The following is a 72,089-nucleotide window of genomic DNA, read 5'->3' as shown; positions in this document are numbered from 1 at the left end:
TTCGATAGAGGAATGATAGATAACTCTTGATCTTCAGAAAAGGAGAAAAAAGATTATTCAGTAATCATGGCACGATCAAGACTTTTTAATATACGGTCAGAGCTAGCTCAAAAATTAGACCAAGTGTGTCATACCCCACTCTGCTAGTGATGGTTAGCACTAGGATCAAAAAGGCCCAATTTATTGCGCATGTAGTACCACACTTCCCTTTCTCCAACTATCCAGCGAAAAGGAAATATACCTTCCTGGTTAGAAGACAACTCTACCATATTAAAATTGTCGCACATAACCCAAGTAGCTGGAGGCAAGTTGTCAGCCATCCAACACCAAATTTGAGATCTTTCCATAGCATCATCAGGAGCATAAACATTAACTATACCAAAGGAATGATTATTGATAGAAAGAAAAATCCAAATAATTATGTGCATGGGGTCAGAACCATGTGAAATAATAACAAAATGAAGACGAGGTGACATCAGAGTAACTACTCCACCTCTACTAGTTTCATTTTGAGAAGAAAACATAGTGTCATCTGGCCAAATGACGCGACATGCAGAATAAAGCATGAAACTAGAGATTTTAACCTCTTGCATACAAAGGAAATCTAGATTACCAGGTCTATGACAAGTATCCTAGACATAGTACTTTCTGGAGAGGTTTGTAAGACCTCGCACATAAATCATTAAAAATTCATGAAAAATCTTCCATATATGCTTCATCCTCGAGGGAGGAGTAGTTATTTTGCAAAAAGGTAGAAATTGGGTTGAAACTAGAGGGAAACCCTCTGGGAGTGATGACCTGCTGCTTCTCTTTTGGTTTCTTAGCATGCTCGAGAGGACTGTGAGAATGCCACAAATTCTATGTCTCAATGGAGGATGTAGCAAGCGGAGTGTAAACCACTATAGGAGTGGTAGCCCTTGCAACTGACTTGATCCCTTATGAAACAACAAGGTTTGAAACGTATGACACAATAGGAATTGACTCCAGTGAAAGGTGAAACCGTTTTCAAACCTACAATGGTTGACGTTTGCGCTCCATTCCACACAAGAGAAGTGGAAGCTAAAGCAACATGCGACTGTTTGGGGGCCGAGGAAGCCTTTCCCTTGCGTCCAATAGTGATCCGTTCCTCTTTTTATTTTCCTTCCACTAGCTTAATAGAAGCATCCTTGGGCAGGGGTTTAACCGTAGGCACTGCCAAAGGGCAATCCCTGATCTTGTGTTCCGCTAACTAACACCTATAACAGGTGTTTGGCAGGTTCAAATAAAGCACCTTCTAAGAGAAGGTGTGGGAACCAACCTGAATCTCCACAGAATCCTTGAGATCCTTGGAGAGATCAACCTCAATGCAAACGTGTTTCTGATGGTGAAAATTGAAAAACTTATCATGTTCCTTAGTAACAACTTTGCCAAGAGTGTTGGCAATGGACTCAATAAACAGCCAGCATGGTAGGGGGAGACCAGGAAACTCAACCCAAATAGGAACCCTAATCATTTTGTCATCAAAGACTGTAAAGTCTCGAGACCACCTTTGGAACACAAGCAAGGACCGAACTGACCAAGGGCCATTGCCAAAGACTGCATCGGCTTGGGATGGGTTAACAAAGTGGAATAAAAAAAACCTTTCGTAAGGTTTTGCACAACTTCAAGGTGGACTCTGTGAGGAGTCCAACTCTTGGTAACCCATTCTCTGAGCATGGCTTCAGGAGGAGTCCTACCCACAAAATACCCTATCAAAGTATGTTGTTTTAACCATTCACATGCAACATCAAATTCTTGCAGAGGAAGGATAATATCAGGATACGTCATGGAAGACCTTCGGGACCAACTTGCAAGGACATTTGTTCAATGGAGGTACCATGGCTATCTGAAGCAACATCGCGAACACCAGTATCAACTACTGGGTCGCAGCTGGCCGAGGCCATTATAAACTAGCCCTAAAAACTCCCGCACTAAATGTGGTTTGACAGATGGAAAACTCAGAAGGAAAGCTCAAACAGAGAGCCACATGCAAGGGACGCATGAAACCCTAGCAGAGCGGAAAAAAATCAAGGAGGGCTCATTATTATTATTTAATATCCCATACAATTGAAATGCATGACTGCATATGAGCCTAGAGCCATGACAAACATAAGCAAAAGTTAATCTACGGATAAAAATTTCCAAAGTCCAATATGATTTTAAAGGTTTAGTATCTTAAAAAATTATCAATATAAAATTATTGATTTCTCAAAATATAAATAAAGCAATAATATTCTGAAGTTTTTTTTCCCAAAGATATTAGAAAACATTAAATATTTATTATTAATAAGCTGTAATAGAACTATAATACACTTAATTAAATTTTTTAATAAAAACTAATACTAGTTTTAAATTAAAACGAAAGGAGAGTAATTATTACATTCTTATTCTATTATTGTAATGAAAGAATAGAAAATATGACTAGGGTCAAGGAAGGCGTGTATGATGTGTTACACGTATCGAGAAGATAAAATGACAAATAGTCATGAGATATACATCAAAGGAACGTTTGGGACAACCTAATTTTTTATTTTTTATTTTTTATTCTACTACTTTATTCTAAGGGAGGGCTAATAATTGTGAGCACATACTAACCAAAGTGGACATGAGAAAATATAAAGTAAATTAGAGATTTTTTTTCATTTCTTATATAGAAAAGATTAAATATTATAGTCTGTCAAATAAAATGAGGTCTTTGACTTGCGTCAACATTTAAAAATAGATGGAAAATGAGACCTTGTAAAATAGATTAAAGACTCTACATTTGAATTTGAACAAGGTTTGCTTTGAATGATTACAAAAGACTGACTCAATTTTTTTTATTGTTTTTTAAATTTATCTAGAAGTCTTGGTTAATTTTAAAATGTAGGTTGCTTTGAATGATTACAAAAAACTGACTCAATTTTTTTTATTGTTTTTTAAATTTATCTAGAAGTCTTGGTTAATTTTAAAATGTAGGTTTTTTTTGGTTTTTTTTTTTTTTTTAATATGTAATTTGAAGGTAATTTAAAATTTTTGTTAATTTAATTTGTTGGTGTACCAAAAATTGGAGAAGACTTTATTAATTTAATTATATAATGTTTTCAAGTTTTGATTTAAAAAATTAATTAGAAGACTTCATTGATTTAATTATTTAGATTGATTGATTTATAAATTTGATTTGAGAATGTTTCAATTATATGGTTTTTTAATTGTAAATTGAATGATTATCTAGAAAATCTAATTATTTTATTATATTGATCATTTTATTTGTTAAATAAAATATAAAGTTAAAAAATAGTAGTTTTTGCACAAATAGACCAATCACCAACCAAGAAAGGTAATAAATGATTAACTATTAGTACATTTGTGATCTACTACATGTGCTATCATTTTTTAGGATTTTGTATCGGAGAAGTTTTATGAAAATGTCCATTTTTTAGCTTCTCATTGATCCATTTGTTAGCAAGTGCTCTTAAATTTCATATAGAACTAAATGAAAATATTGTAAAGATAAATCTAAACGAACATTTGGCTGCAAGAATAGGAATAGGGGAATAGGAATAGTTATTCTAGAATAGAAAATGGGGGTACATATTTCTATTCTCTGTTTGGTTCAGCCAGAATTTGATAGGGAATTCGCGGACCCAAAAATTTATATTTTCTAAAATAAATAAAACTAGAATAGGAATACGTATTCCAATTCCACCTATTTAGGTGGAATTGCAAAATCTCATTTTTCGACCAAAATTGGAATACGTATTCCTATTTTATTTCGTATTCCAATTCTGATTTGGTGCATCTAAATGAAGAATTCAAAATTTTAAGAATTTACATATGCCTATTTCAGGTCCATTTAATTGTAGGCATAAGAATTGAGAATAAGAATACATATTGAGAATATTAAGAATAAGAATACATATTGAAAATAAGAACCAGACTGTTTCTTCCTCATCACTTAAAAATCTTCTCCTCTCATTGGACGGCCACCAGATAATTTCAGAGGATTTCTTCCACAATGTTAACAAATTGCATATTCTTGCCTTGTCAAATTGTCTTCTTAATACCGGCACCACCTGGATTCCATCATTCCAGCTAACCTTCTTATTTCTGACATCATGCAAGGTGGATGGTCAAATCCCGCCTTGGATTTCTACCCAATTCTCTCTTGAAAACCTTGAATTGGCTGATAGCAATCTTATTGGTGAAATTCCTTCCTGGCTGCTGGATATGCGTCTTCTCTACATCAATCTCACAAGAAATCATCTTCAAGGTCGCCTTCTGCTAAATAGTTCGGCTTGGAACCAACTGGAGGCTTTGGATGTATCTGGAAATGCATTTTGGGGTCAGATGCCATAATTTGCTAACAGGAAATCTTTCTCCACTTTTACAAGGTATCTCTTCGCTGGAGATTTTAGATTTGGCAAATAATCATTTGAATGGAATCATCCCTCCAAGCTTAGCAAATTGTTCAAAGCTTCAAAAATTGAATCTGGCGGATAATAATTTGACGGGAATGATTCCCTGTGAGTTTGCTAAGCTAAGTGAACTAAAAGTACTTTTTATTAAGGAATAACCAGCTAAGTGGATCATTCCCTTCTTCCATAACAAAACGCACAAAATTGTATTTTTTAAATCTCTTGAAAGGTCAGATTCCAAAGTCATTAGGAAATCTTTTAGACCTCAAAGTGTTAGCAATGAGGAAGAATAATTTTGAAGGTAGTATCCCAGTAGAAATTAGGCAGCTAAAGCACCTACAAATTTTGAACCTTTCTTCAAATCAACTATCAGGTCATATACTATGCAAAATCTTTAGTTTAGAAGCAATGTTGAGAGAAACATATCAATAATTTTCCACGGTTCAATTCACGATATATGAATCATCTATATCCACATTAACATACACATATAAAAATGGATTGATTATGAATTCCAAAGACAGAGATGAGCAGTACACATATATTTTTCCCACAATGGTGGCCATAGACCTCTCAATCATTTGAATGGGAATCTTTCTTTTGATTTGGGAAAATTGAAGGGATTGAAGCTGTTCAACCTTTGAATGAAAACTTTCAATGGTGTTATTCCATATAGTATTGTACAATTGACTTGGTTGGAGTCATTAGACCTTTCTACAAATAGTTTTTGGGGACAAATTCCTCTTGAACTTGGTTATTTGAGTTATTTAGGAGCTCTTAACTTTTCAAACAATAAGTTCTCGAGACTTATACCACGAGGAGGACATATGACAACATTTATTGAATCATCATACTCGGGCAATCCAAATCTATGGAATGTCCACTTCCAAAGAAATGTTCTTGGCCAAAATTTGCTCATAATCCAAGCATTACAACATTGAGTAAAGAAGAGCACAATGAGGAAAGTGCACGGTATGATATTATAGTGGGACTCTCATATATAGTAGGTTTTACAGTAGTATTGGTATTGATCTTGTTGACAAAGGGGAAAAAAATACTTTCAAGGTCTTGATTTAGCTTTGAAATTTATTTTTCCACGTTTCCACGAAGTGACATTATAGAAGTTTGTTTTCTTTTTTAAGATAACTCAATATAAATATATTATAATTTTATTATCTCATTTGATTTATCATTTTTTGAAATAACAAGTTTTTGATAATTTTGAAATACTAATTTATTCATTACATTTTGCATATAATTAGTTTGATAAATGAATGTATAGAATTTTAAAAATATTCAAACACAATTTAAAAGTTACTTTTAATTTTATATTTTAAATAATTACAAACATATCATTTATTTTCTTTTATGTTAGAAATAGTGGATATTATTTTTCTTTATTTTTTAAAATTATATGTAGAGCGATCATTATTATAACATATATCTAATGAAGTAGAAATAAAAAATTTATGACCATAAATTAATTTAGCTTTAATAAAATTATTATAATTATAATTTCAACTTCAAATATATTGTCCCCTTACATTTTAATGTTGTTTAGCTTATTTAATAAGATGGATTGATTCCTCACACTCCTTTAAACATGGCCAAATCCTAAGCTTATTAACTTGAGTTTTAAGTAGGACATTGACAATTATCAATGCTACTTCAAAGCAATGATATATATTATTGAAAACACGAAACACTTAACAATTGAAGGCACAAGATATCAAAAGACTAGGGATATATAGACCCCATTAGGGGTGGCACTGAACTAAATTGCCCACTCATTCCCAAGTCAGTTCTTATTGATCTATTCCATTAATTAAGTGTTATCCTTTGGTAAGAATTTGATATTATCTTCATGATTCTCAATTTTGATCATGAAAGCATAATCCTCTTTAGCTACTTTACAAACATATGCCTTGCTAAAGGTTATACTTCTATTCTATATTCTTGTTGGGAGGAAGCTCTTATTGAGATTGTTGACTTGACTCGTGTTTTGGGTGTTGAAGGCTCAACTGAAGGGGAATATTGTTGAGATTATTAACTTCATGGTCAGCACCTCGTAGATCTAGTTAAAATGTAGCATGTGTATCAGGAATTAAAAGTTCTAGAAGCAACTGCAAATGCCTCCAACAACTCTTGCATACTATTATTATTAGGTTTTTAAAAAAAAAAATTCAATTGGTTAGAATTAAGCTACAAGATTAGTTTCCAAATTAGCACCATGATTAGTGAAAGGTGTACTAGTTGAATACTTTTTTGTGTCATTAATAAGAAAATTAGAATACTTTTTAAAATGTGTAACTTGGTTGGAAACTTTTGGCTAGTCATGTATGCCTCCTATAAGTTATATTCACTAGTAATTGTGCATTTTTTGTAGTGCAACAATGAGCTAGTATGTCTAGTAGACATTTGATTTTGATTTTATATTTAGATTTAATTAAGAGACAAAAATTCTACCAAAGTATGGCATTTGAATTTTTGATGTTATTACAGTTTATTCTATGAGAGTCAAATGTGAAATATAATTTAAATATAAATAGTATTTTTTTATAAATAAAATTTTGACTGAACTAATTTATGGATTAGAGACAAAATCATGCATTAAAAAATATTGAAAAGGAGTAGTAGATGTTTGTTGTCTTGTACCAAAAAAGAAGAGATAAGAGTTCATTTATAGCTTGAAGACTCCCTCTCCTCATCTCAAAGATATCTAAGATGATAAATCTAAAGATTAAATGATGGTTGAAAATTTTTAGATACCAATTTTAAATGAATCTAGAAAAAATGAGATAAAATGCTCCATCAAGCTATAGTTGTGACCTAGAATTGTTTAGGAGAATTCAAATTGCTACTCTAATAGAATTTTTGGTTAGATAAAACTCCTTCCATCAACTTAAAAAGTGGTGCTCATATACTATCAAAATCCTTCAATCCATCTAATTTAAAAGAAAATGTTCAAATGCAATGCATGTAATAGAATCTTTAAATATAATTATTACTTAAAATATTGAAAAAGTTGTGAAATAAATGAATGGAAGACCTATTTTTATATGATCTTCTTTTTGAAATGCTAAAATAAAATCAGACATATTATATGCCAAAATAAAAGCTGAAACATTACTGAAGTGGTGGAAATACAAGCATCTTAAGATAAAATATTCTATGTGGTTATGTATTAACATCCAAACATCTAATACTAGAGTTGAGTACGTAGATTTTAAAAGCATCCCTAATTCTTGATGAAACCAATTCAATATAATAATGTACTAAGAATTAGGTTTGGTAGATTTTCAAAAGCATTAACACATATTGTTGGAAATATAAGAGGAGTAACTGAGAGGGGAGGGGTGAATCAGTTATCGCAAAAACAAATACAAGATCCCTTAATATGCCAATACAATTCAAAACCAATACTCTGTTGAATCTAAAATGTTTTTGTAACTCAGTTAACATAGGAACACTCGGTTAACACTAAGAATTGTTGTCACTAAGCAAACATTGAAATAATTACATCTTAAAATTTTTAGTGTGTTTAACCTTAATTAACTTAGTTGTAGAATCATAAAGAAAATAACATGAGCACAAGAGACACCAAGATTTAACATGGAAACCCAATTTGGAAAAGTTACCAATTACAACTAGTTACTATTTTTCGCTCTTCTGAAGTGAGCCTCATTAGGAGCCAACCTTGTTAAAGGTTACAAAACACACTATGAGGTGTGACCCTATCAAAGGATTTAGTTCACCCTATTAGGAGTGGCCTTGTTAGAGGTCTTTAGACACTTCAATCTAGAAATGCCACCTTGTTAGAGGATTTGGCAAATAGTTGTTAGGCTAACTCTATTAGGAGATTTGATTCACTGCTACAATTATTAGAGAGTAACAATGACTTGACCTAATTAGTAATACAATTATCTTTTTTGATTTTGAATCTCTATTCTAGCTTGAATACTTGGTCTTGCTTGATCATAATGTTATTTGTAGCTCAGTCAACTCAGACACTTTGATATCCTTCCAATTTGCTTCCTTGATTTATCTTTTCAATCCCATGATTCTTCTCAATTCAATCCACAACTTGAGCTTATATTTATATAATTTACCTTGTCAAGTGGGCCTGAATACACTTTCAAATAAATGAAATTCATATCATGAGTCAACTAGAACTAACAAACAAAACTGTTAGATCAAATATAATGATGTAGGAAAATCCTTAGTTAGCCGACCCAACTCAGTCAACACTAACTCAAAAAATGTCTTTCCTTTAGACTTCCTTTGGTAAGAAAGTGAGCTCAGTTAACATCGGTTCCATGCCAACTTGCTTTCATAATTGAGTGAACTTGATTAACACTAGTTATGTGTTGTCTTTCCTGGAATGCTCGATATACATAGGAAACATCCTTCAACACTTGAGTGAGCTCAGCTGACACTGGTTGCTCGATACAGACTTGACATTTGTGTTACATTAAAGACAACATACAATTAAATGATTGTATCCAACAATCTCCCTCTTTGGCATTGATGGCAACACAACATGTCATGATACAAAAAAAAATTAGAGCAAAATAGAAGGATAATTTCCTTAGTTTCATTCTGATTCTCATTCATGAGAACTCCCTCTATCAATGTGAACTCCCTCTGACATCAATCTCTTTGATTTCTCTAATTACTCTGAATGCAATTTCTCCCTCTGACAACAAACTTTCCTCTTTGACATCTGACTCAAAATTTCTGAATTTTGATATGACAAACTCTTCCTCTTTATTGATACAAAAAAAAATTCTCTTATATGAAAGAGTCTCCCTCTTTGACATATCATTCCAAAGAAAACAATAAATGTAGTTTCTATGTACCTGATGTATTGATTCATCTGCAATCTACTCTATCAATACTGTGTCAATTTGTCTGATCTTCAAAGTGTGTGGTTGATGCATCACTAAAATCTAATCAGTGAGCTTCAGATAGGGGAATGACCCCTAGGTTACCTCTTAGATACAAAAATGCATCCTTAGGCAATGGCTTGGTGAATATGTCTATGGCACAATCCATTCTTTCATATTCACATATTCCAATCTCACCTCCTTCACTTATCTTTTCAATCCCATACTTCTTCTCAATTCAATCCACAACTTGACCTTATATTTATATGATTTACCTTGTCAAGTTGGCTTGAATACACTTTCAAACAAATGAAATTCATCCCATGAGTCAGTTAGAACCAACCAACAAAATTGTCAGATCAAATATATTGATGCGGGAAAATCCTTCGTTAGTCAACCCAACTCAATCAATACTAACTTAGAAATGACTTTCCTTCATACTTTCTTTAGTGACTAAGTGAGCTCAATTAATAATGGTTCCATCCAACTTTCTTTGGTAACTGAGTGAACTCATTTAATATTTATTTTGTGATGTCTTTCCTGGAATGCTCAACATATCCAAGAAACATTTTTTTCCCTAGTAAGCTCGGTTGATACCGATTGCTCGGTAAAGACTTGACATTTGTGTTACATCAAGGACAACTTTCAATTAAATGATTGTATCCAACAAATACAAAAAATTCTTAGATTTTCAAAAGTATTAAGATGTACAGCCAAGTCTTAGCTCTTTGAGTGAGATTAGCATGCATGTACAAAAAATGAGAGAAAATAAAAAATATTCACACTATAGTTGGCATGAAAAATTGAGCATATAAGGAATAAGATTTACAAACAAAAGAAAGACTTATTATGACTATGTTGTCCACAAAAAAACAAAACCAAACATCAATTTGATTCTAACAAAGGGAAAAAGTTCTAATGTAATGATTTAGCTTGTAAAGTAGACAATGCAAACAATAAAATCCAATAGACAAATTTTTAGATATTTCAAAAAATGAAAATGAAGCATAGAACACTTCAGGAAAAATTGAGAAGTGGTGCTCTGATCAAAATGCTAGCTACTTGAATTATAATTAGTAGGGTCATGCGATAAAAGGTTGCATATCATAGTTTGTATAAATATAGAAAGGATTAATAGATTGTATATTAGCAACAAAAAATAAACATCAATTTTGAGTGCATTAAAAAGCCTAAAATTTAACCACATTCATAAAAGGGAAAAAGTGCAAATCTAATAAATTGGTTTGGAATGCGAACAACGTTAACAATAAAGTCCATTAGAAAAATTTAGAGATGGTCCAAAAAAAATAGAGCAACCTGACACAAAAAACTTTAGTGGTGATGCTTGACTCAAAATGGTTATTAGGGTGGCATGCCACTAGGGCACAATATATATGTTAAAATTGAAACATAAAACCCTAATGAATATAAAAGAAATTAAAAATCCTTCACAAACAACAAAGCATTAAATCATGATAAAATAGTTTTGTTTTGTGCAACGTTCAATTTTTTGGCTAGTTCTATTTTACAATCGTTCTTAAAAAAAAAAAAAAAAATTCTTAAAATACTTAACAAGGTAATGATTAAAATAACACAACTATTTGTACGTACTAGCCTTATTGGAACCCTTTCTATAATAAAGAGGGAAAAAATGTTTATGGAACTCTTTGCAAGATGCCTCATGTGTGAAGTTGAAAGTGTGAAACAAAAATACAGAATAGCAAGACAAAATTGAAGACAATAAATACACAAAGATTTATCCTGGTTCACCACAAGTGTGGCTATGTCCAGATTGAGAAGAGTATTGTATTAAGTATGTAAAAGATAAAATATAAATAATGTAGGAGTAGCATATATAAAGGCTCCAATTACATTATGCATAATTGGAGGGAAAAATAGAGTATGACCATTGGCATTCACACAATAACAATCTCCCACTTGAAGGACAACCAATGTTACAAATGATCACCCAATACCATGCTTAATAGTTTCTTTAACTTTTCTTCACAAGCCCAAGAGATTTCCTAGTACATTCAAACTTTTATTTGGCTATAATCTTTGTGAAAATATCTGTCAGATTGATCTTTGTGTAAATCTTTACAACTTTCAACTTGCCTTATTCAACTACTTGATGAACAAAGTGAGCATGCACATCAACTTGCTTAGAGCAACATTGTGATGAATGATTATGAGACATAAAAATGGTATTATGAATATCACAAAATAAAGTATAATCACTTTGTTGAAACTTCAAATCACCAAGTAACCATTAAAGCAAATCATTTCCCAAGCACCTTTAGAAAGAGCCAAATATTAAGCTTTAGTTGAAGAAAGAACAATAGAATGTTATTGTTGGAAGATTGGAGAGATTGTTGGAAGATTGGTTGGAAGCATGAATGCTGATGATATATTACATTCATGACGAGTTTGTCATTGATGTCAACACAACATGTTTGATGTCTTATGTGGTATCTGACAAAAGAACAACAAAAAGATTAAGTTGGTACATGTGGCTAGTTGAGCATGATAACCACCCGAGGTTATGGGAGATACTTCTAACATGGAAAGCATAAAGGATAAGTCTAGAAGAAGTTATCTAAGTTTTAATGATGTCTATTTTGAGATAGAATTTATAGAGGCATATTATGGTAAACTTGTAATATCTCTTAGCAGAGTTGATATCTTGATGATCGAGGTTGAGGACATGTTAAGGATGATGTGGCTAAGCTCGTTCATTATAATATTGCATGTATGAAAAGTTATTCAAGTTGCAAGGCTGAAGATTAAAGTTATCACTAAGTGTAACATGTTCTTAATGTAGTCGTATAATAAGTAATTGAGAAGGACTAATAGCCGACTTGGAGAATTGTTTTATGGACTCAGTATAAAGGAAGGAAATTTTCCTTTATCATGGTATGGAATGATATGGATAAATGCGAATCGTGAATGTTTGATAAGAAGAAGAGAGTGTGGAATGTGAAGTTGAGTAGAGCAATGTGAAAGTGAAGGAAACTTCATTGCTGATGTTTTGCTGAGTGATCGAAGGTTTGACATTTGGATCTGAGGTTTGTGAGTTGGTCTACAAGGTCTGACAGTGAATTGTCTAGTTGATAGGACACATCAAAGAATAGAGGAAAGAAAAAGATACCAGTAAATTACTTGTTTGAGTAGTGAGCTCTTCGTGTAGTTGAACTTTCATGTCTGGGTAGTGGGCTCTTCTTGCATACATTATACCACAACTCCTAACAGGGTTAGCATCTCCTAACAGGGATTCAAAGTCTCCTAACAGGGACTCATTATACTAAATTTTGTAATATCTAATCCTAATAGGGTCCATCCTCTAACAAGGAATATTTATATTAGTACATCATCTTGTGGGCATCATTCCCACTGGAGCTTTCCCTCTAATCAAGGGTTTCCCTAGTCAACATATATGGTGTAATTGTCTATGTTCATCTTTATATGGTTGTTGTTTACTTTGGTTGAATGGTTAAGTTTGTTTAATGAAGATAATTGTTTTAATTGTTGGATAACTGAGTCCCCCCCCCCAGTTACCTTGGTGGACTATTGTTTCTAATAGCTACAACCTTGAAGCCCAAATAATAGTAGCTCCATCAAACATGAAGGTATAACTAGTGGTAGACCTTCATTTATCTAAATCTTCAGCAAGATCTAAATCAGTGAAGCCTTGTAGGAAAACTTGATTTCCTCCAAAACATAACACATAATCTAAAGTTCCTTTCAGATATCTTAGTATCCATTTAACTGCTTCCTAATGAGCCTCTCTGAGATTTCTCATGAACCTACTCACAACGCCCACTGCATGACCAATATTGGGGTGAGTAGAAACCATTGCATACATAATGCTACCAACTGCATATTTATAAGAAAATTTATCCATGAATTTCTTTTCTTCTTATGCTTTTGTACATAATTCAAAACTTAAACATAAATGACTAGCAAGTGGAATAGGAGCAACATTTGCATCATCCATGCCAAACCTTTCCACAAATTTTTCAATATATTATTTTTGAGACAATGTAATTTCCTTCTTTGTCATATCTCTTGTGATTGTCATCCCAATAATCTTTTTAGCTTCCCCTAAGTCTTCATATAAAAAATTCCTACCAATTTCTCCTTTAATTCATGAACTATTCTTTTACTTGTGAAAATTACTAACATGTCATCAACATAAAGAAAGGAGAATGGTGAACTCACCATTAGGAAAAATTTTCAAGTAGACAGATGGATCTAATTCACATCTTGTAAATTTATGTTTAGTCATGGAGTGATCAAATTTCAAGTAGCATTGTCTTGGGGCTTGTTTGAGCCCATACAAACTCTGATTTAGTTTGCAATAAAGATGCTCTTGTCCTTTCTTGATGAATCCTTGAGGCTACTCCATATACAATTCCTTTTTTGTATCACCATGTAGGAATCTAGTCTTGACATCAAACTGCTCCAACTCAAGATCTCATACAATTGCTAATCCCAAATTTTTTTGGATAGTTGTCATCTTGACAATCAGTGAGAATATATCATTGAAGTCTATCCAAACCCCTTTACCACTAATATAGTCTTGAAGTTTTTTCTTCCTTCCTATTCTTCTTTCAATTGGTATACCCACTTCTTTTTTTAGTGGTCTTTGATTAGGTGGAAGAGTAACCAAATCCCAAGTTTGATTCTTGATAAAAGAATCTATCTTCTCATGCATTGTAACTTTCCATTTATCATTGTTTGTATCCTTTAGAGCAGTGTTACAAGTTGTTGATTCTGAGAATTCTAAAATCAATAATGAAGGCTCTACATCTTTTGCAAAAAGAAACTCATAATCTAAATGTTTTGTAGGCATTCATCTTTCTCTAGTGGGTTTTATTAATTGAGGCTCTACATTTGATGTTTGATCTAAAATTAGTTCAAATGGAGAACTAGAGATCATTCGAATGTTTAATTCCATGCCTCTCTATTTTATTACTCCCATGGGTTGAGAATGGTGTACCCAATTTATTTTGAGAATCCTTTCTAGCAATGTATGCCTATTGTAGACACCCAAAAATTGGCAAAGACCTAAAACAACACAAATTTTGATCAAACAATGCAAAACTAAGGATAAAATTGGAGGAAAATAATAGACTTTCAAATCAATCATTACATCAAGTCATTTATCTATCAAATCACCTATAAAATCAAAAAAGACCTAAATCAACTTTAAAAAGAGAAAAAATAATTAACAATATCATAAATTGAAATAAGAAAAGGAAAAAGGAAAAGACAAAAGTTCAAAATAAATGGAACATTTATTAAATCAATAAAGCCATTTATCCTCACAAAAGTGAAAATCCTCCTTTTTACATTTAAAATAATTGAAAAATCTTCATTTATCCTCACAAACTAAGTCTGTTGGACTCTTCCTCTTGGTGCCTTATGAGATATTTATAGTTTCATCATTAGCCTCCAGTCAAAAGTGAAATCCTGATCTTTACCCCAACCCCTTCTAAAATCATATAAACGGGAGGGAAATTCAAGAGCAAAGGGACCCAAGTTTGATGCATTTGCACTATAGGCATATTTAGAGTTATCATGTTAGCATGTTAGCATGTTAGCATTGTTAATATAGCAAACCCATGTCATTCTAGTATCTTTTTAACATTGTTGTGTTATTCATGTGATATCATTTAGCACTTGCTTAGTCTATTACATGCATATATCATAGCATTCTAGGGTTATTATACTTGCATAATCTATATTCTCACAGATCTTACATAGAAATTTGTATATCTACATTCATAGCATACTCTTGTTCTAGAATTATCACTCAGATGTTGGTCTGAAAGTAATCTTAGAGGTTGTAGTTAGGGAAACATGGGATGTTCATAGAGTCTCTATTTGACAATGATGTCTTGGGTCTAGATTAGTTCATTGTCATTCTATTTACACTATGTTCTAAGGTCTCATGAATACATGATTTCATTGTGTACAAACTAGTGCCCACCATTGGGCTTTCTCTTAAAGCCTCATTGTTCTTTAAGTTTTCTTTCTAATCTTCTATTTTTATTATAGATATGCATTTTTCTCTATTTTTTTGTGTAGATCTGAATGGTTGCAGGTTTTACAATGTTTGGGAAGCTTCATCACAGGAACAACAAACTTTCAAAAACATTTCCAAGCTCATGAAGACCGGATGTACAATTTTCCTAACATCGTAGTGTTTTTAAACATTGTTTTAATGCTTCTACATAGTCTTTTAACACATTTGAAGTATTTTGTAATGCATTTGAAGTTTTTTGTATCACATTTGAAATATAATGTAGCGCATTTGCTATATTCTATAGTGCATTTACATATTTAAATAGTGCATTTGACTGTTTTATAGGGCATTTAATTTTTTTTGTAATGCATATGCCATTTTCTATAGCACATATGATTAGAGTCATAATCGCCATATCTAACTTGTAGATCTAATTGTTGGGTGTTTACAAATCTCTTCTAGGCTAATAAGAACTCTTAGGCTGCCAAAATCACGAGGCAAGAATGAAGACCCTCAAAAATGTGCCTAGCTTTTGATAGCATCAAATTAGGTAAATAGACCTAGACTCTCATCAATTAGATTGTGACATTTCTAAGTGCATAACCTAGTTTAAGTAGGAAGTTTGATCTCGTTGATCTTATCGGAAGTAGGCCTATGCTCTCAACCCATAAGAGTTGATCAAAATGCCAAACCTTCTATAAGGGTCGGTAATAATCAAACAAGGAATGAACAAACACTTTCTTAATTAGGAGCTCCTTTTTCTTCTATAGTTAAGGGCTCATAACTAAACAACCTTGTCTATCATATTTGGGGAGATCAAAGTAGTAGGGATATGCTCTCACTCTTTTAGAGTGATCAAACTCCCAAACCTGCTTTTGATTTCTACTTTTCCTAATTTTTACTAGCTAGATTATTCAGTTGTAGAAAGGCTACCTCCTGAGATTCGCCTTAGTAGGTCTAGTGAGAGGGAACACCTTTCAACCTTGCATTCCTAACTGAATTCAAGTCAATCGTGTTCACAATATAACCTTCCTCTAATAGTCTCGCAAGAGATTATGCCAAACCTCCTTAGCATTAGTGGGAATCTCTCTATCACAAAGAGGTAAATTAGAACATTATTGGTCAAACATCAAAACCCTATAGTCACCAACTTTAGACATCCTTGCTAGGAAGCCATTTCTTTCATTTTTCTAGGTGTGTGTAGGTTTATTTCAATGTCATTTCTACTACAATTGTGTTGTATGTGTCTTCTTTAATATGTAATAATCCTGATCCTTCAAACCACAATCCTTCCAAGAAAACAAAACTATAAACCAATGCAAAATTGAATACAATGTGGCTATTTCTTAGAAGCCTAGGAGGGCAAGCCATGGAGTGGTTATCAAAACCATCCTCCAACATCAAATTGTTTGATCAATTGGTTGTTGTGTTTATCACATAATAATCATATAACACTGAAAGGGAGACCACCATGATTGACCTATGTAACACAAAACAATTGCTAGGAGAATCCTTCAAAATGTTCCTATAAAGATGGAGACATACATTTTCCAAATATCATCAGGACATCTCAGATAAAGAAAAAATGGACATATTCATTAATAGCCTCTCCAAATTGATGAACTACTAGTTGTAACTTCAAGGTCCTAAGGAATTTAAAACTACATTAGAAAATGTAGCTAAAGTAGAAGAGCCCTGATAAACAATGATATCATCAAGCTATCAAAAGATGGTCAGGTTTACTTGAACAAATCCTCACAAAATCACAATACATTTGATCAATCCGCTAATAAAAAAAAGTTATGGTGGAGAAATACCAACAAAAACATAGTCAATGATGGGGTGATTGAAGCTAATCATGTTAAACCACAAACTCAAGCCCATCCAAGCCAGCAGTATCCTATCGTCAGTAACACCAATGTAAATACTAGACAAAATCCACCCAGACAAGATGATGTTCATCCATTTTACCAACACAACATAGCTACTCCATCAACGTCCAATCAATAAGTAGCCTATAATCAAGCTCCTCCCCTGAGAGGATACCAATCTTCTGACATACCCAAGGAATAGGCACCCATTGGTGTGTCTTACGAGAGTGCATTGCAAACACTCTTAACAGATGAACTTATTGTAAACCCTAAGGCTAAGCCCTACGAACCACAAGTTAAACTAAAGTGTTGGAGTGACAAAAACTTTTGTGCCTACCACCGAAATAGAGGGCATTTTACCAACAACTGTTATGCCCTTAAAGGGGCTATACAAAAATTGAACAATGGAACTATTGAAGTGAATAACCTTCATAACAATGAAGACCACACAAACTTCAAAAACCCTTTCATGGTTAATGAGAAGGGTGAATCCTCCAATGCAAACTAGAACACATCTTCCCATGATAAAGTTAATTATGCTCATCATTATGATAACACTATCGATATGATCTTCAGGTTTGATGATGTTGTAAATGTCATCATAATAAAAGACAAACATAAGAAACAACTGATAAACATTGTTACCTAAGGTCAAGCCTCCAAACTCATTCTACTAGGGCCAATAACTAGTTCTTACAGTTGTACCCAAATACAATTTAGTTAAACAATTATTGAAAACTCCTGCCCAAATTTCCATCTTTGAACTACTGCAAATATCGCCAGAACATAAAGAGATCCTCACCAAATCCTTAGTGTTGAATGACCTAGATGTTAGCAGACTTCAAAACATGGAAAGTAACCTTGTTGCTCCCCATTTTGTATCTTTTTAGCCCAATATAACATGTCTTTCATTCACCCACAAAACTCGCCATTACACATTGAGGTCTTTATTTATAGAAATAGAGTCAAAAAATCCTTAGTTGATGGCAGAGTGGGCCTAAACATTTGCACTTTGAATTTGGTACGAGCCCTAGGATACGCAAAGGATGTTGTTGACCCTAAAAAGAAGATTACAATCAAAGCTTATGATGATGAGGAGAGATTCTCCAAGGGTGTGGTCATTCTACCAATAAGGGTTGGCCCTATCATAAAGGAGACTATTTGCCAAGTCCTAGATTTGAAATTAACCTATAACATCTTGTTAGGTAGGTCATGGATCCATGACATGCAATCTATGCCTTCCATCTACCATCAATGTTTGAAATTTCCTTACATGGGTCAAGAGGTGACTATACTTGGGGACCAAAATTATGCCTAGTATTGTAACACTCTTGTTCCTCACAATAGTAAAGAGGTAACATTCTGATAACTATTGTTAGACTATGCACATCCATAGTTCAAGACAAAAATTGTTTATCTACATCAAATAAGAGTAAAGAGAAAGTAGGTTGTTCCAATTCTTCCACTCCTTCACCATCATCGTCAAAAAACTCCAAATAGTCATAGACCTAATCAATAAAGTGTATGAACCATCAATAAAGTGCATGAACCATCAAATGAGGTTATATCTTTAAACCCTTCCAAATCCCTTTCATATTATACATCACTATCCTTAGTCTATCCCAAGATTATTAGCTAGGACTCAATTGATCCTCCCAACTTCCCACAATTTGACAATGACCAAGATGCTTTTGTATACCTTAATGCAGTTGAACCATCTGATTTACAAAGAACCAGAGAAATGTATGTAGATGGTTCTAATATCAATCATCTTAGTCATATGAGAAAGGGAGAACACATCCAAGAACCAATGACCAAAACTACACTATGGATGGTCTTGCAAAAAATATTGAAACAAATAAAAGTGATGCATCCAATGATGAAAATCCAACTATGGAACCCATGGATGAGATAATTGATACCTTACCTGAACATTTAGAGGAGTGGTCATCTATTTTGATTGAGTCTATAGAAAAAGTCAACATTGGAATAAAGCAAGAACCTAGGATAATTCATTTGGCACAATCCTTAACTATAGAGGAAAGAAGTGAATTCATTTTGCATGGTCTTACACTAACATGTTAGGTTTAGGTCCAACTCTAATCCTTCATTACCTCAACATTTCTTTGGATGCCAAGCCAGTTAAACAAAAACTATGGAAAATGCATCTTCACATAGCATTAATAGTCAAAACATATTTGGAGAAATTTCTTAGTACCAACTTCATTTGACCATTAGCTTATGCATCATGGATATCAAATATTGTACCTATCTCAAAGAAAGATGGCAGCATAATAATCTGTATTGACTTCTACAATGTCAATAAAGCATGTCCTAAGGATTATTTTACCCTTCCAAACATTGACACAATTGTAGATCTGACAAAGCGACATTCCATGTTTTCACTCATGGATGGTTTTTCAGGATACAACCAAATTAGAATAGCACCAGAGAACAAAGAAAAAATAGCTTTTAGTTGTGCACAGGGAGCATTCTATTGGAATGCCATGCTCTTTGGTCTCAAGAGTGCAAGGACTACTTATTAGTAGGCCATGACCACAATTTTCCATGACATAATGCACACTTTATGGAAGATTATCTTGATGACCTCCTTTCCAAATCCCATATCCAAGAGGATCATCTTCCTATCTTGGACAAGATATCTGGACACTTAGAAGCATTCAAACTTAGGCTAAATCCTGAGAAATGCACTTTTGGCATGAAATCTAGAAAACTCCTAAGATACATTGTCTCTGTCAAAGGAATTGATGTTGATCCCGAAAAGGTACAAGTCATTATCAACATGCAACCTCCAAAGAACTTGAGTCAACTACGCTCTCTCTAGGGAAGACTCCAATCAATTCATTACTTCATATCTTAGTTAGCCAAAAAGTGTGTGCCTTTCATTCATCTCCTCCACAAGGAAATAGTTTTTAAATGGGATAGTTAGTGTCAGATGGCCTTCAATCTCCTCAAAAACTACTTGATGAATCCACCTATGTTGGTGCCTCCAGTGCCACACAAACCTTTGTTTCTCTATATCTCTCTAATGGAAAAATAAATTGGGGCCCTCTTGGCACAAAAAAATGACAAGGCAAAGAAATAGCTATTTATTATATCAGTCGCACCCTAGTCAATTATGAGCTAAATTATACTTTTATTGAAAAGGCTTGCCTAACCATGGTTTTTGCTTCCCAAAAGCTATGCCACTATCTTATAACACACAAAGTTAAGCTCATATCAAAATTTGACCCTCTCAAATATCTTCTTAGCAAGACAACATTAAGAGGCAAATTGGCCAAATGGGTAATGATTCTAATTGAATTTGACATTAAGTAAATTGATAAGAAGGCTATAAAAGGACAAGCCATTGCCAATCAATTGGCAGATGTGCCCATAGAGAACTCAAAACCTATCCTAGCTAAATTTTTAGACATGCATATCCTTTAGACTAAACCAGTCACATGTAAGTTTTACTTTGATGGTTCTTACACACACCATGGTTCTAGTGTTGGGATATTGTTGATCACACCCTTAGGCATCACCATCCCCAAGTCTTACAAATTGCTCTTCCCATACACAAACAATATGGTAGAATATGAAGCATTGATTTTGGGTCTCAAGCTAGCATTAGAATGGAAATTAATAGCTCTTGAAGCCTATGGGGATTCTTAGTCGGTCATCAATCAAGTTACAAACACATATCAAACCAAAGATGATACATTATTACCTTACAAGCATATGGTTGATATGATTAAGGCATGTTTTGTTCACATTTCTTTTGAACAAATTCCTAGAGATTAGAATAGGGTAGCAGATGCCATGGCCACCCTAGCCTCATTGCTTCAGTTACCAGATCAACATGAGTGATATGAGTTCTTAGTAGAAGAGGTGGTTCAACTCGCATTTACTCAACCTGAATCCCTCATTATTTGTCATTTAGACACCCCTGATTCCCCTTGGTATGACTCCATCACCACCTATCTCTGTGATAACATCATCCCCACTAACCTCTCATGAAATCAAAATTATAACTTCATCCAACAAACCTCATGTTACACTCTGGTGGCCAACACATTATATAGGAAAGTTCTTGATAGTACTTTATTTAGATATCTCAAAAAGCACAAGTCTAGGGTCACTCTACAAGAAGTCCATGTAGCTATATGTGGGTCATATTCTAGTGGGTTTACATTAGCAAAGAAAATTCTTAGAATGGGCTATTTCTAGCCAACTATGGAAAAGGATTCTATTGCCTATGTAAAAACTTGTAAAAAGTGTCAAATCCATAGCAACCTTATTCATGCACTAGCACAACAACTCGACCCTTTGGCCACACCATGGCCTTTTCATCAGTGGGGATTTGATTTGATTGGAGCCATCTACCCACCTTCCTCTGGCAAACATAAATAGATCATCACCACAACTGATTATTTCACCAAGTGGGTTGAAGCAGCACCACTTGCAGACTTTACAAGAAAACAAATATCTTCATTCATATTAAACCATATCATTTTTCACTTTGGCATACCTCATTCCATCTTAATAGAAAATATCTTATATTTTAAAAATCAAATAGTTAACAAGTTATGTGAGAAATTTCACATTATATACCACTCATCATCAATCTATTATCCCCAAGACAATGGCCAAGCAAAGGCCACCAACAAGAAATTTATCAACATTTTCAAGAGAATTGTCAATGATAATGGTAGAGATTGGCATTTACAACTAAACCCTACCCTATGGGCCTACAGGATGAGTTTTAAAATTCCTATAGGCACCACACCCTTCTCCTTGGTCTATGATTGTGAAGCCATTATTCCTTTAGAAGTTGAGTTACCATCTTTTAGAGTCACCCTCCATGATATCTTATCTGATGAAGACTATAGAGTGGTCCATTTAGAGCAGCTAGAACTCTTAGAAGAACATCAATGTACAAAAAATGAGCATCTCAAGGAATATCAGAATAGGATGTCTAGACATTACAATAAAGGTCAAACCCCATGTCTTTCAAATTGGAGACTTAGTCCTCTAAGAAAACCATAAGAATCAGGAAGCTAAGGAAAAGAAAGGAAAATGGGATGCCAATTGGATTAGTCCTTACATTATCATAGAATCCTTTAGGACTAATACTTATAGACTCTCAAATTGTGATGGAGAGGAAATAGAGAGCCGATCGATAGCATCCATCTCAAAAGGTTTTATCTCTAAATCTTTGAGGAAGCATCTCATCGTTGAAAATACCAAAAAAATAAAAAACACCAAAAAAAAAAAAAAAAATTGTTTATAAAAAAACTAGTACAAAAGGAAAGAGAAATATCACTTTCATTTAGAAAGAGCGAGAGATAACACCTGTGGACTTCCCTAAACAACACAAGTCCTTCAATGTGGAAGTACAACAAGACATGGCTCAAACAACCCTCTCTGAGACAAATTTTGCTTGTTTGTGGCCTTTTCACTCCATCTTGCCTTGCTACCTAGCATAGTTGAGTTAATTTTGCACATAGCCAATTGACAAACACTTGTGGGTTATAGTTTAGTGGTTTCTTGACATTAGAAATAGTTCCCAACAATGAAGACAACCAGTAAAATAGCAACAAAGGGAAGGTAGGCACCTCAAAGAAAACCTAGAGTCTGATTATGTTCTAAGATATCACAGACATGAATTGCAAGAAAATGAGTGCAATTCTCAAATATCTACCATGGCCAATACTTCCCAACATCCATTGTAGCCTTCATAAAATCCATTTGAAGTCCCAAAAATCATTTTTTACCTTCATTATCTCAAATATCACTCTTTGAGTGCACTTTTAGCCTTCTCAGCCCATTTTTGATCTCCTTGACTCTTTATGTATTCCAAAAGGCACCGGTTATCTCCATATTCCAAAAAATCTCTCTCACATCCTCATTCCACTCCCATCAGTTCAAAGAAGTGTCAAAAAATTCAAAAATTGTCAAAAATCATAAAAAAAATCCAAAATTTCTTTAAAATAGTAAAAAAATTTCAAAAATAGCCCAATAATCAAGCCAAACAATAATAAACTCATCTCAAATAGGCTATTTAATTTTTCATAAATTATTTTTGTATTTTTTAAATGGATGATGCATTGATTTCATGTCAAGTTGGTGTCTATCTATAATTGTTGCTCCTTTGAGATAGGTTTGTGTACCTCAACTAATTTTATATGAAATCAATGTTGAGGCCCACTACATTGAAAAATATCTAAATATTTTATAACATATTTTATTGCCCTATTACCTTCAGCAAAAATAACAAACAAGAACAATCATTAATTAAGAAGTATCGTAGTTATTTCTTGAAACATCTTGCTGGGCTTTGGAAAATCTGGCACAATGCGGATAGCTGAAAGGGTTCCAGCAGCGTCCCTTTCCCTTGCTTCTATAAGGAACAACTCTTGATGGATTTACTATCTTATTTATGTTGTAGAGACCATGATTCATGTAGCAACCTTTCAACAAATATATCAATGCTATCCTGGATGACCCAGATCTCCATTGGACTCTTTCATTGTCATCAAACAAGGGCTCAAAATAAGTAAGCATATGTTTGAGAGACTGCAAGGCCGTCAAATGGCTCTTTCAACCCCCAGCACCTTTTTAGGCCTCAACCCCTTTTTAAGGCCCCAAAACCACTTTTTCAAGGCCTCATTTTTCCTTTTTAGGCCCTTGCACCATTCTTGGGCCCTCAAGCACCCTTTTTAGGCCCTAAAGCACCTTTTTAGGCCCCCAAAGTGACTTCTTAGGCCCTCTAGTGCCTTTTTAGGCCCTAAATTCCTTTTCATAGGCCCTGAACACCTTTTTCAAGGCCCCTCTAGCACCTTTTTCAGCCATCAAAGTCTTCCATAGGCCCAAACACCTTTTCACAGGCACTGTGAGTATCCATCTTAGCACACACCTAGTGAAAAATCCAAACTTTGGCTTTCAACTTGTCTGCAAAGGCTATCAATAAATACATAATTGTGCCTTGCAATTCATAGTTTAGCACTTCCTACTTTTTCCACCTTGCACACCATGGCTCTCCAAATATTACACAAGTTTGTACTCATCTTTTATCGAGAGCCCACACCAACATTCAGTTCCTACACAAAATTGAAGGTCAATCTTCCTATAAATATCCCATCATTCCCACTTTTATGGATATTGACAACCATCCAAATATTTCCAAAAATTTCAAAAACATGCAAGTATTCCTAAAAAATTTCAAAAACATCCAAATATTCCTAAAAATGCCAAAAAATCCAAAATATATCCACAAAATATAAAAAATAGAAATGACAATGTTAATTGGACATTCTCAATCCCATTGTTAATGGTCGATCAACTAAATACCTTAGTAAAAAAGGATAGGAAATCCTTCTACATTAACTCAATGATTAGATAGAATCATATATTTTCCTAAGAATAACATATTGACTTCATTTTATTTGTCAACCCAGGAGTGAAAGCTTGAGAGAGTGGTTGCAAAGTATATGCTTTGATTCATCTTTAAGTCATTACAACTAAAATAGGAAAGGAATGCTAAAGGAAACTAAGCTAGGAACTGAAATGATATTTTCTTTAAAGCTTATAGTAATGTTGCAGACAATAAATCTATTTATGCACCTATGTTGCAGAAACAATTTAATGATTCTGTTATCAATGGTTGCAGGAACATTAGAATTTTACTTTGCAAAGAAACAAACAAAGAAATAAAATATATTCTAATAAAGTAGTTAACTCACCAAGTGGGCCCCCTTGGATGAGTGAATAGAAAAATGATCAAGTCTAAATGTGGAAACTTGAACTCTGTATTCTATTCATTCATATTAAGATATTACATTTGAAAACAAGATTTTACACTACTGAATAGAACAATCTATTCTATCTTCCTTCCAGTCAAAACCAAGAAAAATAAAAAATCTCTTTTCAAGGTTACAACTGAAATTATTTAAAGGAAAGTTACAACTTCCTCCCCCTTGATCACTCCAACAATAAGGATCAATTACAGATCATAAAGTTTACAATAGAAACACTATTAAGTGTGTTTTAACTCCTCCAAGAATATAGCAGGCTGAGGAAGCTATCTTTAGGCATTGCCATAACAAAATTCACACAATATTCTGCTTACTAGGTGATTCATTAACCATCTGGTTAGATTTGACTCAATGCTAAAATGTTGACTTGAATATGCATAGCAAATACCTACAAAACATGCTACAACTTCCACATTCATATATTCATTTCATCATCAATGTTAGAAAAGGTATAATGTTCAAATTATCACTCTTACAAATCCTATAGCTACAAGAAGAACCTACCCAAACATAGCATGGATGAGGAAATATTTATCAACATGTGATAATCCTTCATTAAACCATAGAAATCATAGATTTAAGCAAACACAACATATCTAAACAATCTATACTTTAATTTTCACGTCTTAACATATAGATAGTATATTCATAAGAACATGAGTTCTTTTGCTTAAACCATAGAGTCATAAAATGTTTCTTGCAAGATAATTGTCTAAAAACAAGATACAATGTTCTCAAAATAATGGCCTTTTAGAGGCTCATCATTCCCCCCAGCTGAACTATTGTTGGTCTCCAAAAATCATGAAGTTCTTGATTAGGGCTTGCACTCTCCAGTCACTAGGTTTCTTTTCAGCTAGCTTATACTTCGCATAATCAAAGTAACCATAATTTGTCTTGAGCCTCTTCCAACACTGAACTTCAATAGTTATGTCATGATATTTTGCATTTTCATTTACTGCTAGTAGTGGCTAAGGAGAACTAGGGGTTGATACCTTAATGGTAACCAATGTTTGCATTGATTTCTCCCCAAGTCGATATACGAAGGAATCCTTATTGTAGCAAGAGTTAGATTTTGTGGAGAGTTGGGTTCTCTTATTTTTAGATCATGTGGCATTCTAACCCATTGCTACCTTGAGGCAATGATTGTTGTTTCAACATTATAAGATACGTGTTGTTCCTAGTCTATAAAAGCATGTTCTTTAACTGTACTCACCTTACCATGTCTTGCAAGATTTCCCAAAATAGAAATCCAATCCAGATATGTTCATATAGAATGTTGGACTTCCAACCTCATGAACAAGGGTGTTATCATCTCGTTCTCCCAATAGGGTGCAACTTGATGTTCTCTGCTTTTTTAATTTTGTATCCATGACATTTCTGCCCTTAACTACACACCCCCTACATATAGCACTAGTACATTTTGGCAAATATGTGACTATGTAACTAAAACTTTTAGTCACACCACTAAAAATTTTAGTCATGTGATTAAAACTAATCAAATTTCACCATTTCTTTGCAATTTACAAGTATATGTGACTAAATAACTAACTAATCCAGTCACCATGTAAAATCACAAGATCAACCAAATCGAAATGACTAAATATACTATCAAACAAAGGATTAAATAAGTGACTAGATAATTATTCAGTAATAATTAGTCATTGAAATATAAGTGACTTGATAAGTAGTCACTAATAATTACTCATTTGTACTTTCTCTCTTCAATTTTTCTAAGATTATTTTTAATAGATTAGGTTTATTTTATTTTCCATAGCTCATTAACGACACATGGACCTTCTCTTTCTCATTAAACCAAGAGGCTTTCTACAGTGGCGGCAATCTTCAATGTACACTTTTTCAATTTTGAAAAAACATTGACATTCATTTACACATCAGAAAAACAAAATAGAAATAGACTAAATATACTTATAATTAATTTCGTGAAAATTACAGAGGGGAAATGAAAGTAAAAATGAGGTAGATCAAGAGTCTCGAATCATTTCCTCTTGCCTCTTAGACTCACATAAATATGTGATGAAGAAAATTATGGGATTATGAAAATAGATGCCTCAACAAGGATATCTCTCGACTTATTATATATATATATATATATATATATATATATATATATATATATATATATATATATATATATATATATATATATATATATATATATATATATATATATATATATATATATAGGCTAGTACTAATTGTAGTTTCACTTTGCATCTTCCCACTAGACGCTTGGTCCAAGAGATTTTATTCATCATTTTGGACTCTTCGATCAATATTACAAACTGATACAATTTTCCTCTAAGAGGTATATCAATAAATGGATGGATTGATAATTTTATGCTTAATTTAATTCTCTTCTATTTCTATTACTCATATAGATTCTTAATTTTTTATTCCACTATTCATAATAAAAGGAATTATTGTTTTATACTAATAGTTGAAATTATATTTCTTAAATATATATAAATATTATTATTGATAAAATATATTTAATAATATTATTTATTAAATATCATACTAATCAACCTTCCATACCTACTTAACATCACATTGCGTACCTAATGCAATTGCTAATTTATATATCTTAAGAACTATGAAACTTTACCTCTATAAAAACACTTACCTAAACTCTAAATTAAATCTTCAAATGTTCTACAAATATGAATAAGAGTTACCATTTTGAATTTAATTTACACAAATTGTTTTAAAAATATTTTACCTCCAAAGGCTTTGAATTTTTTATTGGCAACAAAAAAAAACACAAACCTTGTGTTAATATTTTGAAATAGAACACCAAACATAACAAATATGTTCATATATATTAAAATTAAAAAATCATAAACCTCTTCATACTCATTTGGCGGGTAGAACAAAATCATTATTTTCTCATATCTCCCTTCAAAAATGGTGAAAGACGATGAATTTCAGAGGAAAATGAATGGATTTCCGGTGAACAAATATATGCAAGGAAAACATGTCATTTGTGTATGATCTGGTGATCACCCACGCTTTAGAATGACCCTCGCTTACTATGCAGTGGCTTCCTGAGAGAAATGAAGAACGGTTTGGAAAATATTATTGTTTTCAGAGAATGATACTGGGGACTCACACTTTCCCTGCAAAGAACAAACCAAAGCTTGAGCCAGCATCTGAGTAGTTCCAGCGTCCCCACTAGGATAGCTAGTAGCAGATCTGGCAGTTGTATAGCTTCCAACCGGAGATCTAGGAGCACCAGTTTATCTCATCAATGACCTATAGAGTGCACCTGCATTACCACAATAAGCCCAACTATTTAATTCTGGAGTCGGTACAACTTCTTCTTGAGGATACCAAGTATGGTTTTAGGAGATATAAAGACAAACGCATCAAGTTTGTAGGATTTGGCTGTGACAATGACAAGGTAAGGTTTCCTTTTCCTTCTCTTTTGGTTTTAGTTCTAGAGGCTTGGCCATGTTATGGATGGGAAGGGGTTGGATTATTTTAGTGACAAAAGTTGAAGATTTGACCTATCATTTGGCGCAATAATTGATTTTCCCTACCACATGACCAAGTGTATTGGACCTAGGGTTTTGTCCACTTAAACATGATTAGCTTTCTAATGTGATTGGTTGGTGGTATTAATGCTAATGCTTGCTTTGGGGGAGGCTATAGATTTGGTTTAGATTGTGATTTAATGAGTTAAAGTTGAACTTTACAACATGAACCATTAGCTGAAACCATTGAATTACCCGTAAACCCACATTTAGCCCTTATTAGCCAAACTTGGCATTTTGACTCCACTAACATATTTTGAACTCAAATAGTATTTAAATGGCACTATTGGCCATGTTTACATCATTTAATGACCTTATAGTTCTGCATACACTTCATATTGGATCAGTCAAATGGCCCTGGTAATGCTTCTTGAGTTTCTAGTGCTCTGCATCAAATTTCCATCACTTGGGAAACAACCAATTTCTGAGCATTTATGTGCTCTTGTCTGGTGTCTCTTTGTAGACAATGAAAACTGATCATCTTTCCATACTTGCCTGAGAACCCTTAATTCTAATGCCATAGCACTTTAAAAATTAGAAATTTCCTTTCATATGTTATCTTTTCTTCTATCTTCTTCATGTTCCTTTCATATTTCTGCTTTCATATTAATGAAAACGTCAAACAAGATGTCACCACTTAAACCCATATCTACTCACAAAATTATTTCACATAATTTCAATGCCTCTCTAGCTTGTTTCTTATTAGCAACATATTACATGAACATGTTGTGTATTTAATCTCTTCATAAGGTTTACTTAATAAAGATCAACATGAATAGCCTTGCAAAATACTTGAAGGACTATTCGTAGTAAATTGTTAAAGCCTAATTCCTATCAATGATGAAGTTCTTCACTTCTTGTAAACTTCTAAGAGGCATACATCCAATTTCTTTTGTGTATTTTTTTAACCATGAACATACTTGGAGTATTTTGTTAACAAATGTTAAAGGTAATCAAGGAGAATGCACAAACAAAGGCTTATAAGGCTGATTTTGATAGTGAGTTATAAATTTGATCCTTTGGCTGTTGTTACTACATAAAAAATCATGTCAATAGGTTGATATAAGGTTAAATGTTTCTCTATTTTTTATTGAGTTCCTATGGTGAATTTGGTGGTCCAAGCACAAGATACTAAATGCTTGTCATTCCCTTGTGGTTGTACTATTATGTTGATTTACCAGGTTGTTGATTTGAATCATTATTTTATTGGTCCCTACTAATCAAGATCAAATGTTTTTCTAAGACCATGGTGTTCCCTTCATCAAGCCTTGTGAATATGAATAAAAACATAAGTTGGTTCTTGTTGTGTGTCAATAATTGAGTCACTAAATAGGAAATTGGGCCAATCATAAAGCTTATTCAATTTTCCTCTAAAAAAATCTAGAAAGATAATCACAAGACTAAGTAAAGTCAAAGACTTGTTATAATTTCTAGCCTAAAGAAAAATGGGAATGGTACTCAGAATACCCCAAAACTTGCTGCTATAATCAAAATAGTCTATGCATGTTGGCACTACATATTTGGAACCTCTACTTAAATAGTAACAGTTGGACATTACCTTCTCATAAGACTCTGTTTGTAATAACAACCTGCTAACTGTAAGTGATCTAGACATTGCTAGAAGTCTCTCAACGAAGATTGTATCTTCCCCATATATTTCATTACATGCTGACAACTAACACATGTTGTTCTCATGTGTGATGTAATGATACCCATTCTTCTTCACCATGTCACAACTTGGAGGATTTCCATAAGACTTTATCTCCATATTCACCACTTCATATTGCTCAGGAGAGTAATCTTTATCAATATCCTTGGTTCCACCAACAACTACCACATTTTTCTTCTTCAACTTTTTCCTCGCATAAACTGCAAGAATGATGAGATGAGCAGAGCTAGAGGATTATCACATAGAAATTGCTAGAAAGCATAAATCCATTGAGCCCACGTCAACTGTATGTTTTCAAGCCAATGGGAAAAGTGTTCTCCAAATGCGCCAAGCTCCACAATTTCCCCTTGCAATCCAATAATTTGATTTGGGGATTACAAAGGTTGTAGATCTGGATCTTGTCAAAACAAAATCCCAGGGCATTTAATGAGTTAAGAAGAAGAGAATACCAGAAAACTCAAGGTAGTGTTTATCCCTTCAAAATTTTACTTCATAATAGAGAGATAGATACATTACTCTCAAAACTCACTGGAAAATTACTGAGAATCATTCTTTTACTAAATTTCCACATCCTATTTCATTGAATTTGCCTACCTTTCAACCATAATAGGGTATATAAATACCTTTCAATTGGATACAACTAATTTAACCCTCCTTCTAAGGATGTTGAATGGTTTAAAAACTATTGACAACTTTCAATGCAAATGGTGTACAAGTTGTCAAGCAACTTTACAACTTCTTACAATTTTTGACATATAATTGATCTAATAACTAAATGAGTCCTATATTACTTCCAATGTGCCAAAAATGGGTTTAGATGGCCCAACATGGTATTTCCCTTTGTATTATAATCATTTGACCATTTTTACTTGTTGATAATTATAATGCAATTTTATCTTATTAGCCTAACAATATTACCCCAAATGGCTATAAATATCATCTAAATAATCAGAAAGACCTTATAACATCTCATTTTGATCTTAAGTACCTATGCAATCTAAGGATGAAAGTAGTCATACAATTTTAATGTGCTGCTGACTATCATCTTGCCAATTACTCAAGATGAATCATGAAAGTTAACATGCTCTAGACCAAGGACTCACTGGCCTTCCCTTTGAGGGAATTTATAGTAATTTTGTGCACACACAATGATGGTCAGGATAGAGGAAGAGTTATTTCTTTCCTTGTTGACCAGCTGAAACTCTACAATGGAAGTGAAGGAAGCAATAATAGTTTATTATCCTTGATGTCACATGTTTTGGCTTTACTTTTACATGAAGATAATGTAGCTTGTCAAGTGTCTTTTAAAAATGGTTTGTGAGTGCTTTTTTGGATGTTCTCTCTAACTTTTTCCCAGAAGAAGTTGAAATGGAGAAGATGCCAGAATCAAAATATGTGACAACATTTTTACTGGTTCTGGATCATATGGTTCAGGGCAAGCCAAAATCAAATTCTATTGTGTTGACTACTGATCGGTTGAAGAGGAGAGATGAAAGCCATCAGAATTCTAAAAATGTGGGTGATAACCGACATAAGATTCTAGAACATGCTCTTAGCAAGGGTGAAGGGTACATGACAAGTGAAGAGCAGAAAAGAGCAATTGACATTGTCTGCAATTTTATTCATATTCATTTTCCCTGTACTACCACACAATATCTTCTTTAACTCTATGCAAGGATAACAAGAGTCCATGCTATAATAGCATTGCACTTCCTTGAAAAGGGTGGATTGGCTGCATTGCTGAGCTTGCCAACTAAGTGCTTGTTTTCTGGATTTGACAATGTTTTAACTACTATCATTTGTCACATTCTTGAAGATCCACACACCCTTCAGCTAGCCATGGACTCTAAAATTTTCCACAATATCGTAGTAGCTTCAAGTCAAAACATTGGTGGAAGAGCGAGTCCTCACACTTTTCAATTAAACTTGGCTCCTATTATTTCAAGAGATCTTGTGGTTTTTTTATTTTGGTTGCATGAGAAGTTTTTCAGATTGAAATGCATGGAGAGAGGCCTTATGTTATTTCGCCAAAAGACTAAGAAAAGGAAAAGAGGAAAAGACAAAAAAGCTTTTGGAAAAAGATAAGCAGGTTACTGGGGATAAGGCCATTCAGGTTGAAAAGACCTTCCCTGTAAACTTAGGTAATGGATCTATTAAAATTTTTGATGTAAGAGGGAAAATTAAAAGTTATAAGGGATCATCCCATAACTTTGCAAGTGTGATTGAGAAACTTTTGGATGTAATCATTCAATTTTCCCCTGATGCTAAAGTTAATGTTGGAGGGAAATCTCAATATTTGGGTTCCTTGTATAGCCTTCGAAGATGCCTTAAACTGAGTTTGGTAAGGTCACTATTGACAGCTTTGCCAGATTGAAAGTTGGGATTATCATGATCCATTTTAAAATGAAAATCTATTGGAAGGATCTTTGAGCCTTGTTCTGAAGGATAAATATCAATATCCGCACACTGCAATAAACCATTAGTGCCTGCAAGCTTTGGCATTTCTAATGATATGCTAGAGCCTTGTCTCACCAGTGCCATTTGTAGTTTGAATATTCTATTTAATGAATCTCCAACATTTTTTGTAGGCCAGAGTCAGTGCCATTTGTAGCTTTAGACATTTCCAATAAAATAATAGAGTCCATGTTTAAGTAGGGTGATAAGCTGTCATCCTTGGTGAGCTCAGACAACTTCAAAGTAGTATCAAATTTATTGCATTTGATCTTGCAAGCCTCTAGTGGGAGAACAACCTGGTTCTCTTCTAAGATAGAATCCTTCATAGCTAAAAAAACTTTTTTCATGAGTACTACTTGCAACACAATTACCAATGCCCTCTAGAAACACAATGTTCAAGCCAAGAGATCTATCCTGGTCCTTTGTGAGCTCGGACATCTTTGATCAAGCATCTAATTGAGCAAGTTCCTACCCACAATCTTCTATTGGAAGATCATCCACAATCTGATCTGTAGTGGAATTATCCATGCCAAATGAAAGGGGATTGTCATCTACAAACAAGGTTTCAATGCAAGGAGATCTGTCATGATACTCTGTATTCTTGGCCATCTTTGAGGGGACATCCCCACTCTCATCTCTAGTAGAATCATCTATACTTTTTGTAAACATAGGTGTTTTCAATGAAATATTTTTTATCTCTACAGACAACTCCTTGAGGCAAGAAAATGCATCATCATCTGTTGAAAGCTCAGACATTCCTAGTTTACATGCCTCTGCTGGAAGGATATCAAAACACATATAACACAAGGTGAAACGCCAACACTATGTGTGTGTTCAACTTCAGAATTCTTCAATGTAGAAACAATCTTGTCTACAAATAAAGTATTCAGGAAAGGAGACCTGTCACCACTATTTTCTACATAAGAATCGTCTATTTGAGAAAGCTCATTCTTAGAAGCCTCTATTGGAAGGACCTCCTACACCCTGTGTGTAGTAGACTAAAGTACACCTGAGCAAGAAGAAATGTGTGTTCTTTAATGAGCTGCCAATGTCCTTAATAGATAAGATGTTCAAGCAAGGAGAAATATCTTGATCATTTATACACTTAGGCACATCTGGAGAAGCTTGAAGGTCATGATTATTAAGCTTACATGTTAGTAATGCATTGAAGTATGGGGTTCTTCAATGGGGTGTCAAAGATATTCAAGCAAGAAGAAAATGAGAAATCATCATCTTTTGTACCATTAGATATCTTTGATGGAGCATTTAATTCATAAAGTTCCATCTTGCAAGCCCCTGTCCTAGGATTCACTTCACTTTGTTCTATGGAAGAGTCATCCATAGTTGAATGAGGGACTATATTTGCATTTATTAGCTCATATTTCTTTGCTAGAGTACCCTCTCCAAACAATGTATCCAATAATAGGCACTCATCATGGCCTGGTTACAGAGATGGATGATTCAGAGGTCCAAAATGATCACAAAATAGAGATGTCCAAAATAGTGAAAGCCAGTGAAGGTAAAGATGATGAAAATGATAAGAATAGTGAAGTGCCAAAGATTTCAGTTGTTCTAGAAAGAACAATTTCTCAGTCTTATTTGTTTAGTCTTCCTAAGCCCAAGGTGAGCTGCTACTTCATTTTATGTAGATGATTTTATGTTTGGGATCTTCCCCTACTTTGGAACTTAGGAGGAAAGAAACTGATTTTTTCTAAATAGTTTATGATATCAAACAGTCTGAATATGGATCTATATAGTTTTATATGGGTATATAAATAAGTTGAGTAATAGCAATTGAGAATTTCAAAAGGAAGCTCAATCGCTTCTCTTCACACATTAGTTCATGAAACATACATATCAAATATTCTTCAACTTGTGATTCCATCAAAACATATATATCAAGTATATCTTGTATATATTAAGGGTTGTTTAGTTTTTTTCATTTTTTCTTTTTGAGACATGGTCAATAGCACTGTAGAAGTGATAATGAAATGTGTTTTTTTTTGTCAGGCATAGTGAAGGCAAGATGTTGGAAAGTGGGGAACTTTGTGGCTTGCTATGGAACTCTTCAAATCATATATGGAGATGTTGGAACTTCTCCCCTTTACACTTTTGCTTCTATTGATATTCCAAATCCAGGAGAAGTAGATATTTTGGGATATCTTAGCATCATATATTGGTCTATAACACTCATAGGCCTAATCAAGTATGTCTTAATTATTATCACAACAGATGACCACGGAGAAGGTAAGCAATGTGTATTCCGTCATGCTTTTGGATAAGAATGTGTATGAGTTTATTACTATCAGCGTTTCAAATAAATGATCTATCATCAAGATGAAAGAAAACATTGATATTGATAAACTCACACAATCTTACCCATCTCATCCAAAGCATAAATATAACTATTATCATTAAATATATATTTGGATATATTTGGATGATGGTATTCACAATAGGTGAAATTCTTTTTTAATGAGTATAATTCCAATTCCAATTTTCAATTTTGGTTTTATTCAGGGGGTAAATTTTCTCTGTATTCATTGTTATGTCAACATGTGAATGTGGGTCAGCAACCTGGCAATTGATTCCATCACTTAGCATCAGATTCAAACTTGAAATACTTCGAAAAATAAAATAATTTGAGGAATATCAACTCCAAGATAAAGGAAACACTTGAGAAGAGTGAAATGGCATAGAGAATTTTGCTTATTGTTGTGATGTTCGGCACTTGCATGGTGATAGACGATGGAGCCCTCACTCTTGCAATTTTAGGTTTTAAAACAATTCCTTCAATTCTCAATATCTTCGACATCATTTGTTCTTATTCTTTAGAAAAAGATAGAGGGTTCACAAAAATTATAATTTCATGGGGCCACTTATTGTTACTAATACTAACATGAAGCAATTAATCATAAAAAAAACCTAGAAAATAGTGAGTAGTTTTTTTGTGAACTACTTATTCAAAAAAGGAAAGGAAAAAATAGAGCAAATAGTATTTAGATCATTTAACCATAATTTCAAAGAGGTTGAGAGCACTGCTGCAACGGTGGGAGAAGAGATCTAATAGCCATTGAGCTAATTTCGCATATCTAGATCTTATAAATTGTAAGTAGAATTATGCCAATTTTTTAGTGTACAATTATAGTTGATTTTTTGTTGTACATTCATAAGTGATTCAAGAGCTTAAAGCTAAGGTTTCAGGGATTTTTGAATTTCTTTATAGAGGCCATGGAGTGCAAAGTTGTCCAAAAGTGTCACTTTAAACCTCGTCTGATACCCATTATGTTCCCTTCCAATAGCAACTCATCAAAATAAATAGTAATTTTAACACAAATGGACCAATCACAGAGAAATGATCAACTATCAGTACAACGATCAACTATTAGTACATGTGTTATTAGTTATTAATACATGTGTTATCATTATGTGAAACTTCTCAAAAGCTGTAATTAAGGGGTATCTATCATGAAATCCTCATGGTCATTAGACCCCCTGGCAGCACCAATTCATATTAGAAAACTATTAAATATGCAAAACTCTGCAAGAATTCATTTAAGAAAACTGTTAAATATGCAAAACTCTGCACTGCAATCTGCAACCTTTGTAAAGAGATACTACAACTAAGATATAAATTTACAGGGGTGTTAATGTCCCTGCTGTAGGTGGACAAGGTACTCACGTGAGGATAAAGATAAAGATTGTATTTTGAAATCAAATCTGAGTCAGTCGGTTGACGGTGAAGAGATTTGGCCAACTTAATCATATTTTTGAATCAGATTTCGTCTGACTGCTATGTCACTGACATACTTATCCTGGGAGAAATTATTACTTCAACAACTTTTAGGCTTCTGGTGACTAATTTTCTTGTGTTCCATTTAATTTGTTATGAAAGATCTCGATCCATTCCATGGGTTTATTTGGTTCTAAGATTTCCTTTTTTAATATATTTTGACTAGTGTTGTCAGCTGTTGAAGGAATTCAAGTACAGAACTCTAGTCTATTCGATGGTAAGATTCAAAAAAACCATTATACATGTACATTAATTGCATTTAATAGTTTTCCAGGGAGTGGAGATCCATAGAATAGTACACTGGTCACAAATATTTCTCATCATAAATGCAAAATTTGACGCACGTGCTGTTGTGGGTGTGCCAGTTGCCATTCTTCTACTACTCTTTCTTCAAAGATTTGGTAATAGTAAAGTTAGTTTTCTTTTCTCCCCTATAACAATTTCCTGGTTCATGACCAATCCCCTCATTGGAGTATACAACATTAGTAAATATTACCTGGCAGTATTCAAGGCAATCAGCCCTTATTACATAGTCCATTTCTTTGAAAAAAATGGCAAACATGGATGGGTGCTGCTGGGAGGAACTATCTTAGCAATAATAGGTTTGAGCCTAATTTTCATTTAATATAGTCTTGGCAAAGTTGTGTAGCTCAATAATCTTCATAGAATTCATATATAGTTGCTAAAGTTCTTGAAATAAGAAATAATTACAAAGAGAGGCTAAAAGAAATATGTTGTTTCATAATTTAAGCCAGGTTCTGAGGCTATGTTTGCAAACCAGGGGCATTTCAATAGGCCTTCTATTTCTTGGAATTTGAGTTATACAATGAATAAAATAGATCATTTTATCCCCTGTGCAGCTATTATTTATGATACTTTGTACCTCAGTTTGTACTTCATGATAGAAAACTTTTTTCTCTGTTATCTAATCAAATTTATATATCCTACAATGGGTGATGCTTGGATTTTGTAACTCATTCATATTGATTGCCCTTGAGTTACATGATTAATAACATGTGAGTTGAACAAAGTGACCTATAAATCATTTATATTGATGTCAACATAGCTCAATTTGTCAGGTAGAGCGGTGGAATCAGTCTTGAACTGTAATAGATTCTTCTTACAAATTACCATCTGCTACATATTATCAAATTGGAGACTTGAGTGTCCTAGTATATCCAACGATAATCTTAATGCAAACTCATTTCACTCTTAATTGTCTATAAGCATTTCCATGATCTTTGAGAAACAATTTTTCTATGTTTCCCTAACATGTCATACAGGAGAAGTAAATTAAATCATAGAAACATGTCAACTAAAAGATCTTTGTTCTACAATCGAGGAAAGAAGATGAGTGGTAATTTTAATCAATAGCAAAACCCTCAACAAATTGCTGAAAGAATTAAATATTTCCTCCTCCAAATTGACCATCTCCTTCAACTACAATGAGCCAAATACTTCAGAAAGATTGTTTATCTTGAAATGCCATCAAGTTTGCACAATGCTTGCTGATGTATGATAAACATTTTACAAAACTAACCATGTTAGTGGTATTTTATTTCTAGCACTGGTTGAGAAGATTGTATAACAGACACAGTCACACAAGAGATCCTTAAATATCTTTAATGATATCTTCCCTAGTTGGGGACAGTTTTTTCTTTAGACAAAATTCTGTTAAGTTTTGGGATTCATGATTGAATCTTGAAGGGTTCATGTGGATATGATAGAAGTCAGGGCCCTCAAAAATTGACCTCACAACAATAGTGGCTAAAATCTTCTTGGATAATATCCAAGTCCTTGAAAATTTTGTCCAACACTATTCTGCTACAGCTCACCCCTCTTATTAAGTCTTCAAAACAACAAAGCATCTAAAAGGGATCCTATATCAGACTAAATTTTCAATTGCACATAAAGTTATTATTTTTCCAACACAAGTGCTTATGCTTATTTGACGTAAAATATCCTATTGAACAGGACATTTATATAGGGTCTGAAAACCCTCTCCAAACCACACATGCAAATCACTATTAATTTGACTAAAAAGGGGTATTCCCCTAACCTATAACACACAAAATGCATCTTAAATATGCAAGTAAATGCAAAACATTCAGCAACCACTCCTCATTAATATTATCCAAGTGTTCAAGAAATGAACAGATTGTATAGTAAAAGTCTTAATGTCTGTATGCTTGATGTCTAGCTTAGTGGGCTATTAATGAAATCAGAAGAATGAAAGCACCACTTATAAACAGTCATCCCATCTAAATAAGCTCTACGGAACAAAATTTACCAGGACTTGCATCAAAACTTCATAACAGTCACGGTGTCATTCAAATAGTGAGAGGTTGCTCTTAAAGATCCCTTCTTTTGTCTGTTGCTTTTTTAGGCAAGTACTTCTCCTCTTTATGCTCCATCAAATGGCATTGGGGCTCTTCAAGTTCATTGCATCCTCTGGTCAGAGTATGATCATCTCACAAACATTTGGATCATTTACTTTATTTGTTGTGTTGATCCTAGGAAGATTTGTGATTTCTTGAGGTATAGTCTACATTTTACAACATTACACAATACAACTATTTAAATTGAAGCAAATGACTTCTCGCAATCTTGAACTTTTCGAAGAAATGTTTGATGTTATGATGTTTGTTCAATAGAGAATGTACACCCAACTGGTGGATTTGGGCATATTGGTGCTCCCCATTGTCTTACACCCAAAATGCCCTTGCCGTAAATGAATTTTTGGCTCCAAGTTGGAATAAAGTGAGTGAGGGAGGTCTTGGATTAATCATTAATGCTAGCAAGATTGCCAAACATTGGCAGCCAAGTAAATTCATTTAAATATTTCACTTACATGCAGTCAAGTGGTACTACTCATATAATGTACATTATTTATTCTAAATATTTCACTTTTACACAGTCTAATAGTTCTACCTCAAACAAGACATTGGGGCATGCGATAATAGAAGCTCGTGGTCTACTTGCTGAAGCTAGATTTTATTGGATTGGTATTGGAGCACTAATAGGATTCTGTGTATTTTTTAATATACCATTTACCTTGGCTTTAGCTTTCCTCAACCGTAACTCCATGATGCTATTAAAAGGTTAAATGTATTAGCATTTTCTCACTTTTTTTATTGAGATGGGAGATCTAATAGAACCTTTTCCATTTATAGCTTATGGGAAGTCATAGTGTGTACTATCTGAAGATGCAATTGAAGAGAAACATGTAAGCAGAACTGGAGAAAGCGGCCTTGGAGAGAAACTTGGGCTTGTAGATTCATTTGGAAAACACTTCAAAGGTAATTCACGAGCTTTCATGAAATCCTTTCAGTGTTTGTGAATATCTGAATCTACTCCTCAGTCCTAAATGCTGAATTTCTTTGTTTAGCTAAGGACAAAAACGTATATGAATCCTTCAAACCAGGGGTGCTTATAGCCTTGGTTGGAGTTAGTGGAGCAGGAAAAACTACATTGATGGATGTCTTGGCTGGGAGAAAAATAGGAGGCTACATAGAAGGAAGTATAAGCATCTCTAGATACCCTAAGAAACAACAAACATTTGCTTGTATCTTGGGTTACTGTGAACAAAATGACATCCAATCCCCAAACGTCACAGTCTATGAATCACTTTTGTACTCTGCATGGCTTCGCTTACCATGAGATGTTGATGAGAGAACTAGAATGGTGGGATCTTAAGTTCCTCTCCTTACATGCAGTGGTTTGCATAGACAGTCTTTCCTTTTTAAGAAATAAATAGCAGGTATTTTTGTTGATCTTTGTTGTAATGACTACAAATGTTTGTGCAAGAAGTGATGGAACTTGTGGAGCTTACTCCTCTGAGGGATGCTCTGATAGGGATTCCTGGGTTGACAGGCCTTTCTATGGAGCAGAGGAAAAGACTTACAATTGCAATAGAACTTATTGCTAACCCTTCCATAATCTTCATGGATGAGCCAATTTCAGGATTAGATGCTCATGCTGCAGCTATAGTAATGCGTACTGTGCGTAACACAGTGGATACTGGTTGTACACTAGTCTATACCATCCACCAACCCAACATTGATATCTTTGAATCTTTGGATGAGGTAAACACAACTATTTTCATGATCTATCTACACTCATAGACACCATAAATAGAAATGTTTCATATTGGATCCAATAAACTTCATAGCTTTTCCTCCCTAAGGAAAATTGGAGTGCAAATATCTGAAGTAAGGTAGGTCTATTCTAAATTCTAATGAATTGTAGAGATTCATTACAACATCTTGCTGAACTGCAGCTCTTACTTATGAAAAGAGGCAGCCAAGTGATATATGCAGGACCATTGGGTTGGCATTCCCATAAGCTTATTGAATATTTTGAGGTACATTTGGCATTTTTATTCATTTTATGGTTTCTTGGGACATATACTGATCAATACGTGGTGCATGCCATTGTCCAGTTTTCCACTTAGCAGAAAGGAATAATGTCATTTATTTTTGTGTCATTAATTAGTCTGACTCCTGCTATAAGAAACAATTACAAAGAGAGGCTAAAGAAATCTATTGTTTCATAATTTAAACCAGGTTCTGAGGCTATGTTTGCTGACCTAGGGCATTTCAATAGGCCTTCTACTTCTGGATTGATTTGTGTAAGAATTTTTATCATTAATTTCTCAGATCATGCTACATGATCCATCGTCGCAATACAAGAAATCAAAAAAAAATATTCTTCTTTTGATCTCTTCCATCCTGATTATGGATCATGTAATTGCTCTCTTTTTGATCTTTTGTACACTATCATAGTGTGATCCAAAATGTTGATGACAAATAATCTTCCATAATTAAATTCAGAAATCTCATAATAAACTATTACTAATCCAATTTATTACTTGGTTTCTGTTTAATGACAAAATCAGAGTTTTGTATTGCAGATTGCTTTCTCTAGTATTGTCTACCCTGCTCTGATGATGACATACTCAAGGCAAGCAACTTATTTGATCAAGAACCCTGATGATATTAGTCATACATTCTACAGTTCATTACCAAAACCTGAATATTGGCCAATGTTTGTTCTTGCTACTTCAGCAGCCATTGTTTCCAGTTAGGCAGTAATTCCCAAGGTAGGATTCTTGGATATTCTTACCGTAGGTGTTGCCACTTGAAGAACCAACTTGGAAACCCAAAAGAATTGCAAGGTAGAGAAACATTATTATATAGTTGATTTCTTGGAGTAGATTCGACCCTCTTTTGTTTGTGAGGTTTGAACAATCTTCACTTGCGGGAAGCAACTGAGACCATGGATTGTTTTATGATTGAGAAGGTTGCAGAAATTAGTGCCTATCTCTAACCCTAACTCTACCCTAACTCTACCCCTACCCCTAAGCCTAATGCTATATATAACCCTAACCCTATATATAACCATAACCCTAATCATCTTACTAGGATACTAACTGCGTTGGCCTTTCTCTCTTCAGCTTTTTACTGAGTTGTTCCTTCGTGGTTACAAGTGTGGACAACTCCCCAAAGTCATTGAAGAGGAAGATTTTAACTTTTTTGTGCTTCTAATTTGCAACAACAAAATGATGATGATTTTTTTGATGGTTGATTATTTATGTTCACACGATTGCTTTTGAGCCGAAACATTGATATGGTGGTGTATTTTGGCATTTAGTAATGTCAATTGGACTAAGACATTGATAGATGTGGCAATATATTTTGCTATGTTGCTTTGATATTAGCATAGTGGTGTATAAAATTATTTGCTGCTGCAGGGGGGATCAAACATGGATCTCCAAGATGAGAACATTATGGACTTGCCATTTGAGCACAACCCCATTGACACTCTTTGATCCCATTTCATTTAATTGCAATTTTACATAATTTTCTATTTTTCTTTTTGCATTTGTCTTGGTTGTTTGAAATTTACTTTCAGATTTTATAGCAAAGATATGCGATGCTACGTATTGGTTTCACATTTTTATTACTTAATAGTACAATATAACATTTTTAATCTCGAGGTTGAGAAATGTGCATGATTCTATTACAAGTTACAACGTATTATATATCCTTATTTTTTAGGACTACTATGACATGATCACATGCTTTGCAAGTACAATGCAGTTTTGAAATAGGAAATTTCTTTTAGCATATTGGCAAAAATGGAAATATGGATGGTGATAACTTTTTTGTTTGGGTAACCAGGTTCTGTGTCAAATTTTCTCATATTTGTGCTAATACTTTTCTTCTGAAATAGCTTGAAGGAGTTATGAAAAATTTGACCACTTTTGGGGACCATGAAAAGATATCAGCAATAATCAATGTGCTTACACATGAATTTTCTCTCTCCTCAAGCAAATCACATAAAGGTATATGACAGAGCCTTATGCACTTGTATCGAAAATGCACTTGGACACAATTAACAGTAAATGCATAATACAAATGCAGACATGCCAAGATTGCATCATTCTAATCTTTACTCTTACTCTTATGTGAACAAGGCACTTTTTGCACAAAATAATCAATGTTTTTTCATAAGTGGTGGTAAAAATACACTTTTTAATATTAATACGACAACACATTTGGTGTACGTAGGGTGGCTTCATAGGGCTGACTGCAGCAACTATTGGTTTGGCATTAGAAGTTGCTCAACATCTTGAGGTGAGTGTAGCTTATGATGTTTAACACATTTTCCTTTGTTTTGTATGAGAAGATAGGAAGTCAACAGGCATACAATTTGAGAAGCATCAACCAAAATAATTACTAAGACATGATTGTTTTGTTAATTTGTGCTAATCGATAAGTAATGTGCTAAATGAATTGATCATGTGGTCCAACTCTATATCTTTATTGAGTAGCATGAAGTTTGAACTGCTTTTGTTTTGTATGACCATTTTTCAAGCAGTGGTAAATTACTTATTGAAGTAATCATTGCAAATTAGTAGTTAATTGACAATGATTAAATTTACTAGGGTGATGTATTGCAGATAGGTATAATGTAGACCTAAGTCACAAGGTACAAATCCGAGTCCAGGTTTGTCAACAATAAAATTAGAATGAAGTTCAGCAAGGGGTAAAATTTGTTAAAAAATTTGGCATTAAATTCACCTTTAATAATTCTTTTTAAAATAGAAATATTGCATCCACAATATTTTCAAAATAAATATAACTTTATTTTTGACTTTTAAAACAAAATATAAAAGTACTAGATTTTATTCAAATAGAAAATATTATATAGTTACCATGAATTTTTTTATTATTGAAACTAAAACAAGAGATACGCAATTTAATTCTACCTAAAAAGTAGATGGTCAATAAGTTAAATTAAATAATACAAAAGTGATAAATCCAAATATATTGATTTTTTTCGACCCAGAAGACAACCCAAGTTGTGAACATCATATTGATATCTTAAAAACTTACATCCAAAAGGGTTGCCCAGTGACCATTTATTGTTTTCCATTCAGACAGTATATCCTACAATCAGAAACTTATACAATTTCATATACCCATCTAACTATGAGTATAATATTCTACATACTGCCATAGATAGTATGGCCCACATATCCATTTCATAGAGTTGCATGTATCATTTCATTTACTGTTATGGACTTTATGACAAAATGTCCATACTGATTACAAGGACCTAAAGATAGAACTTGTCAACAAAACCATTACATTATAAATATTTTCCTGTATAATCTTCATGCCAGAGCTTAGCAACCCCAAAAACATCAAGGTGAAGCTACAAAAGCATTAAAAAAGGGGCCACCATGTAGCTTACTCCTCATAGAATGCCTCTGGATTGGAGACTTTAGCAAAGTCATCTAGCCGCTTGAAACTAGGCTTGACATTGATATACTTCCACTTCCCCAACTAGAAAGTTTTATTTGTGAATGATCCTACAAGTGCCACAACTCCCAAATGATAATAGAAGAGCCAAGATTCCATATGCATCCAAAGAATGACATTACTTTTGATATGTAGAATATCATTAGTTAGAGCACTAAAGGGCCACAACTCTAGAATGATAATAGAAGGGCCAAGATTCCAGATGCATCCAAAGACTAACATTACTTTTGATACATAGAATATCATTAGTTAGAGCACTCTGCCATGCTAATTTTAGCAAAAAACCATTGCCAATACGTTTGAGTTTATTGACTACCATGTAATAATTGATCCAATCCCTCTCTGATATTCGCAAAGAACACTCTTGGAAGGCCCTTAAAATCCAAGATTATGGAACTGGTTTGCAATTTAGATCCTTTTCTATAGGTTGGCCCAAGAAAAGATGTATGCTTTTGGCAATCAGTGATGCAGAGCCACACCTTGGAAAACTCAGGAGGAATCAGTCACTCAACTAAGTTGCTTCAAGGGGCATCTATAACCTTCAGGATCACACACTAAAATCATATTCAAAACAAAACTTTGAAAATGAATCCTCCAAAATATCTTTTCCATCCACTAAATCCATTAAACAAAACTCTTAAAACAAATTGCCCAGAAAATACATTCTTGCTGCCTCCTGGATAGACCTGCACTCAGACATGAATAACTTTCGAACCAGAAAATATTTACTCAATCTAACCATTGATATTTTGCACAACTAGATTTTAAACAACATATAAAAATTTGAGAGAAATCCAATGGTTCAAACTTGAGATATTGACCACGCAACAGAGTATATTTTTCTGCAAAACATTTCTTCGTGCTGTCTCTAGATAGACCTGCACTCAAATATGAATAACTTTTGAACCAAATCAAAATTCTTCGATCGCCTTGGTGAAGATGGGCACAATTAGGCCTACAACAACATATCCAAAGCTCATCAAAATCCAACAGTGCATTTGGGAGATATTAGCCACGCACTGAGACTAATTTTAGCAAACATACTGAATTCGACCCAAAACTAACACTTGTCTCTTTCCCTTTTTTCCTCTCTAAAAATTGACTCCCTAAATAAAGAATATGAAACGTCCCTATCCAAGAATAGGATAAGAAATCGAAAACCGCCAACTACCTATTATTGGAATCTGACAATCATTAAAACTATTCTAATTTAAAGAATCTACACCCGGTCCTAGGTGGCTATATCTGGAGAGCTCATTGAACTGCTACTCTAGGTATGCCACCACATATAGGACGTTTATTGAAAATATTAAATTTAAAACATACAAAAGATAAACCTTTATTCTATTTCCCGCTCTGCTACTGCAACATACTCCCCTGTAGAATGAATCTCAAGTCCTCTTGAGATGATGTGTTGTAGAAATGAGTCTCATTCTTCTTTCGAACTTTCCAATTTCTTTGAACTAGGATGAGCATATCTACAAGAAAAACAAAGATAATGTCCAACTTCTCCACATTGTAGCTTTGATTCTTTAATGCTGTAAATGTCACAGAAAATTCTCCAGCATGATTCACTATACATGAAATCTGCATTCCTGCATAAACATTATTAGAAGAAAACATATCATTAGCATTAAGATTATTCGAGTTCTCTTTTTGAATATGAGCTTCCTTATACATCATGTAATGTGCATCATATCTATCTTCATCAATAGTAACCATAAACTTATCTGCTTCTTGACTATCAACCAGTTTCACATCTTGAATCTTAAGAATCGTATTTATCTCTTCTTCCTTTATTAAACATTTATCATCATCTTGATCTTATGTAGTAATCTCACTTTCAAATATCTCTTTCTTATTACAACTTTGCTCAAGAACAATAACAATATTGCACTCTTTCCTTTCTTCTTCAAGCTGAGTTTCCATACTACCGCCATGCCTTTTCCATTCTCCCACAATGGCTGCAAATTTTTCCCATAAATCAGATTCTTCTTTAGAACTTGCTATTACACATTCTTTAGCTTCATCTTCATGCCATTCCTCTTGACATTTTTCTTCATTATACATATTTAAGGCTTCATTAGTTGCCTCCAAAATCTTTTCCATAGGAGTACCTTCCAGCATTGTACTTTTCTCTATTTTCAAAGGACATGTTACTGTTCCAACCACAAATTGTTCACACTCAAATCCCATAGGACTTGTCTCATTACTGCTCTCACCAATAGTTACTTGCTGCACTTCTTCTTTCTACATTTTATTTTTTCTCAACTTAGCTTCATTCTCTTCAAGTTTCCTTCTCAAATTGTTTATCTCCTCTTCTATCTTGCTTAGCTCTTCTCTTTCTTTTCTCCTTTCTTCTTTATCTCTTTTCTTCTTTTCCTCTATCTCCTTCTGTTTAGAATCCTTTCTCTGTCGATACCTTCTAAAAAGATACAATAAAGCTGCTTCTTCTTGTCCCATCATTCCTTAGCTAGGTTATTTTCTTCTTATCTAGTCTCTTGGACTTCTTCTCAGAGTATTTCTCTCAATCTTTCACAATCACACAAACATATACACAACTACTTTTTCGCAAACCTTTTGCTGAGCTCTGATACCAAAAATGATGCAGAGCCACACCTTGGAAAACTCAGGAGGAATCAGTCACTCAACTAAGTTGCTTCAAGGGGCATCTACAACCTTCAGGATCACACACTAAAATCATATTCAAAACAAAACTTTGAAAATAAATCCTCCAAAATATCTTTTCCATCCACTAAATCCATTAAACAAAACTCTTAAAACAAATTGCCCAGAAAATACATTCTTGCTGCCTCCTGGATAGACCTGCACTCAGACATGAATAACTTTCGAACCAGAAAAGATTTACTCAATCCAACCATTGATATTTTGAACAACTAGATTTTAAACAACATATAAAAATTTGAGAGAAATCCAATGGTTCAAACTTGAGATATTGACCACGCAACATAGTACATTTTTCTGCAAAACATTTCTTCGTGCTGTCTCTAGATAGACCTGCACTCAAACATGAATAACTTTTGAACCAGATCAAAACTCTTAGATCTCCTTGGTGAAGATGGGCGCAATTAGGCCTACAACAACATATCCAAAGCTCATCAAAATCCAACAGTGCATTTGGGAGATATTAGCCACACATTGAGACTAATTTTAGCAAACATACTGAATCCGACCCAAAACTAACACTTGTCTCTTTCCCTTTTTTCCTCTCTAAAAATTGACTCCCTAAATAAAGAATATGAAACGTCCCTATCCAAGAATAGGATAAGAAATTGAAAACCGCTAACTACCTATTATTGGAATCTGACAATCATTAAAACTATTCTAATTTAAAGAATCTACACCCGGTCCTAGGTGGCTATATCTGGAGAGCTCATCGAACTGCTACTCTAGGTATGCCACCACATATAGGACGTTTATTGAAAATATTAAATTCAAAACATACAAAAAATAAACCTTTATTCTATTTCCTGCTTTGCTACTGCAGCAATCAGATTTTACTCTAGCAACCATGATGTCCCACATCTAAATAATGCTTTTCTATCTATCCTTGGTGTTATAGTATCCCAACTTTGATCCATTCCAAATAATGTTGTCATCTCATTGTCTCAATGAAATAGATCTTTTATTTAAATTACTTAGTATTACATCCACCTCTTATACTGATACTGAAGGATGAGAGTTTTTCCATTGCCATCCTAGAGAGAAATCACTGTTTACTACTGAGATATAATCCTCAACTCTACCTTTGCACCTCCTGGTCAAGAAATTTTTAATTCGTCTATGACCAAGAGAGTCCAAACTAGGCTGCCCTACCAAAGGCTCCTTCCATGACTTGAATTTTTCCCTTTTGTGAACATCTCAGGATAACTGGGTTGATATCACTGATCGACATATTTGCATAAAGTTCCATATCCTTGAACCTTTGGGAGCATCTGTAATAGAAAGGATTTGTTCACTCTCTTTGCCCCTTAGATATTTGAATTGTAGAATCTTTAGCCCATTTCTTGTTTGGATCCTTCAACATTCTCCATATCATTTTCGCTCCCAATGGTTTGTTCCAAGCAAATAGATTTCCAATCCCTGCTCCTCTCTCTTCTTTTGCTTTGCTAATCTTATCCCAGGCTAGTAATGCTATAGTTTTCTTCTCTTCTGCACCTAGCTTGAAAAATCTTCTAAATTGTTGATTGACATTCCATCCCACCCCAATAGGTAGAGCAATACATGAGAGGAGGTAAATAGGCATAGCTAACAATACATCTTTACGTCTTTGATCATAATTAGTCTACCTGACCAACACAACCATCTCCCTTTCCAGGAGGCTGATTTAATCTATGATATCTGCTCAAGCAGATCCCATCACCTTTATGTTCTCAATCCTTTTTCCAATGAAAGTCTAAAAAATAAACAAGGGAGATGTCCTTTCTTATAATTTAGGATTCTCAAAATTTCATTGTGTGAGATATTTAAAAGGAAAACTTTTGATTTATTTTTATTTACTTCTTGTCTAGAGGCCAAAGAGTATTTCTGCAGAATAGTATTCAAATATTAGGCTTTCCTTCTTTTGGCAATCCCAAAAACCATAGTGTTATCAGAAAATGGTCAATTAGTAATTGGTGGAACCAGACTAGTCACTTTAATGCCTTTTATTTTGCCTATGTGCATCTCCTTTTTTATTGTTCTTCCCAAATTTTTTGCTAGGATGATAGATATGTGGATAGAGTAACTTCTTGCCTTAATCCTGTGGAAACTTCAAAAAAGCGTTCAGGAGATCTATTTATCAAGACCAAAAATCTTGGTGTAGATATGCAATTGAATATCTGATTGAGCCACCTTTTTTTGAAGTCAAAAGCCTCCATAGCTTTGATAAGGAAGCGTTAATCTACCCTATCATAGGCCTTCCTTATATCCAATTTGATTATCATGCATTCTTTCTTAGTTTGTTGGATGGGATGGACCACTTTCTGCAATAATAACTCCATCTAAAATATATCTAAATATATCTGCTTGTCACAAATCCAGTTTGCTCATCTGAGATTATGCCATCTATGACTTTTTAATGCCTCTTAGTCATATCTTTAGAAATCACTTGGTAAATGGTATTGCATAAAGATATTTGCCTATAGCAATCTGATGTGGAAGCCCTCTCTTTTTTTGGAATCAGGGTAATTGATTTATTGCTAATTTCTTCAATGAAATTCCTAGCTTTCCATGTTGCTTCAATAGTCTTGGTCATTTTATCTCCTATTATTTTCTAGAACCTTTGGGAGAATATTGCTAGAATCCATTGAGTTTGGATGATTTATTTGGTTGCATCTAAAATAGGGCAGATTTCAACTTTTCATGACCAATTGCTTCATCTATATCATGTTACTTTGATCTTTTTAAATTATCTTTGCAATGTTAAGGAGTTTTATTGTGCTCTTATCCTCAAGTCTTCTTCGTTATTCGATTTTTTTTGAAAAACCCCAAAGCTGCTCTAAAAATCTCCTTGGGTCATCAATAGTATCTCCATTTGAAGATTTTAAAATTGCGTTATTATATATGATTCTTCTTTGTTTGGTACTATTGTGGAAGAATTTTGCATTTCTGTCATTTTCCATAATCCACGTCTTTTTTGAATTCTACCTCCAGATGATCTTTTCCTTGGATAAAATACTTCAATATTTCTCCATCTATTTCTTTTCTCTTATATAGCTGTCTTGATTCATTCTATGCTCAATGACTTTTCATTCAAGATGTTGAATTTCTCTTCTAATACAGATTTCTCCTCAAAAATATTTTTTGAATTGTTGACAATTCCAATTTTTGAATTTCTGTTAAGTGGTTTTAGCTTTACTGTGAAACAAAAATGCTTAGAAGTTAGAAACCATTGGTTTTTCCTCTTTCCAACATTTTTCCACCAAGAGAAGTTTAGGGCTCTATGCCACATATGCGTAAACTTAAAGGGGCATCTACGTGGACTTTTATCTCTAAGCTGATAGGAAATTGGTCTGATCCATTGATGGCCTCTATGGATCCTTTAAAGGTAATGGGGAAAGATACTAGATCTCCAAGGAAGAAAAAATGTAAGTTTTTTTTTAAATATTACTAAATCCTAGTTGTCTACTGGTCCATGTAAAGGTTCCGTTGGGAACCAATTTCTATCAAATGATTTTTATTTAACCACTTCCTGAAATCTTTTTGATTTTGTAATTGAAACTTACACCCCCCCTCTTTTATTAGAGATGTCCAGAATGACATTAAAGTCCCCTCCCAAGAAAACTATTGAATCAGAATGAGCACCCAGGATGGCATCTACGGTAGTCCAACCAGTCCATTCTATGGATTCGAAAAGTGAAGCCCTCATACCATGAATATCAAGTAGGGGACATTGTATATTGGAGCCAACTGATATTAATACTTAGCTCTTCATGAGAAATACAATACTTAGCTCCTTTTGAGCATTAACAGTCAGATAACAACTTAGAAATTCCCACTAGAAGTCACATGGTGGAAGACCCAGAGTCATTGAATAGATTTCCATCTTGGATGCCACTTTGAGTATTTGAACCACAATGAGAATATTAGATTTTTTAGAATATATTTTGATACTATAAAATTGGAGAAACAATTTTGTAAATATGTAAATTACAATTTGACAACAAAATTTTCTTGTGAGAATACTTTAAACAATTGGCCTATAGTATATTTTATGTTGGCTCTTTGTGCCTTCTACTTTTATTTTTCCTATTGAACAGATTGAATGTTGTTTAACAAGTTTCAGCTTGCTCATTTACTATTCCACAATTTTGCTCATTGTACCTGCGCACTAAAGCATTGCTTTTAAAGTTGAATTTTTTCTTAGTGGCTTGGCATCATATAACATCACTCTATTGGTCTTCAGATATTTCCACAATTTTGAATATGATATGATCTCTTTGTCTTGAATCAGAAAATTGTTCCTCCTGTTCTCAACTCTTTCACTGATCAAGACAATAGAGTCGGTTATTATGCCTGTGAAGCCCTCTATAATATAGCAAAGGTATTCACTGTACTAGTGAGCTTCAGTGAAGCTAGATTTATACTTGATATTCTTAAAAGTATTATCTTTTTATGCTTATGATTTCAATAGTTTTACAAGAAAATATATTGAACTTGATGCATACAGGTTGCAAGGGGAGAGTTTATCTTCTTCTTTAACCAAATTTTTTATGCACTATGCAAACTCTCAGCTAACTCAGATGTTAATGTGCAAAGTGTTGCACATCTTTTAGACCACTTTGTCAAAGTGAGAAACTATAGGAGCACAATATGAAATAGTATTGAACGTATCTTTTTTTGGCTTCTTTACACAACGTATTGGATAATAAAGTTACATTTGAATTTACTCTTGTAGGATATTCTTACAGATTGTGACCATAAAGTGAGCAATTGAAGTAGTAGTTATCCTTATTTTGATTTTAATATGAAATATGTTTTGAGCATATCATTTTCTTTCTTTCTTTATATAATGTATTGGATCTTTAAGCTACATTTGATTGTGACCAGTTCAGGTATACTACTTGTCTCTTTTAAGATTAATGAATACTTGTAAGGATTAGGATTCTTTCATTCTAATACCATCGTGGAAAGCACTTTTTTCTTTCATTGATATTTGGTACTACACATATTTGTTTTGAAAACAAGGGCTATGGCAAAAAGTGGCAGACACCACAACAACACTTGGTGTAGACCCACATGAATCATTACATTCTAGTTTGGATTTTCCTTTAGGTCTAACAAACCTGGGTGTAGCATGTTATGCTAATAACATACTTCAATGCCTTTACATGAATACAACATTTAGAAATGGTTTCTTTTCTGCCAAGCTTGAACTTTTGCAAGAACGACCAGTTTTATGCCAACTTTCATGACTATTTTCACAGCTGCATTTGGGCAAGAAGGTTGCAGTAGACTCAGTTGCATTTACAAGAACGTTGGAACTAGATAATGGACTCCAATATGATAGTCATGAATTTTTGACATTACTTCTCTCTTTATTGGAACAATTTCTTAGTCACTTAAAAGTTTGTCAAGCAAAAACTGTGGTGCAGGATTTGTTTCGTGGAAGTCTCTCACATGTAACTCAGCAAGTTGTCTTGGCAAATTGTTTTGATATACCTTATTGATGGAGTACACTTACTTTAGCATATATTTAAAAAATTTGTTAATTTAAGATTCTATTTTTACTTCCAACAATTATCAATACAAGGGAGATGTATCATAGCTAGTAGCTCTTACCTTTGAGAAAGAATTGTATTGAAGATATACCATTCCTGCAATACACCTTCATTATATAATTAAAATTTTGTTTATTAAGGATTATCAATAGGTGCAACAACACTCACAACCACATGCCCAACAACCCACACAATTTCATTCACAATTGCAGGCCCAACAATCTTTGCAATAGTATGGTCAACATTTGCAATCTTCATAGCAACATGTTCAACAAACCCCATTTGGCCATGCACCAGCTTCATAAAAACCATCTACATATAGCCAGTTGCTTGTTTCTCAGTCTCAAATCTAGCCAAATGTTGTTTCCTCTCTTTAGCAGATTCCTCCTAGCATGTCATTATCTAACATACATCTCCAAGCTCAACAACTATCTCAACAACTATCACAATAGCAACCGATGCAGCAACTATCACAATAGCAACCAATGCAACAACTATCAAAACAAAAGCCCTCTAGTCAGCTATTACAACAACAAGTACCTATTGTGCAGAATAATATTCAACCCCAACAACACCTTTTATTTCAACAGCAGACCCAGTCACCTCTGGTACTAGCACCTTTAGCGCATGCCTCAACTCAATCCCAAAAACAACCACTCTTGATGTTCCCTCAACAAAAGAAAGTATAGAATAAATATTGTTAACAAATGTAATGACTCAAACTAGTTGAGTGAATGTAAAATATCTTAAGAATACTTATTCATGATTTTCATTTTTTAGGGTTATTCTCAAGTGGTTCCAACACAATAAGCTAGACTGCAATAAGTCAGTAATGCATCTATGACTTAGTTGTTGATTTATTTAGAACTATTAATGTGGTATAATATTAACATTGTTATATTTTGTTGATAAAGCCATGAACATTCTTACCACAACTGCAAGGAATTGCGATAACTAGCTCTGCCAGTGCACTTTTTGTTTCTGCCGAAACCAAGACTACTGCAATTGTCACGCCAGTTAGTGCCCCTAGTTCTGCACCGCTGACTTGTGTCTGGACAAGACATACTTCTCCATAGAGATACAAGTATTATTATAATAGTGTAATAGGAAAAAGCAAGGTTTTAAGAAACATTCTTTTATTTAATGTTGTTAGCTTCACTTGAAACTTTGTGATTAATGTTAGACATTCAAATTATGCAACTTGCTCAGTAGAGGCCACTCTTCTAAGTTAAAATGCTATCATTTGAAAAAAAAATGATACAGTTTCTTATGGTTTCCAATTTATGTTATATTGCAACTAGTAGTCATGTTGAAAAAAATTGAGCGATAAAAGAAACTACAATAGCCTCGGTCAGAACTACAACAACCTCATCAATAACAAAAGCCTCAAATGTTGCAACCCCAACAACAAAAACCACCTCAAATGCAGCAGTCCAACACACAACAACCACAACTTTAGCAGATCCAGCAACAACATCAGCGTCAACTACAATAACCTTAGTAACTTGTTCAACCTTAATTATCAATTGTGAGTTTCCTTTTATATGATGTTCCATGTGGACCATAGTAGTAAAATATAATAGTAATTTGGTACTTAAAATTTTGATATGAATTTTTACTTGGACCTTTGTGTTAACTAACAAAATAGAGCAACTAAGTTTTCAATAATGTATAAAACTCCTTTAGCCTCCCTGACATGGAATCTTACAAGTTGTCACCTCCAAAGAATGTGGGTGGATTTAGTTGTCCAATTTTTAAAGATAATTTATTATAACAATAGAAATATAATTCATGCCTATGGAACACTTTGCATGCTTATTTGTGCTCGTTGATGTGGCTTCAAGGAAAATTTTAAATTTTTCGATATACGTAATTATTGTTTTATTGTTCTTAATACATTTTCACTTACTTCCTTTTGGCTACTATTACTCTTGAAAATAAACACTTTTGTGCCTTAAATGTCCACGATGTCATGTGGCCTTAATAGTCACTTTTTTATTTTGAAATGAAAAATACTATATAATCAAATTTTTTATCTATTTTTCCTTAAAAAATAAGCATTTATTTTGTGTAACTGCATGGTCAAAGGGTGGATGCAGAATCTACAGCTACAATTGCATGTTTGATGCATGACCTTGGTGATGCTACACCAAAATTTAAGGCAATACTTAAAAATCATGTGGAAGAGCAATGCTTGTACCTAAATGCAAGCACTTGACTACACAAAAATTGTAAGCTAAGCGATCTGAGAAAGGCATAGATTCTAATGTACTCCTTGCAATACTTGATATAATGAAAACAACTTCAAGTCATCTAGCTCTGGAACTCCTAATGTTATACATAACCTATTATAGCTAAATATACTACTAAATATGCTACAAAATGTACTCATACATTGTTATACACATTGTATGATTATTCTTCAAAGGGTATTAGCTTAATGGAAGAGCACTTGCTTTTAAAGTAGGACGATGGTGGTTCAATTCCATTATGACCTATTATAACTAAATATACTACTAAATATGCTACTAAATATACTAATTATGTGACCAAATAGATCACTACATATAAATCTAAATATATGACTAAATCAACTTTCAAATTTATGACTAAATATGTGATTAAATATAATATTAATTATATGACTAAATGTGTGACTAAATCAATGATTGAAAATAGTGACTTAAATTAGTCAAGTGACTAATAGTAGTTGATATCCAGTCATTTATAACACTACTAAATATACTACTAAGCATTTTTAGTCACTAATTTGATTGGGTTCTATTCAGTGTCATTAGGCACTATTAGATTGTGAAAATACAATTCACATAGTAAATTTTTCAAGGCCATAGGAACAAATCAAAATGCATCATAAAACTCATGTGGGTAGAGACAGAGGGGTTAAGACCTTCCACGATTGTAGTCAATTTATAATTTGCAAATTGTTCTTTAAGAAATAGAGCATATACTGGCGATGGTGACCTATATTCCATTAACTCAGGAATCAATCCTGTAATCTACTCAATTCTTCTCTTTAGAACTTCATTCTAATCTAAACTTTGTTTCAACTGGTAGCTCTGCTCATCAATAACATGCTTTAATTTTTCTTTCTCCAAGTTCCATTGAGCTCTTTCCCATAACAGCTATTGAAACAAATTAATTCTTGCAAACAAAGGTGTGGATAGATTTGGTGGTGGAAATGGCTCATGATTAAAGAAGTCTATCCATTTAGGCACCAAATGATGAGTTTTTTTGACACTATGCGGTGTGGAGCAACCTCTTTTTCTTATGAGAATAGTTGTTTCTTCCTTTTCTTCCTTATTGGATTATGTGGTTACTGCAGCCAATGTGTCCAACCCTTCTTGATCTAGTTTTTCTAATACTTCTTTAACAATTTTCGATCTACATTCTAGATAATCTTCTGAAGGGAGTTCTATAGAATTTTCACTAATGTTTTGCATAGAAAGGTTTTCTTCAAATTCCTTATCATTGTCAATAAGCACATAATTAATACTACAATCAGCTTCGGGTGGCAGATTCTGGGTTTTTCTCTTAGTTTCACTTGCTTCATTTTGCTGCAGTTTTTCCTTGTAGAAGACTCCTTTTCACTTTCAGACACTTTAGAGGTAATTATGGGAATAGAGGCCCCCGGAACCCTACTTTTGGAGAGTCTTGCACTTCACCTTGTGGGTGGTGTTGACAAGCATGGGGAACTCTTTCGTTTCCTCCTGCTTATAGGTGTTTCTACCATGAGCACTTCAAGAGGTTTTTCTAGGTCTTCCTCCTGTTGACACTATAGGGGTTCATTAAGGTTACTCTCCTCATCTAGTTTTTATCACCTTTCTGCTATAGGGTCCAAAATTTTACCTTTGTCCTTCTTAGTGGAAGACCTATTCTTAACAAATGATGGGGCTTTAGGAGCACTAGCAACTTCTACCTCTTTGCTTTTCTTTTTGTTAATAATGGAGGTTTCAGCCTTGTAACTCCTATTCTTAGTTGGTTTAAGACTAGAGGGAGAGGCTTCAAGAGAATTTTTAGGCCTAGGGACAACTTTACATAAATATGTGGATGTTCTTTCCCTTTGTCCTAGACCCTAGCCTCTAGGATTGGCCAACCTAGGTTCTACCTCCTTTAACTACAAGAATTCCTCCCATGACCCAATTTCTTGCCAATTTAATTGTCTTTCTACAATAAATTTTATCAAACCATGGTAAGAGATAGATTGATCACTTCTTAACTATATTAGAGAAGCTTACTTCTTAATAATGTTAAATAGGAAGTTGGGAAGGTTTACCTGTCTGTAATCATGTCGTAGGTGAGCCACCATTTTGAAATGTAGGGCATTTAAGTATTTGTAACATCCCTCACACATGAAATATTAGATGATAAATGCAACAGGTTAAATAAACTCCATTGGCAAGGATAGCCTCAAAGTACCTTGTTTCTTATCAATGTCCAGTGGCAAGTCCTGGTGTATATTGAATTGTGCCCTAGTTGTCTTCAAGTCAAACTCTTTCTCAGAATTTTTGCCTTCCTGGGGCAACCTAGTGACCTTGGCTATCATGATCTTTAACCATTGCAATACCATCCCTTAAGCTGGTCAGAAATTGAAGAGATACCTCTTCATCAAATCTGTTCAAACTAAGGCAATAATCCAACCATCCCCTTCTCCTAAACATTTCACAGCTGATTGCATCTCTCAAAAGAACTCAAGGATCAATAGGCTCATTCCTCTGCGTACCTCCACCCATGGTTAATTATAGCTGAATTGTGGAAAAACTCTAATGTTCAAAGCTTAGTAGATCAAGGTTTACACCATCGACTTTGGTTTTGCAAAAAATGGAATGTACTTGAGAAGCTAAATGCACCATGTCTCATAATATCCTTCTTGCATCAAATTTCATGATTTTCGCTTGTATACAGCTCCATTACCCAAACATGTTGCAAATCATTATTAAAAGTTAAATAACTACATTTAATGTCCTTACTTGCATAATGATGCAATCGTAGAAGGACAAGCCACCAACATGTGATATTAAATATGCACTTATTTCCAGTCATCTCAATGCACTTTGAAGGTACATGAGATTTGAAATTTTTTAGACAAACATTTGAATATTTCCCTCCCCCCAACTAAATGAAGGCATGGGCTCCACTAGGCTAGGATACACAAGAGTGAACAATTATAAACAATGCCAAATCATAACAAAGCATGAATAAAATAAAATAAAATGCATGAAAAGTTATGCAGGAGGTACTTGGCCACTATTGCAGGAAAGATGTTCTGAAAAGATCATCAGAATTGACAAAGTGGTAGAATGGAATGGTAAGATGGAAGAGAGAAAAGTTGAAGTGGAATGGACGTGAAGAAAGTGCTTCCAAAAAGGAAGTGTTTATTATGAATATCTTGATTGGAGTCAAGAACTAGCAGGAGTTTGGGTAGAAGACCTAGACTTAGTGGCTACAAGAATGACAATATCCTCATTATGATGGAACTACTCCAGGAACTCTTCATGGCTAACTAGTTTATGGCAAAGCTTGAGGAGATTCCCATTGACAAGTAGTTTAAAGCAAATAGGATCAATGGTAGATAACTGAACTACACCATTTGGAAATACGAGAACAATATTCTCGTATGGTCCTAACCAGAATGTTTGGTCTCTCCAAACATAGACATCTCAAACTCATGTTTCATTTTGTCAGCAAAACTTTTGCAAAGCACTTCCTTTCCTCCAAACACTATGTCATCCACAAATATTTTAGATACAATAATATCCTTACCTTCTTCTGATTTGATGTACATGTTGTTGTTATCATCAGTTCTTTCAAATCCTATTTGCACTAGATACTTGTGAAGTCTCTCATAGCATACTCTAGGTACTTGTTTCAGACCATAGAGTGCTTTATGTAGTTTACAAACCATATCCCTATTGTTCTCATCAACAAATCCCTCTGGTTGTTCAATATAGACTTCCTCTTCCAATATACCATTCAAAAAAGTAGATTTTACATCCATTTGATAGACTTTAAAACCTTTATATGTAGCATATGCAAGTAAAGTTCTTACTCCTTCCATTCTCACAACAAGGACAAATGTTTCCCCATAGTCTAATCCTTCTTCTTGAGCATAACCCTTACATACTAGTCTAGCTTTGTTTCTAGGAATCTCACCATTCTCATTTAGCTTGTTTCTGAACACCCACTTGGTGCCAATCACATTCTTGTCAACTGGTTTGTGAACCAAACTCCAAGTTTTGTTCTTCTTTATTTTATCAATCTCTTCTTCCATAGCTTTATACTAGTCACCATCTTGTAATGCATCATATACTATTTTAGGTTCAAATTTTCTTAACAGACATGATTCATTTCTTAGTCTATTCCTTGTCATTGGTCTTGCATCTTTGTTACCAATTATCTATTTAGCAGGATGATGTTTCTTTACATATTTGGATAATCTTGGTTCTATCCTTGTTTCCATATTTGATCTTTCAGATTCAGGGTCACTATGCACTTCGTTGTCAGGTAGTTCTACATCTCTTTCATGTGTACTGACTTCAGAGCCAGAATGTGTATTTCCTTGATTCTACAACTCGGCTTTTGAACTCAACTCGACATTCACTGGTTGTGACTCGGTTGAAACTAAAACTTGCTGTTGAATCCCAATTTGATTAATAGTATCCTCATCAATAGGAATTCCTTCATAAGAATACACAAAGGTTCTGTATTCATCCATTCTCTTTGGTTTTTCAACTTGGACATCTGTATGCTCATCAAAGTTTACATTTGCACTTTCCACAATTTTGTTAGTGTTAGTATTTAAACACTTATATGCTTTACTTCTAGTGGAGTAACCAAGGAATATGCCTTCATCACTTTTTGCATCAAATTTTCCATTTCTAGCATCTTTAAGGATAAAGCATTTGCAACCAAATACTTTGAAATGCTTTACATTGGGTGAGTGACCATACCATAATTCAAAAGGTGTTGCACTTGTACCTTTCTTGACTTGTACTCGGTTCAGTGTATGAACAACCACAATTACAGCTTCTCTCCAAAATTTTAGAGCAATAGTCTGTTCCATCATTAATGTTCTGGCACAATCAATCATAGATCTATTTCTTCTCTCAGCAATTCCATTCTATGGGGGAGTTCTAGGAGCTAATGTTTGTCTCTTGATTCTTTTGTCATTGCAAAATGTCTCAAATTCATTTGAAGTGAATTCACCACCTTTGTCTGCTCTCAGGGATTTCGAACTCTTTCCTGTTTCTTTTTCAACTTTAGCCACATACCACTTAAACATTTGAAAAGCATCAGATTTTTTCTTTAAGAACATAATAGTCATCATCCTGGAATAGTCATCAATAAACAACATTATATATTTATCTCCTTTGTAGCTTTGTACTTCTATTGGACCACATAAATCAGTATGGACTAACTCAAGTACTTCTTTAGATGTATAGTTTTTACTCTTGAAACTCGACTTAGTCATCTTTCTTAGCTGACATTGTTTGCCCATGATGTTGTCAAGCTTCTTCAGTTTAGGTAAACCTCTAACTTTTTTCATTTTACTGATATTGACCATATTATCAAAGTTGACATGACATATCCTTCTATGCCATAACCACACATCATCAAATTTTGCAACAAGACAAGAGGCATTTTCTATATCAAGATAAAATAGATTACTTCTTGTTTGATCTCCTTTTCCTATCAATTTATCATCAGTATCATAAATTTTGGCAGTTTTATTTCTAAATTCTACTTTGCACCCTACATTGCCTAACTGTGAGACACTTAGAAAATTGTAGTTTAGTCCTTCAACATAATATGCATTATCACATGAAATTTGCTCTGTAAGCTTAATGGAGCCTTTTGCTTTCATTTAACATGGAGCATCATTACCAAATCTAACACTATTTCCATCATACTGAGTAAAGTTAACAAACTTACTTTTGTCTCCTGTCATGTGATGTGAGCATCCACTATCTATGATCCATCTGTCATTCTTGTTCATACATGTTACCAATGTTGTAAGTTCTTCTTCATTAGATTGGTCCTTCATGGCCACATAAACAACTTCATCATCATTATCATCAAAATCCTCTTCAGCAATATAGCACTTCTTGCCTTTGTCTTTGTAATATCTCTTATCATCTTCTCTTCTATGTTTGTACTTGTTGCCTTCCTTGTATTCCCTTTTTTGTGTACACCTTGCAACAATATGTCCTACTTCATTGCAATTGAAAAAAATGATAGGCAGCTTACCTTTGAATTTTCCTTTGCCTTTGTGAAATTTTCTAGCGAGTAATGCTTCTAATTGTTCCACATCTTCCTCATCAATGCTACTGTCACTGGATACATATTTCATCTTTCTTCCCTTCTTTGATTTGACCTATTCAACATCTTTCAGTGATAGCTTGGCCTTGAAAGCAAACTCAACATTCTCAAGTCTGTAGTTGTCAAAGTTAGATAACTCAAATGCGGTGAGTCTACCCACTATACCTTCAAAACTTAGATTGTTTTGTGGCACACATCTTAGCTCTTGTATAGCTGATACTCTAATAGCATAGATAGGGAGCAAGGTTCTTAAGAACTTACTGTTAACAATATCATCAACTAATTGACCATTCAAACATTTTATTGCACTTACCACTTCCTTTATTCTAGTAGCATACTGAGCATCATTCTCACTTTCCTCCATTTTCATATCATCAAACTTTTCTCTGAGGCTTTCTCTTTTTTCTCTTTGGACATTCAGATCTCCTCCATAAATGTCTGATAGGGCTTTCCACATCTTTAATGTAGTGTCACATTCTTTGATATCATTGAATTTAGCGTAGTTGAGTGCAGAAGCAATCTCCAACATTGTCTGATTGTGTTCCTATTTGTTTTTCAAATCTTCTGCAGTAAGAGTATCAGTTGGATCAACATGTTCAGTAACAATTGAATTTTGGGCATAATCTCCTATGGATCCAAGATGTAGCTTCATCAAGCTTTTCCATGCAACAAAGTTGTCTTTGTTGAGCTTGGGAACTTCTCTCTTAGGCATTTTGATCTTTTATGCTTCTAGTCCCTTTAAACTAAGTCAACAATAAGGCTTTGATACCAATTGTTAGAATTCTTTAGAATAACTAAGAAGGGGAGGGGCGGGGGGTGAATCAGTTATCCAAGGTCTAATGATGTCCAATGCAACTTATTCTACAAATCCTTGATGGCACATAACTAAAATTATCATGCATGCAATTGAAAATTAAACAATCATGAAAAGTAAACATGCATCACACCATAACACTAAGAATTTGATAACCCAAAAATCCTCCAAGAATAAGAAGGTAAAAATGGAGTGGGGATGATACCTAGAAAATAACTACACAATTGATTTCAACCACTTCTGATGGTCTTCCCTATTAAAGGCTACAACACATTGTTAAATGTGACCTTTTTAGAGGATTTCACCATACTGTTAGGAATGGGCTTGGTCAAAGGACTTTGGAACATTCACTTGGAATGTCACCTTGTTAAAGGATTTACAACATGGCTATTAAACCAGCCTAAGTCCATAGGATTTATTCTAACTGTTACGATTGCTAGAGAGTAACAATAATGGCTTTTGATCTGATACAACATATCTTGCAGATTACAGATCACACTTCAGTTCAATCCTTTGCTTGGCTTTAATCACTTTAGCTCTGTCAGCTTGTCATCTCAAGCTTCATCACCTTGAGTCTTCTTACTCATCATACCAATGCAATCATATCTATGGTGACCTATCAAAGCAGAGTATCTGTGCTCTCTTCCACCTTAGCACCTTCTTCAACACTTCATGCTTTCATGCTTGACCATCTTCTTTGCTTCGTGACCTTATGACTCCTTAAATAGAAATCTGGAATACCTTTTCTACTCGATTCTCCCTCTCCAACTTTAGGGTTTCAATAGATTAGGTAGGATACAATGTATCTATCCCATATCTTGCTCTTATCTAGAAACTTCATCTAGAATCCAATTGAATTTGCCAAAAAAAATTTACATAGTGTTCTGTGCCACCAGCTCATCATTCTTATCTTCTATCTAATTCACAAAATTCTAGATAACTAACATGTTGGCTCAGATCTGGTGAATCTTTGATTTTCAAAATAATGCAGCAAATCGACATTCTTGATTTACTGATGCTCGACATCTTCTGTGTTACTCGGCACTTGTATCTTGCTCGACACCTGTATCTTCACTCAACACCTATTTCTTGCTCAACACTTGAAGACTACTCAGCACCTGAAGATCACTCGACACTTTATCTTCACTTGGCACCTACTAAAATTGAACTTGCTCGGCTTCAACTGAGAATCTGTTCGGCACTAACTAGAACTTTCGTTGATCCTTACATCATGTGTCTTAGTGTGACCATCCTCTGTGTCTTAGAGTATTTCATCAATACACTATTTCATCAATGACTTAGCTGATCCTTATACTTCATTACAACATCATAACTTCAACCTTTCTCTAGGTACTCTAGTTACATCTTATTGATTGCCACCTCCTTGTCAATCAACCAACTGATAGTATTTGGGTCACTAAGGCAATTGTCATTCTTGCAAGTAGCAAGTTTTACATCAATGACAAAAAAATGATTGAAAACATTCTTTACTAGTTCCATTACTCTTCATTCACGAGCTTTTCAATCATTTCCAACAAAACTAGTTGTGGATTTCTAGGTGGTTCTATAAGTCTAGAGTTTAGGAAGACGTGTGGCCCAATGCTTCCTATGAAGTGCTATAGTCTTGGTGAGAATAGATTCTAGATCCCTATTAGTAACTTCTCTTGACCATTAGCTTAACGATGATAAGGTGATGATTTACCATGCCTAATAATATACTCCTTCATAAGAGCAGTTATCAAATTTGATGTATACTGAATTCCTTGATCAGATGTCAATTGCCTAAGAACTCCAAACCATGTAAAGATGGATTCATACAAAAAAATTACCACAGTGATATCCCTTAGGTGTTTCATGGGTTTATCTTCCACTCATTTGGTGACATAGTTAGTGCACGCTATAATGTAGGATTTTTCTTGTGAAGTAGGTTCAACGGTTCCTACAAAGTCAATCCCCCATTTGTCGAAGGGTGTGACAACTACTTGAGGCTATAGGGGCATTTTATCTGACTTAGTGGGTCTTCCCATTCATTGACACTTGTCACATTTCCTTGTATACCTAGCTACATTCTTGTGCAATCTTGGCCAATAATACGCAATTTTTAAGATTTTGAAGGTTGCTCTTTTGGCTGGAAAGTGACCTCCATAGGGCTCATCATGATAGGCCTTAAAGACACCATATGTTTCATCTTCTCTTAGACACCTACACATGACTTGATCAAGTCTAATGCAGAACATAAATCCAATAATTCATAAATAATTAAAGCTCTTCTCTACTAGTAGCCTTATGGCTTGGGCAAAGAAGTATACTAGAATTTTTCTTGTAGTGAGGTAGTTAGAAATATCTGCATACCATGAGTTTTGTGTAGCCAATAGAAAAAGATGTTGATATGGAAAACTATCATCAATGGCTACAAGATCATCATAGATACACAACTAAGAGAGAAAGTTGGCTACCACATTGGCCTTACCAAGTTTATCAACTATGGTGATGTCAAATTCTTGCATGAGCAATAACCATCGAGCCAATCTTCCTGAAATTGCAAGTTTGTTCACCAAATATTCTATAGCAAAATGGTCAATGTGAACAAATATTTCATATCTAGTAATGTAATGCCTAAATTTATTGAGGGCATAGATGACTACAAGTAATTCCTTTTCAGTAACCGTGTAATTAAATTCTACACCTTGCAAATTCTTATTGACAAAATAAATGGCATATTCAATAGAGTCTACTTTATGTCCTAGCACAACACCGAAAGCATAGTCTGAAGCATCTATATGAATGTGAAAAGGTATGCCTCAATTGGGTCACCTCAAAATAGGTGTTGTGATAAGAACTTCCTTAAGATGTAGGAAGGAAGCTTCATAGTCAGAGTCCCAAAAAAAATCAGAATCCTTTTTTGAGCATATTGTAGAGAGATGCTACAAGTTGGTTGAAGTTTTTAATAAATCTTCCATAATATCCAACATGTCCTAAAAAACTGCATACATCCTTCTGCTCTCTGGTGTACGCAAGGTACTGATGACTTCAATCTTTGATGGATCTACTTAGATGCCATTAGATGAAATGAAATGGCCTAGGACTACACCTTCCTCCATCATCACAAAACATTTCTCACTATAAATAAAGGTTATAATCCCGACATTGTTTAAGTATTTTTTCTTAAAAAAAAATTTCTTCTTAAAAAATAACACCATAAATAGTGAAATCATCCATATAGATCTTCATACAATTAGCAAAAATATCTAAAAAAAATACTGATGACAGCTCGTTGAAATGTGGCTGGGACATTTCATTAGCTAAAAGGCAAGACTGAATAGGCATATGTTCCCCATGGGTAGGTAAAAGTTGTTTTTTCTTGATCTTCTAGGGCTATCTGAATTTGATTGTAACCACTAAAACCATCTAGAAAAGAAAAATATTTTTTACGAGCTAGGTTGTCAAGGACTTGGTCTATAAATAGAAATGGAAAATGTTCCTTCTTAGAGGTTGAATTGAGCTCCCTATAATCTATACAAACTCGTCATTTTCCTCCCTTCTTGGGTACTATGACTAGGGGGGAGACACATTGGCTATCGAAGATGGGGTATATAAAACCAACACTTAATAGTTTCTACAATTCATTCTTAACAATATCTTTTAGGATAGGATTAACTCTCCTCTAAGGTTGTTCGATAGGTTTCACTTGAGTGCTGATGTAAATCTTATGAGTGCAGAGCATAGGATCTAATCCTTTCATATCCATGTAATCCCAAGCAAATGCACTTTGATTCTCCTATAGTAACTACAACATGGCTTCTTGTTGGGAGGATGATAAGGCATTATTTACATTCAATTCCTTGCCTAGGCCAATTTCCATTTTAATAACCTTATTATCTATGAATAATTGAGCAATAGGAGAAGAATCCATCTCATGAGGTAATAATGAATGGAGAAACTATGAAGCTTTTGGATAACTAAATGAATTCAAAGATGGTACAATGGTTTCTAAGATACATTCATCTTGAGGAAACATTGGAGATTGTGTTCCATATTCATTTAGAATAATGGATGAAATTATTTCATCTTCTTCTTGAGGGGCTATGAATGATTCTCTACCTATCATCATTAACTAATGGATGGAATTGGCTTCTAGATCATCATCACCCAAGTTCGGCCAGACTAATTGGTCATCTAGTAACAATGGTTGAGTAGGGGAGTATAAAGTTAGGTTCTTGGTATGAACACCATCGGATATTGTCAGCTTCCCATATCGACAAGCTATATAAACATATGTAGTGGCTAATCATGGTCTGCCTAAGATTAAAGGATATCCTCCCATATTAGCCTTTGGGGAGAGAACAATAAAATCAACTACATATTCCCAAGAATTTAGGGTGACTTTAATATCTTCTATCATCACATCTAGTTTAATGGTATAACTAAAAGCAAGTTGAAGGATGGTGGGTGTCTCTTTGAAACCAACAATATGCAACTGAGATAATACCTCCTTTGTCATGACATTAATAGATGCTCCTAGGTGAACCAAATTATTTTGAATTTGGATCTCATGAATAGTAACTATAACTATAGAACTTCTAGGGTCAAATTATTTAGGTACAACTAATTTCTCTAGCATTAAGTCAGACAATTGTCCTAGGACATGAATGGTTTTCGGATCTTTCTTCTTCCTTCCTAGCTGCTTACTACATGCTTCCTTAATAGCTTTAGTATAGGTAAGGACTTCCTTAATAACATCCAACAATGGTATTTTTACTATCATCTATTTTAGCTGATAAAACAAATCAATGACTACATGGTTCTCTATGGACTAGCCTTATTCTATCAACCTATGGGGAAATGGAGGTTCTTTGGCTATAGGAGAGGTATGCTAATTTTACTCATCTGTATGCTCAATTAGAGGACCCTCAACTTTAGTTATTATAGGTTTTTGGGGTGTAGGAAGACTGGTGCCTAACCTTAAGTGAATATTATTCAATAAGATGGCATAGCTTTGTTGTTGAGTTTATTTTTTAGTATTATTTGGATTTGGGTTAGGTTGAAATGGTAGTTGGGTCTACTTGGAAGGAACATTAGTGGCTACAAGAGGAGGCATTAGAGCTTGCTATTGAGTTGGTGGAAATAGGGTTGGTTGACTAGATTGGGTACTCCAATTCTGAGGTTGTTGCCAACCCTATTGAGGTTGCAGCCAACCATGCTAGGATTGCTACCAACTCTACTAGGGTTGTGGCCAATTAGGATTTCCACTAAAACTAGTATTTTGAAATTTTTTCCATTGATTATTATTATGATAAATTTGAAGAGGATCTTGTGGCATACCTTGTCTGTGATCCCATGGCCTTCTTTGAGTGACATAGAGTACCTCTCCATTTTCATCAATGGCTTTGAACTCAATAGGCATTGGTTGTGTCTCCATACTTGCAACAAACTTACACCTAAAATGCTTTTTCTTTTCTCTACAATGTGGAAAATATTCGGTCAACATGACATTAGCTTTATCTTTCTTTCTTTAGGCTTGCATGGTGTCTGATTGAGTAGCTACATCGTTAATGATGTCTTGCTTGAAGTCTAATAGAAAATTAGATAACTCCATTTTGGATACTCCTAAACTACTATTGGACTTATGTGGTAGGTCTCTAAGTCCCCTACCTTTATTCATAGTAGCTCTAAAATAATTTAGGCATATACTCTATATCTCAATCCAAGTCTTTTGAGTAATGTCCCCTCCTACCATAAGGTTTAGAGCTTCAATGCTTCCTTTATTTACACCTCTTAGAAAAAGATGTTTCTTTGATTCCTCATTCAATTAATGCTGTGTGTTACGTTGCAGGTTGAACATGAACTAGGAAATATAATCTTCTAAGGTTTCATCATCCTTTTGGGACATTTTGAAATGTCATCCCCTTTTAAATCTTGACCCCTATAGTATTGCTTATCCTTTATGAGAAACAGATTGCTCATTAAAGGCCAATCTGCTACAACATTGGCACCCAACCCCATGAACCATCTCAGAGCAACTTCTTTAAGGGAAGAAGAAAACAAATTTAATTTTTGGGCATTAGTTGTATAGTCATAACTTCTACATAGTATGTCAAACTCAACGAGAAAGGTTTTAGGGTCTTTAGTGATCAAGCCATAAAACTTGCGAAGTGCAGCAATGGGTATGTTTTTCAAATTTTGGTTACCTTGCTGAGGAGGGATAGGTGTAGTACCTACCCTTGTTCACATCTTTTCTAGACACATTGTTGTTGTTATTATTAGACTATGATGGACTAGTTTTATGTTGATGGATTAGTGGTTTTGTTTTGAGACTATCAGACATTATGTTATGGATTCAGTGGTTATATGATTAGATTATTTAGACTTTACATTTCATGTATGCATGATGATCATTACAGTGCTTTTAGTTATTGTTGATGATTAGTTAGATGGTTTATTATCTCATGTGTTTCATTATGGATACTTACCCCATACTTGCATGTGTATGGTGTGTGTGTTTTCTTATTGTATAGCGTTTCTGATGTGGTTAAGGAAGGGAGTCGTAGTCACCTGCTTAGTCGAGATCTACACAATGCACCACTTCCTGCCATTGTCTATTTGGCTTAGTATTATATATATTGTATGCACATGCATGGTTTTTCTACAAGTTGCAGGTACTGGGTATCGACTTCTCTGAATTGCCAGGATGAGCGTACCCTATTATACTATCTCTATGATAAGAGAAAGGAGATAAATTCTCAATTCCAAATCCGAAACCCTTAAACCATTTGTCCTAGTGAGGTAGGACAAGTATCTGGATATTTTACCCATCGAATGTGTCGGATGACATAATTCATGATTTTTAACCCTTTAGACTGATTTTGAGTGAATTGCTCTATGATGGGTTTTCATATTTTATCTTGGAGGTCTATGGTGAATTTTCTATTAATTAAGTCTTAATAAATAGATTTAATTAATAAATTAATTATTTGAGAAAATTAATATAAAATATCATGATTTTTGATATTTTGATTATAATTAATTAAATGTGAATTAATTGAAGAAAAATGATTAAATAAAAGAAAATTAGAAATTAAAATTAATAATAAATATAAAATAATAATAAAGTAATAAATAAACAATAATAATAAAAGTTATAAAAATTAAAATGAAAGTTATAAAAATTTAATTAGAATTTATATAAAAAGTAAATTAGAGTTATAAGCTTGCATGGGAGTTAACACACCCTTCTCATTTCTCATATGTCAACAACACAGGGGTTAGTGCATCAATTAAGCACATGGTGTCTACAACCTTATGACTCATCTAGAAGGTTGGAAAAGACCCATGCTTAGTTGGTGACACCTTCTAGCTGTTTCTAGAAGCATTCTAGGTGTTTCCTGAGAGCTCTTTATATTCAGGCATTCCTAGAAGTTTAGATATAGTGTGGAGAGCATTTGGAGCAATGGAGGACTTAGGAACACTGAAGAAGGGAGGAGCTTGCTCTGCAGGTTTTTTGAGGAAGAGCGATTTAGCATCAGAATCCGAGTAGATTCTTGTGGTTTTTTGTTTATGCTACTTCCGCATCTTGCACTTTCTGTCTTCTTCGTGTCTTCCATATGTCTTCTGAGAATTTTTCCTATTTTAATTGTATATATTCTCAATATGGGTAGTTACATTTATTTGAGAGTCTTATATGCATAGATCTGAAAAGATCACGGGCTAGGGTTTAAATTGTAGCCAAATCCATTAGATTAATATTTAGATAAATTTGAGATTAAAAGTTTATAGGAAAATTTTGAAAATTAGAATTTCTAAATAAATTATGTATATACATGTTTATATTTTTGAATCTGCATACACATATATATATACAATTATATATATATGTATACATGCTTATATGCTAAGATGTTTTAAACTCTACATGTATGTGTATATATATACATACATACATATGTATATACATACATATGTATACATACATATGTATATATATACATATATATTTATCGAATATCATACCATTAATCGAAAACATTTTGAAAATGTTAAACTTTGTTAAAATCGAAATCGCATATCAGCGAATGGAAAATCGCTTATGCAATTTAAAAAAAAGTAATATGCATTAAATGGGGGGGGGGGGGGGGGGACGAGACTCGCATCCCCGTGCCCACTGCGTTCGCAGTGTACCAGCTATCGTAGATACTGCGATGGTAGGGGTACACAGTACCCACTGACTTTGCAGGCCCTGCGACCACAGGGTCCTGCGTACTGCCAATGGTACACACTAATATATATATGTGTCGATTCATATGAATTTGACTTTCATTGTTACTAAATTTTCATATGTTATATGGTATCAATCAAAATTATTAATTCAATTTTATAGAATGCAATAATAATTAATTATATATATATATATATACATATGTATATATATACATACATATGTATATATATACATACATATGTATATATATACATACATATGTATATATATACATACATATATATATGTATATATATACATATATATATATATATATATATGTATATATATGTATATATATATATCTGTGTGTGTGTGTGTGTGTGTGTGTGTGTAATATGTAAATATGTTATTAATAATTTGAATTAATAATATATAATTGATAAATGATTTATTTCAAAGGTTCATTTTTATAATGGTGAACGCTTGTATAATTTTCAAGATTTAATTAATTGTTTTATAAAGTATATGAAATTTAATTGATAGTTTGGTTGGGGACGTTTTCAAACAAATATTATAATTGGAAAATGGATTTTAGTCCTATTAAGGAAAACTTTTATTCATCCAAAATAATACATGTTCCTCCATTCATTCTCCAAACTTGGAAACATAAATTGAGACCTCTACATTTAATTCAAGTTTGTAAATTTAGCAAAACCAAAACATGTGTTTGCATTGTGTATTCTTTATGCTACTGTTTTGGATTTTGGGTTGACTAGTGTTGACTAGTTATAGGACGTCTACCAGAGGCTCGGGGGTTATGTGATTGTGATGTTATGATGATGTTTTAATCTCGATCTTTATAAACCCAACCATGGTTATGTGATGGAATGCTCTATGTATTGGTTGTAATTACTGATTGTTATAGTTGAGATTCTTATGTATGAGACACTTGACTTAACCATTTTTGGTCATCGATCAGTTATCCTTGGTTATTTTCTAGTCGCCATGATGGAAATGTAATGTGAATTTATTCTTGATGATGTCATGTTGTGACATTTTTTGACTCAACCATTTTAGAGTCTTTAATCAGTATGATTGAGATATATTTTGGTTATTGAGAACCATTGGATACTTTTGATTATCAATGATGCTTCAGTTGCCAATAGAGAGCTATTGTGATCATGATTTTCTATGGATGCTTTTATGCATATTTGATGATTTTATTATGGATTATCTTTTGTGATTTTGAGATTTATGATTTCATGAGCTTAGGATAGGATATCTGTATGTAGTGTTGGGAAGTGGCTTGCAAAGGGGGCCGGGGCCCTAAGAGGCTGCCAGGGTAACTCATTGTAAGTTGGATTAATAAGTGAAAACATTCACACCTAATACTAACTGAATGAACCTAAAAAGATAAGTGTTTTGGTTCTCGCCCATGCCTTGAGTGCTTGTATAGACTAGGATGGGAGTAGAGAGAACGCATGGTTGCGACCTTGCATTCCATAGTATGCCTCATCCGTATGAGAGGATACTAGTGGCCGCATGAGATCAGTATGGACCCGTGGAGTTTAGCTAACTGCCAAGGTAACTTGTACATGATAAATGCGATGACACTTTTTCGCTTGCATAGTAGGTTCCTACATGTCATTGTGTGCCTCTGGGATTAGATGTCAATTTTGTGTCTGGAACCTTTCAGTTAGTGTACTTTTAGGATTCTTGGACTTATAGAGATTTATGCTATGTGTTTGGATAACCTATTTGGGACTTGCGATTATCTCCTCAGCACAGTGGGAGTGGACCACTTAGGTACCACGCAGTCAGGTGGTAGGGTTTTTCCACTCTTATCATTTGAGATTCATTGAGACATCGTGGCTAATGCGTCCTTCATGATGGTGGATATGTATCCTTTCATTGATGATTAGCATATGTTAGATGATGTTATCTCATGCTTATTTTTGCATGTTACATTACTTCTGCATATGATATAGTATATGTTAGGAGTGACATTCTTACTATGTTAATACCGATGATCTCTTTGATGATTTGGAATGTTACGCACGGAGGGATGGCTAGGATCCATGATGGTCTAATGATGCTATTAACGGTTGGGAGGAACCGTGCACTTAGTTTATTTTGTTTGATCTTTATGATGGATGTATATGTCTTCTATGATGATGTATCATATGTATCATGTGTATATCTT

At 33.9% G+C, this 72,089-nt stretch overlaps 1 protein-coding gene across 2 annotated transcripts; it reads left to right on the top strand.

The window, feature by feature from the left end:
• Nucleotides 1–27,887: 27,887 nt before the first annotated feature.
• Nucleotides 27,888–51,803, top strand: LOC149544695 (protein VAC14 homolog). Of its 2 annotated transcripts, XM_089795276.1 has the most exons (6): nt 27,888–28,438; nt 34,705–34,941; nt 42,722–42,833; nt 43,060–43,125; nt 51,272–51,361; nt 51,488–51,803. In XM_089795276.1, the coding sequence occupies exons 3-6, from the start codon at nt 42,786–42,788 to the stop codon at nt 51,632–51,634; spliced, it is 351 nt and encodes a 116-aa protein (XP_089651402.1). In that variant the 5' UTR covers nt 27,888–28,438; nt 34,705–34,941; nt 42,722–42,785; the 3' UTR covers nt 51,635–51,803. The 2 variants fall into 2 exon arrangements, with proteins under 2 accessions (XP_089651402.1, XP_089651403.1); XM_089795277.1 differs by lacking the exon at nt 34,705–34,941 and having other exon boundaries at nt 27,906–28,438.
• Nucleotides 51,804–72,089: the final 20,286 nt, after the last annotated feature.

The sequence above is a fragment of the Cupressus sempervirens genome, chromosome 8 (assembly GCF_028749045.1).
Source record: "Cupressus sempervirens isolate cs-2001-9-10 chromosome 8, ASM2874904v1, whole genome shotgun sequence".
Lineage (NCBI taxonomy): Eukaryota > Viridiplantae > Streptophyta > Pinopsida > Cupressales > Cupressaceae > Cupressus > Cupressus sempervirens.
This window is presented reverse-complemented; position numbering and strand designations above follow the sequence as displayed.

Excerpts from the sequence above, each read along its gene's own strand:
- LOC149544695 (XM_089795276.1), top strand. The coding sequence starts at position 42,786 with ATGTGCTTACACATGAATTTTCTCTCTCCTCAAGCAAATCACATAAAG. Across the intron at positions 42,834-43,059 it reads CTCAAGCAAATCACATAAAG|GGTGGCTTCATAGGGCTGAC; the intron begins GTATATGACAGA and ends TGGTGTACGTAG. Across the intron at positions 43,126-51,271 it reads AAGTTGCTCAACATCTTGAG|AAAATTGTTCCTCCTGTTCT; the intron begins GTGAGTGTAGCT and ends GTCTTGAATCAG.